At 45.5% G+C, this 55,433-nt stretch overlaps 9 protein-coding genes and 1 non-coding gene across 15 annotated transcripts; 5 read left to right on the plus strand and 5 right to left on the minus strand.

Moving 5' to 3' along the window:
• Window positions 1–10,291: 10,291 nt before the first annotated feature.
• LOC9639192 (jmjC domain-containing protein 4) lies at window positions 10,292–11,946 on the minus strand. 3 transcript variants are annotated; one of them, XM_002977487.2, is made up of 9 exons: window positions 11,706–11,946; window positions 11,507–11,644; window positions 11,301–11,445; window positions 11,128–11,245; window positions 11,002–11,065; window positions 10,871–10,951; window positions 10,759–10,815; window positions 10,591–10,702; window positions 10,292–10,544 (listed from the first exon to the last, which is right to left on the minus strand). In XM_002977487.2, the coding sequence occupies exons 1-9, from the start codon at window positions 11,916–11,918 to the stop codon at window positions 10,339–10,341; spliced, it is 1,134 nt and encodes a 377-aa protein (XP_002977533.2). In that variant the 5' UTR covers window positions 11,919–11,946; the 3' UTR covers window positions 10,292–10,338. The 3 variants fall into 3 exon arrangements, with proteins under 3 accessions (XP_002977533.2, XP_024538203.1, XP_024538204.1); XM_024682435.1 differs by having other exon boundaries at window positions 11,507–11,653; XM_024682436.1 differs by having other exon boundaries at window positions 10,430–10,530; window positions 11,507–11,653.
• On the minus strand, window positions 11,947–15,742 carry LOC9655760 (subtilisin-like protease SBT2.5). Its single transcript, XM_024682434.1, has 10 exons — window positions 15,127–15,742; window positions 14,907–15,066; window positions 14,423–14,820; window positions 14,245–14,340; window positions 14,099–14,171; window positions 13,745–14,030; window positions 13,286–13,611; window positions 12,958–13,225; window positions 12,562–12,906; window positions 11,947–12,497 (listed from the first exon to the last, which is right to left on the minus strand). Exons 1-10 carry the CDS (start codon window positions 15,294–15,296, stop codon window positions 12,076–12,078), a joined length of 2,544 nt encoding a protein of 847 aa, XP_024538202.1. The 5' UTR covers window positions 15,297–15,742; the 3' UTR covers window positions 11,947–12,075.
• A 1,927-nt stretch (window positions 15,743–17,669) lies between these two features.
• Window positions 17,670–19,514, plus strand: LOC112348908 (meiosis-specific nuclear structural protein 1-like). The gene is made up of 11 exons (XM_024682268.1): window positions 17,670–17,912; window positions 17,961–18,092; window positions 18,150–18,251; window positions 18,309–18,358; window positions 18,415–18,487; window positions 18,536–18,648; window positions 18,701–18,836; window positions 18,869–19,021; window positions 19,073–19,183; window positions 19,235–19,429; window positions 19,498–19,514. Exons 1-11 carry the CDS (start codon window positions 17,670–17,672, stop codon window positions 19,504–19,506), a joined length of 1,317 nt encoding a protein of 438 aa, XP_024538036.1. The 3' UTR covers window positions 19,507–19,514.
• Window positions 19,515–19,562: 48 nt separating this feature from the next.
• LOC9655761 (DExH-box ATP-dependent RNA helicase DExH9) lies at window positions 19,563–23,415 on the plus strand. The gene is made up of 14 exons (XM_024682500.1): window positions 19,563–19,829; window positions 19,888–20,088; window positions 20,279–20,497; window positions 20,555–20,878; window positions 20,928–21,032; window positions 21,082–21,192; window positions 21,242–21,492; window positions 21,549–21,672; window positions 21,728–22,022; window positions 22,065–22,225; window positions 22,277–22,423; window positions 22,468–22,700; window positions 22,753–23,017; window positions 23,076–23,415. The coding sequence occupies exons 1-14, from the start codon at window positions 19,572–19,574 to the stop codon at window positions 23,352–23,354; spliced, it is 2,973 nt and encodes a 990-aa protein (XP_024538268.1). The 5' UTR covers window positions 19,563–19,571; the 3' UTR covers window positions 23,355–23,415.
• A 128-nt stretch (window positions 23,416–23,543) lies between these two features.
• On the plus strand, window positions 23,544–23,736 carry LOC112349009. Its single transcript, XR_002993262.1, has one exon. It is a non-coding gene; the product is annotated as a U2 spliceosomal RNA (small nuclear RNA).
• Window positions 23,737–23,818: 82 nt separating this feature from the next.
• Window positions 23,819–25,745, minus strand: LOC112348942. Its single transcript, XM_024682367.1, has 2 exons — window positions 25,020–25,745; window positions 23,819–24,958 (listed from the first exon to the last, which is right to left on the minus strand). The coding sequence occupies exons 1-2, from the start codon at window positions 25,462–25,464 to the stop codon at window positions 24,018–24,020; spliced, it is 1,386 nt and encodes a 461-aa protein (XP_024538135.1). The 5' UTR covers window positions 25,465–25,745; the 3' UTR covers window positions 23,819–24,017.
• A 26-nt stretch (window positions 25,746–25,771) lies between these two features.
• Window positions 25,772–28,425, minus strand: LOC9639193 (pentatricopeptide repeat-containing protein At5g27110). Its single transcript, XM_024682364.1, has one exon. It carries the CDS (start codon window positions 28,400–28,402, stop codon window positions 25,865–25,867), a length of 2,538 nt encoding a protein of 845 aa, XP_024538132.1. The 5' UTR covers window positions 28,403–28,425; the 3' UTR covers window positions 25,772–25,864.
• LOC9655762 (pentatricopeptide repeat-containing protein At4g04790, mitochondrial) lies at window positions 28,425–31,584 on the minus strand. Of its 2 annotated transcripts, none has more exons than XM_002977490.2 (14): window positions 31,488–31,584; window positions 30,703–31,425; window positions 30,570–30,637; window positions 30,400–30,507; window positions 30,214–30,327; window positions 30,066–30,161; window positions 29,912–30,010; window positions 29,736–29,855; window positions 29,571–29,675; window positions 29,355–29,519; window positions 29,136–29,296; window positions 29,022–29,082; window positions 28,731–28,963; window positions 28,425–28,675 (listed from the first exon to the last, which is right to left on the minus strand). In XM_002977490.2, exons 1-14 carry the CDS (start codon window positions 31,552–31,554, stop codon window positions 28,501–28,503), a joined length of 2,295 nt encoding a protein of 764 aa, XP_002977536.2. In that variant the 5' UTR covers window positions 31,555–31,584; the 3' UTR covers window positions 28,425–28,500. The 2 variants fall into 2 exon arrangements, with proteins under 2 accessions (XP_002977536.2, XP_024538133.1); XM_024682365.1 differs by having other exon boundaries at window positions 30,385–30,507.
• Window positions 31,580–33,502, plus strand: LOC9655763 (pentatricopeptide repeat-containing protein At4g39530). The gene has a single exon (XM_002977323.2). The coding sequence runs from the start codon at window positions 31,580–31,582 to the stop codon at window positions 33,500–33,502; it is 1,923 nt and encodes a 640-aa protein (XP_002977369.2).
• Window positions 33,503–33,546: 44 nt separating this feature from the next.
• On the plus strand, window positions 33,547–34,598 carry LOC9639194 (peroxygenase). 3 transcript variants are annotated; one of them, XM_024682369.1, is made up of 6 exons: window positions 33,547–33,680; window positions 33,756–33,881; window positions 33,939–34,024; window positions 34,085–34,179; window positions 34,248–34,373; window positions 34,433–34,598. In XM_024682369.1, the coding sequence occupies exons 1-6, from the start codon at window positions 33,656–33,658 to the stop codon at window positions 34,581–34,583; spliced, it is 609 nt and encodes a 202-aa protein (XP_024538137.1). In that variant the 5' UTR covers window positions 33,547–33,655; the 3' UTR covers window positions 34,584–34,598. The 3 variants fall into 3 exon arrangements, with proteins under 3 accessions (XP_024538137.1, XP_024538138.1, XP_024538136.1); XM_024682370.1 differs by having other exon boundaries at window positions 33,768–33,881; XM_024682368.1 differs by having other exon boundaries at window positions 33,547–33,881.
• The last annotated feature ends 20,835 nt before the right edge of the window (window positions 34,599–55,433 follow it).

The following is a 55,433-nucleotide window of genomic DNA, read 5'->3' on the forward strand; positions in this document are numbered from 1 at the left end:
GACCAAAAGCTCCGACTTGAAAAGTCAAGAGCGGGAGTGGAACTCCCAACGAAGTGCTCGAGGAACGAGCACGAAGCGAGCAAAAGGCGAGGCTCCAAAAAGGGACCCAAAAGGACCAACACATGACACGTGGGAGTGTCCGAGATGGACTCGAGTTGGAGTCCGAAGTGGAGTCCGAGATGGACCCAAGTTGGAGTCCGAAGTGGAGTCCGAGATGGACCCGAGTTGGAGTCCGAAGTGGAGTCCGAGATGGACCCGAGTTGGAGTCCGAAGTGGAGTCCGAGATGGAGTCCGAAGTGGAGTTCGAGGTGGACCCGAGATGGACCCGAGTTGGAGTCCGAAGTGGAGTCCGAGATGGAGTCCGAGATGGAGTCCGAGGTGGACCCGAGATGGACCCGAAATGGAGTCCGAGATGGACCCGAGATGGAGTCCGAGATGGAGTTCGAGATGGACCCGAGATGGACCCGAGATGGAGTTCGAGATGGAGTCCGAGATGGAGTCCGAGATGGAGTCCGAAGTCGAGACCGAGACCGGGACCGAGACCGGGACCGAGACCGAGACCGAGACCGAGACCGAGATCGGGACTGAGACCGAGACCGAGGCCGAGGCCGAGACCGAGCCCGAGCCCGAGTCCGAATCCGAGTCCGAGTCCGAGTCCGAGTCCGAGTCCGGAGCCTGAGAGGGTGAAAGCCCAAAGCGTTCGTCTCCCAGACCCTGGGGGGTTTGGTGAGCTCCAAAAGTATAGTAGGGGGAGGACTGCAGTGGAGCCAGTTTGGCCAGGAAAGGCCAGTTTGGCCCAGGAAGGCCGGACCCAGTGTTGGGTGATGAGCTGCCCACTGGGAAGTCCAAGACTAGAGTGAACACAGACCGACAAGCGGGGTAGCTTGGTGAAGTGTTCAAGAGCCGGCTCTAGTTCCCCCGGGAGATCGACTGGCCGATGCTCCCAGTCCAAGTGTGGGTGGCACTACCTACTTGGATACCAGGCGTGGCTCAACGGAACCTCGCTCTAAGCCCATGGCTAGAGCACCTAAAGGCGAAAGGTGGGGAGAGTACCCAGGTGGCTCGCGTAAGGCCACGGTGTTCCGAAATGGTGTCCCGAAGTCCCAGACTGTGGAAAGGAAGAGGGGTAGCCCTCTGGTGGGGTGACCAAAGACACAGTCACACAGTGAGGAAGTCCTCGAGGATAGTGGGACTTAGTGGTAGGGCCAGTGGGCCTTGATCCAGTGGCAGTGTTGGCGAACACAGCCAAGGACAGAAAGGGACTTGGTGGGGACCGGAACAGAGATATTGGGGAAGGCTATTCCCCATGTCTGTAGGCATCCTAAGGATGTTAAGGAGTGGATCTGGGATGATCCCTCATGGACGGATGACCCAGTCTTTGAGAGACGGGATTGGAATGCAGGTGGTGTTGGACCACCAGTGTGACCAAGGTAATTGGGCATAGCCTTAGCGTAACGGGCTGATACGTTGGTGGTACCTTGGGGTGTCGATCATGGGATCGGACACGTGGAGCACTTGGACCAAGTGCTAAGGTTGAGTGGCATGGATGCCATTCTCGGGGCTAGCAAGCCCCAAGTCCTAAGTTGGACTTATGGAGGTTGTGAATGAGACTCCTCCAAGTGGTCAGAGGTGTGGTTAAGTGACTAAAGTAGAATGGAAAAATTAGTCGCTTACAATTTGGTATCGGAGCTGTTCCTTAGTCCGACTTTTATTGGTGCTCAAGTATATCACCACTAGTGTTGGCATCGGAAGGTCCGAGGAGTGGGCCTATCCTTGAGGAGTAGCAAGTCGGGAAGACATGGCTCTCCATTACAGTTCATGTGTGAACTTGTAGACGAGGTGGTGGATAGAAAAGGGCCAATAATGGAACGACTTTGGGATCTTGGGAACAGTATATGGTTTTCCTCAAAGAGTTGAGGATGTGATCCAGATGAGCGTTTGACTTAGCAAACTGGCTAATGTAGTTGTGGTAAACAACTACAGTTGGGATCACGGGAAAGATAAAGACTCCAAAGCAATAAAGGAGTCACAAGATTTTCCTCATATAGTTAAGGTTGGTGCTCATGAATGTGAGACCAGAAGTAATGACCGTGGGAGGTCAAATACGGAAGAGGACTCAAGTCCTTGAAAAGGTAGCCGGGGCTACCTCTAATAAATGCTGGAACAATCCAAGGAGTTGGGGGTGTATTAAGTGGATGAGTTGGTGTTCTCATCACATGGACAAGTAGTCCTAAGGGGCAAAGGTTGCCCCCAGAGAACAAAATCAAGTGTCGGAGTAACACTTGTGAAAATAGTCCTTTTGAGTAGGACAGGAATGCAAGAAGTGTATTCCAGTGAGCTAGTGCCTCACAAGTAGGACCTTATGGGTCTGTGGATTAACCAAGTCCAAAACTGCTGGATGACTCAAGTAGAGTCAACGAATGGTCCTAAAAGGACTAATGGAAGCATTTGGACTGAGGTGTGTTGTACCCCACAAAGGATGGGGGGGGATCATAGGATCCAAGGATGAGAACAGAGGGTATCTCATCGATGGCAAAATGTGCCATGCTAAAGTTATGGGAAAGGTGTTCCCAGAAGAAAACAACCTTGACATAAAGTTGTGTGTGACCTCTATGGTGCAGTGCTAACGGATGGTTGGCATGAGAAAGAGCGGTGTTGGTCTTGGCAAAGACTTAGACACGAAGGGAAATGTCATAGAGGTAGACTCGTGGAGCCGATGGTGTGGAGACACCAAATGTGCCAAGGTGTGATACCTTGAGGCTATGTTGGTGGGTTCATGAGAACCCCTTGCCAAAGGAATCCCAATGGAAATGGGAATAGCATAGCCTAAGCTGCAGAGCATGCAGTTGGAGTGTGGTGACCCAGATAATGATGGAGGTGTGAAAGCACCAAGCAATGAGTTGTAGGACTTGACAACTATGAGGCAACTAAGCAAGAGGTGCAAAATAACTGGTTAAACGGGTAGAAGGTAGCTACCCAAGACTTCTTAATAGCATAGGGAAGTTGGATATACCCTTACGGGGGATAAGTTGCTTGTGTTGCGATATAGTAAGTCAATGTCATAAAAGGAAATACTCATTGTCAAAAAAGCCATCATTGGGACACCCGAACACTCTAGAACACCAGAAGGTGGTGTTTGATGTCGCGAGGGCAATGGATAAAGCCCAAGGGACTAAGTCCTTAGCGAATGATGGATAGAAGGTGCTATCCAAATGTCCAAGGTTGCGGAGACAGGAGAGGACTGTCTACCCGAGTTGGACAAAGCCAAAAATGGAATTTTGGCAAGGCTAGTGATGGGCATGCAAAGGCCCATAAGCAACAATGTAATCCCAGTGTGTGGGATTATAAGGTGAGCATACCCGGATTGAGGAACCACTCCCTAGGCTATTGGGTAGGTTCATCCCTAAGAATACTTGCTAAAGCATGATAGAAAGTGCAAAGTTATCCTCCTGGTCTGGAGGAGAATGACTAAAGGAAAGGTGTGAAGCCAAAAAGCAAGAAGTAAGGGGATAGAACCGAACCGTAGGAATCAAAGGGCATAACCAAGGTTGGTTATGCCAGCTGGGAGTGGAGAATCAAGTGGGGGCTCGAGGGTGTTGCTGCTAGCAACCGTGATGCCAGGGAGAGTCTAAAATATGGAATTGTCCATGTTAGACTATGTGGCATTTGGAAGGCTTGCAAAAAGGGAGGCCTTAGCAAGCTGAGGGACAGAGTTCCTTCAAGGTTCCCAAAGACGATTCTAGGTAGCTTAGTACCTAGAAAGGCCAAGTGTAAATGGTTCATGGAACGCGCGAAATCAGAGTGGCGCAGCAGAAGCGTGGTCTTGAAGCTTGCCATGAGGCAAGGCTATCAAGGTTAGGGAAGTAGTTCCCGAGTGTTCAAAGAGAGGGCTTTGAACGAAAGTCGATGGTCAAGGACTTTCACGCTTATGCAGGAACCATGTTACAGTGGTCGGAGGACTTGCCAAGCGAGATTGGCACGTCGGGGGAACAAATACCCTAGTTGAAGGTGATAACTTCAAAAAGGGTGGGCCATGGGGCCGAGCATGGAGGAGTCCATGCATGATCACAGACATGTCAAGTGAGAGGACTTGGCAGTGTGGAGGAACTAGGTTCCTAAGCTGTGATCTGTAGCGCGCTTTAAAAATAAGTTGGTGCACCGGCGTGGGGAGTCACGCCAGGCATCTTGTGTGATGCCGTCCGTAGATGCATATACGGAGGTTGGGTTCGAGTCCCGACCCTCTAGTGCTTGGGTTCGAGTCCCAAATCACTAGGGCGTGGTGATGGTTTGGAATATGAGGACACTCATATTTCGGTGATCATGGACTCTCAGTGGGGAGACTGGTTTGGGCACACCGGCAAGCGAGGGATGCCTCGGAGTCGTGATGCACGGTTAGATTGCTTAGTGTGAAAGCTCGGCATATCTAACTTGAACGCTTTGGTGCGAGTGGCACCAAGGACGTGGTGAGTGAGATGGGGACACCTAATCTCAGTTGCTATGGACCCTTGGCCGGAAGGGCTGGCTTGGGCGCACCGCCAAGTGTGGGGGATGCCCCCGGGGTCGTAGTTAACAAATTAAAGGTCTGGAAGACCTAGTACCTATTGGCAAACCTGTTAAGGTGCCGAGGTGAGATCACTAGGTGATCTTGTGGCTAAATAAGGACAAGGTCCTTGTTTGGGTTAAGGAATAAGGTTCCTAGTTCAAAGTGTTGATTTGAACTATTGATGATGGTGTGGCTTGGTCAAGGTGACCAAGTGGGAAAAGCACCCTAGGGAAATGAGCTATGTCATTGCGATGGCATACTGTGTCCAAGGAAAGTAGTCTCTAAAGAGACCCATGGGAGGGTCACAAAGTTGGGCCGTGGATAGAGCCCACAGCAGAAGATGCTAAAGAGACTTACTAGGGGCGAACACCCTAGTCTTGGCAAAGCAGAGCCTTTGCTATGGAATCACAAGAATACCTCAAGGAGGGAGGTAAAGATTCGATGTTGCTTGGTGCAACAATCAACGGATAGGAGCAAAAGATGAGTGGCCAAGATAGGGCCGTGGAATCCCTTGGAAGGAATCCAAGTGACAAAGTTAGGTGAGGAACACTAATGTGTTGGACGCTAACAAATTCCGGAAAAGGAAGTGTGTTTCCAAGGATGAATTCCGAATTGCTCTGATTTGGCGAAAGTGGAAGCTCCAAGGGAGGGAGCGGTAAGGTAGCCAAATGATAGGGCCATGGACAGCCCTAGCACAAAGTATGATAAATGGAACTTAGTGCCCAAGGTGGCACGAAATAGAAGAGAGGATGATGGTGCCCTCAAGTAATGAGCTTCCTAGGATGGGGAAGTGGAGTTGCACAATCTGTGCAATGCAAGGTGTTGGAGACACCTAGGAAATTGACTTCCAAAAGTCAAAAGAGTAAAAGTTCCAAGGTGCAAACGTTCAATAGATGGAAATTGAGACTACTCGAGAAGGAGTAGCGGGATTGACTTAGAGAAGGGTCTCTAAGAAGTTTAGCGAGAACTAAACCAATAAAAGGAGAGAACCACTATATGTGGTCCAATCAGTCTCTAAGTTGGAGAGACTACCCTCCTTAGAGGATAGGCAAGGCATGGTGAGCCTTTGGTGTCAAACCATTGAGGCATATGCAAAAGGCATGGTGAGCCTTCAATGTCAAACCATTGACGAATATGGAGAAGGTATGGTGAGCCTTCAATGTCAAACCATTGACAAATATTGGCTAGGTGCCAAGGATGGAAATGGTAACACATGCGAGTGTTACTTTAAAAAAAAAAAAACATGGTTTACCGTTCGATGAGGACATCGAACTTCGTCTATGGGTGGTGGAGTTGTGAGACACAAAATCCCTAGGCCCCAAAGTGGAGCCAGAAGGGCGCCACATGGTAGTGGCCGAAGCGAGAGCCAAACGAGCGTAACACGTTTGGACCAAAAGCTCCGACTTGAAAAGTCAAGAGCGGGAGTGGAACTCCCAACGAAGTGCTCGAGGAACGAGCACGAAGCGAGCAAAAGGCGAGGCTCCAAAAAGGGACCCAAAAGGACCAACACATGACACGTGGGAGTGTCCGAGATGGACTCGAGTTGGAGTCCGAAGTGGAGTCCGAGATGGACCCAAGTTGGAGTCCGAAGTGGAGTCCGAGATGGACCCGAGTTGGAGTCCGAAGTGGAGTCCGAGATGGACCCGAGTTGGAGTCCGAAGTGGAGTCCGAGATGGAGTCCGAAGTGGAGTTCGAGGTGGACCCGAGATGGACCCGAGTTGGAGTCCGAAGTGGAGTCCGAGATGGAGTCCGAGATGGAGTCCGAGGTGGACCCGAGATGGACCCGAAATGGAGTCCGAGATGGACCCGAGATGGAGTCCGAGATGGAGTTCGAGATGGACCCGAGATGGACCCGAGATGGAGTTCGAGATGGAGTCCGAGATGGAGTCCGAGATGGAGTCCGAAGTCGAGACCGAGACCGGGACCGAGACCGGGACCGAGACCGAGACCGAGACCGAGACTGAGATCGGGACTGAGACCGAGACCGAGGCCGAGGCCGAGACCGAGCCCGAGCCCGAGTCCGAATCCGAGTCCGAGTCCGAGTCCGAGTCCGAGTCCGGAGCCTGAGAGGGTGAAAGCCCAAAGCGTTCGTCTCCCAGACCCTGGGGGGTTTGGTGAGCTCCAAAAGTATAGTAGGGGGAGGACTGCAGTGGAGCCAGTTTGGCCAGGAAAGGCCAGTTTGGCCCAGGAAGGCCGGACCCAGTGTTGGGTGATGAGCTGCCCACTGGGAAGTCCAAGACTAGAGTGAACACAGACCGACAAGCGGGGTAGCTTGGTGAAGTGTTCAAGAGCCGGCTCTAGTTCCCCCGGGAGATCGACTGGCCGATGCTCCCAGTCCAAGTGTGGGTGGCACTACCTACTTGGATACCAGGCGTGGCTCAACGGAACCTCGCTCTAAGCCCATGGCTAGAGCACCTAAAGGCGAAAGGTGGGGAGAGTACCCAGGTGGCTCGCGTAAGGCCACGGTGTTCCGAAATGGTGTCCCGAAGTCCCAGACTGTGGAAAGGAAGAGGGGTAGCCCTCTGGTGGGGTGACCAAAGACACAGTCACACAGTGAGGAAGTCCTCGAGGATAGTGGGACTTAGTGGTAGGGCCAGTGGGCCTTGATCCAGTGGCAGTGTTGGCGAACACAGCCAAGGACAGAAAGGGACTTGGTGGGGACCGGAACAGAGATATTGGGGAAGGCTATTCCCCATGTCTGTAGGCATCCTAAGGATGTTAAGGAGTGGATCTGGGATGATCCCTCATGGACGGATGACCCAGTCTTTGAGAGACGGGATTGGAATGCAGGTGGTGTTGGACCACCAGTGTGACCAAGGTAATTGGGCATAGCCTTAGCGTAACGGGCTGATACGTTGGTGGTACCTTGGGGTGTCGATCATGGGATCGGACACGTGGAGCACTTGGACCAAGTGCTAAGGTTGAGTGGCATGGATGCCATTCTCGGGGCTAGCAAGCCCCAAGTCCTAAGTTGGACTTATGGAGGTTGTGAATGAGACTCCTCCAAGTGGTCAGAGGTGTGGTTAAGTGACTAAAGTAGAATGGAAAAATTAGTCGCTTACAACTCCTTCATGAGCCGGTCAACTGCTGCAACACAAAGATCGTCAGAGGGATCAGAAAAGGGAAGAGCCAAACAAGACGGAAACATAGGAGGAAATAGTGGGGGGACAAAAGTAATGGAAGAAGAGGTAGAAGTAGAGGGATGAAGAGGTACAAAAATGAGAGGAATAAATGAAACATAAAGAAGTATGAGACAAGGGGGAGAAGCCTCAAAGTCACACTAGGCATGATTGCGCTACAACCAATCCATACCAAGGTTGAGGTCAAAAGCTTGACTCGGCACCACCCGCAAGGACTGCAACTCAAGCTCGAGATTGCCCACACGCACAACCAGGTCCGCCTCATCCTGTGCATATGCATGTATACGGCCGTTGCCATAAAGAATGAAAACTGGTTCCACCGCACGACGCAAGTGTAAACGGCAACGTGTGGCAACAAGTCAAGCAATAGAAGATAAACTTGAACCTGTATCAACCAACATGGAAAGAATAATAGGAGATCTTTTGTTATAAAAATGAGCTTGGAAAGTAAACACTGGATGAACCGGTGCCGAGTGAACCCCTTGATGATACTCCTGAAAGAAAGATGGAGGGGTCATTGACTTATTCGCGCAAGGTCCCTCCATTACTCGTGCGATTCCTCGTTTCCCGAATGCATCGTGATGTCTATACCTTCCACTACAACAGCACCAACAGGACGTTATTGACGCCAAGGTGTCCACCCAAGAAATGAAAGTCGCCAATCCGGAAACGTCGACAACGCCAATAAGTGTGCCCAACTTCATCACATGCCCAACAGCAAACGTCATGGCCATAACCATGTCCTCACCCTTGTCCTTGGATTCGAGTAGCAACAACATCAACCTCCATTGGAACAGGACCATTGCCTATAGGAAGAGGAACAGAAGGACGGGCAGCGAGAAGTGGAAGAAGTGACGTCTCATAACGTTTTGCCAAGTGAAGTGCATTGTCAAGGGTGGCTAGAGCAAGTGCATGCATAAGTCCAACAAAATCTTGACGAAGTGCTGGCCACAACATTCCTAACTTGATTCACTCCAACATATTTGGCTCCACACAAAGCAAAAGACTTCGGAAATGAATGCTAAATTGCATCATTGATTCAGATGGCCTTTGGTGAAGACAATGCAATTGTTGGAAAGCATCATCACAATTATTGGCATGACCGAATGCACATTTGAAGACGTCTGGGAGAATACTCCAATCCCCACAAGTGGCTGCGCTCAAACCATTGTACCACTGCAACGCCGTCCCTTGGAGACACGTGGGAAACTCACACAAATGTCGAGTATCATCCCAAGAATGATATGTGGCAATCACCGTGAAGTGATCGAACCAATGGTACACATCATCCCTAGGATTCCCGTGAAAAAATTCCAGCTGAACGCGAGGATTGGCACCAAAAGCAAGAGGAGTTGTACCATGTACCGTGAACGCCACCATCAATTAAGTTTGGTTGTTCAATTGCAAGCACATAACATCAAAAAATTATACCAACTACTACTCTAGAGTCAAAGGAAAATTGCTAATCTACCATGAAGATGAACGAAAAGGAAAGAGCAAAAGAAGAGAAATGACAAAAGCTAGAAGGAAATGGAGATCTAGACAATGCAAAAAAGCTAAAGGGAAAGAATAAAAGAAAGGAAATGGAAAAAACTAGATTTAGATAATGCAAAAGTTAGATTTAAACCAAAATCCCAAATTTAAACACTCTTCAGGGACAATCAAAGGTGCTTCTCAACTCCACCAATGTGAGTGCATGAAATATAGAAAGGGAATATAAAAAATGTGCATATTAATTAGCCCAAAAACCCTAGCTTATATACAAAAGCGAGTGGTCCAGATTGAAATCAATTTGACAGTTACCAAAATCCCACTATGCTAATATTAGTATATGGCATCATAGCCGTACACTTGGCCCTCATAACACCTGAATATAAAAAACTATTGATTAAACACTAACACTTTATATTCTTTTGCCTAACTACAAATATAGTTTACTAGCATATAATAATACTATGGAATATCAGTTTTTGAATTTATAGTTTGTATCTAATATATAGGTTTTACTGTTCTTAAAATCTTATTGTTTACTTTTAAGAACATTAATGTTACTTAGAGCCAAACAATTCTAAAAGTATTAAATCTTAGTGTTATATACTTATTCATATTCTAAGTAAAAACATTATTTAATATATATAATATAAATTTTATAGATTCTTAACTTATACTTTGCATCTAATATCTATAAAAGTATTTATTTTTAGCAATTCATATTTTACTTTTTCCTGAGTTAAGTATTACTTTTCTTAAAATCTTAGTGTTTTAATATATTCATATTCCCAAGAACATGGTCTATGTTATATTGTGTATATATATAAAAAATTATATGAAATTATTGATTTTTGTGCTCATCTGGCATTTGTCTAGCATTAATGTTTTACATATATTCAGAAGTCACAATACAGCATTTGCTGGGCAATAGTAGTTATTTAAAAAGAGACTGTTACAGAGTTCTAGTAGGTTATAATAATATTCCTCATAATAATTTCTAGCTATTTGGGAGTGAACTAAAATAAAACATCTACCAAAAAGAGTAATAAATATCTTTATTTTCGAATGGTTTTTAGGTTTAAAGATTGTTTCTACTAATCTTGATTAAATGTAAAAGTGCAATTAACTACTACTTATCTTAAATTAATGAATATGAGGAATAAACTACATCGTTTCTAGGATTGTTTGTATTTTACTCAAAAGTCCTATTACGTAATCACACAAATCTTGGTGCACTCTAGCTGAGACAACATTCAGCAAGACTGATTTCACGCTGAGTAGATCAAATGAAAGGTAAGTATTGTCTTTTCTGTCCAGTATCATCTCCAGGATTCCAGCGAGAAAGACCACGAAATCCTTGTAGTTCATGCCTGCAAAGATTGGCAATCAAACCAAGCAGTAACAAGATAAAGAAACCTGAGTTTGCTGCAAGATTCCGCTGGCAGAGCGTTTCAAAATCGTCGCTGATGTCTCTTACGTCCTCAATTGAAGCAACAGTGTCTCTGTAATCATCTTCAAGGAGACGCCACTGAAATATCACTTAAGAAAAGAAACAAAACGCTCATTCGAATCAAACATACTCACCACCCAATGGAGATTGCAGGCGTTGAACCAGTTGTGATTGATCGAGATCACGTCTTCCTGCACAAAATGCGAATGTTTTCTGATCACTGAAAAATCCAAACATCATCGCTACCAGATTGGTTACTTGGTGATACCATCCACTCGGAACAAAGATGATATCGCCTGGATTTTGGATGCACTCCGTCCAACTCGTCTAGCAAAGTTAGAAAAAAACAGTCGATACAGCAGCAATTGCAAACAAACCTTGGAAAAATCTGGAAACTCGTCCACCGTTCCATAGATATCATACACGGTGTTCTTTTTGTGCCTAGAAAGGTGAAACAAAACAAGGAGATCAAAGCGGTGAAAAAAAGCATCGAAACTTTTCACCTGTCAAACAAAAATGGAGTTTGCTCCGGTGGCAAGAGATGCCAGCGTTTTCTTCCACACACATTTCCAGACCAGCTATAAGACCTGAAAACGTCGGCGTGCAATGGAGTCCATGTACCTTCACAAAGATCACTTGAGAAATCTCCAGAGAAAAAATTAGACTAGCCTTTTACCTGCTGGTCCCATATAGACGAAACGATAGTCGGAAGAAGGCACGGTATCGCCGGAGCTATGCCAGGAGTTTGAGTCTAGAAATTGGTTGAGCCAATCGTCAGAGAAAAAGATCGGAGTTTCATAAGCGCCATAGTCTGGAAACTCCTGCTCCAATCGAAACTTGGTAAGTTCTTCTAGCTAAAAAGAAGAAAGAACCAAAGCTCACCTTGACAAAGTGCCAATCCTTGAGATAGAGCAACGCTCGGCGCTCAGGATCGTCGCTCTTCCAATGCGTCACAAACTCAGACACCGTCATCTCCAAACGCTTCTGGTCCGTGAATTCTCTCTCGCCACAGTCTGCAACCTGGAGGAGCTTAATCGATTCCCAAAGGGAGAAATTCCATTTCTCTTCCAGTGAAAAGTACCTGGATCTTGGAGCCGCCAAAGTTGCGAGCAAGAAACTCGAGGTCGGGTTTGCCATGGTCGTCCACCCAGTCCCTAGACGCCCGCCAGTGCTCCATCAATCCCGTGACAAGCACGGGCTTGTTAGGCAGGAGATAGCGCTCGCGGAATTCCTGGTAGCTCAAGCTCGTCCCATCTTCCACGGGCACACACCCCCCTACATTGATTCTTCCCATTTGGCATTCATAAACCCTAGAACTTTTAGATTCAAGAATATTCTTAAAAACATAATAAACCCTACGCTTAAGAATATGCTCATAGATTTGACTCTCTCTCTCTCTCTCTCTCTAATGGAAACGCTTTTATATACTATACCTCGCTATGGCGCTCGCGCTAGCTAGAGCTATTGGCTTGCCTCCTCAAAACAGTGATGGGCAGCCTCACAGTGTGTCCGAGATCGCCCACCAGCCTCATCTCTCCAAAACTAAACTCCTCGGACGAGTCCCTGGCCCAGACTAGAATGCCCAGCGACACCGATCGCCCGGGATCCACCGCAAACGCGGACGGCTTAACGCTCACCGCCACGCCCGCCGGGTTGGTCACCACCACGCGGTACTTCTCCGTCTTGGCCCCGACGCTGGTGGCGGTCCTTGGAACGCGCCTCTCGCCGCCCAAGCTGGAGATGGTTATCGATGGTAAGTTGAGGTCCGACATTAGCCCCGCCGGCTGCGAGCACCGCTCCCTCGTCGCGTTGAAGATGGCGGTGGCGTTCACGCCGGGAACCGCGCACAAGAACTTGATATAGTCACCGTATCCTGTGCATGAATGGGATGAATGATCGATCGAGTGATCTTTGAGCCAAGAACACGAAGGACTTACCTGCGTCGAAGACGAGGCCCGGATCCAGCGCGGCCTTTGGATTGATGGCTCCGTGGCCGTAGTCGAACGGGGTGGCGCTCTCGAGGTCCGACGACGCAGAGCTCGAAGGCTTGCTCCCGTTGTTCCTCGTGCTTGTGGCGTTTGATCCTCTCGAGCCCCCTGCCGCGTTTACGTGCTGCGCGAGCAGCGGACTCCCGCGGTTGTCCGTGGTGGAAGCGGTGGTCATCATCGCCGAGGCGATCACCGCGGGGCTCCGGCCGGGGAACTCCTTCTTGAGCAGCGCCGCGATGCCTGCTACGTGCGGGCTCGCCATGCTCGTCCCGGAAACAAGAGCGAAGTTCTTCCCTGGCATGGACATGGATCTTTGTCAACTTTTCTCTCTGCATAGATCCATACCTTGGAAGTTTGGCTCGTCCGTTCCACTGGGAGTCCAGGCTCCCCAGATGAGCGATCCGGGGGCGAGGATGTTTGGCTTGAGAACGTCGGCGTCCTGGAACGCGAAGTTCCTCACGTCGGGGCCGCGAGACGAGTAGAGAGCAACCTGTGGAGCCGAGCTGTTGAACACCGCCTCTTGTCCATTCCCGATCTTGGCCGTGGCATTGAAACTCGCAGCCTTTCCATTCGCTGCCCGGGTGGTGGACGAGTTGTAGTAGCGTAGAAGCTCCTGTGCAAAGAACGAGTTTTCTATCAGGAACTTAAAGAATCTAGCTATGGAGCTTCTTACCTCCGAGCTCTCGGAAGTTGTGATGACGATCCCGGGAACCGAGATTGGAACCGGCTCAAACTTGCTCCCGGCCAAGTCCGACTCCACAACCAGGACGAATCCCACGGCGCTGAGGTTGGCGACGGTGGCGGCGACTTGGTGGACGGTGGCACCACCGAAGATAAAGCTGAAGGAGAAGGTGCAAATCAGTACCTTTCCCTTGACAAGCTGGGCGTTGAAAAGGCTCGGGTCCTGGCAATCGTTGGGACTGAAGAAATAGTTTGAGCTGTTTCCAACCGCGTCCTTGGCGAGGATCATGCTGTACGTGCTGCTTCCTGGAGTTGGAGCTGGATTGAAAAATGACACAGCAAAAGGAAAGTGTTTAGTTTCGAAAAATTTGGGAAGTAAGATCATGGAAAGTTTGTTTTGGAATCATGGAAAGTTTAGATCATGGAAAGTTTCGAATCAGTACGAACTTACGAGCGAGACCAACACCGGGGAGAGTTTTAGCGTTGCCGAGGCTGATATAGTTTGGATAGCTCCGGTCGTCGAGTCCTGCGGCCACGGTGGCGATCCAGGGGCTGAAAGAGACGATGGTCCGAGGATACGGCCCTCCATTCCCAGCCGCCTGAGCAACAAAGACGCCTTGTTTCACTGCTGCCAGGATAGCCATGTCGAAAACGTTGAGAAAAGTGGCACTGCTGCTGCTGGGAGGACTGTTGGGACCAACAGAGAGATTTAAAACGTCCACTCCATCCTCTACGGCCTGTGTGAAGTTCCCGAGAGAAGAACAATAAGTTTGTGAAAAGATTTGCGAAAGTTTCGCTTGCTTGCCTTGTCTATGGCTGCCACAACGTCTGCTACAAATCCTCCAAATTGCCTATACAGTGCCTTGTACACTGCTATCCTGCTCAAAGAAGCTTTCAGTACGTAATAAAGAGAAATGTTCACCAGGAAAAAATATCCCTGTCCAAGCTCACCTTGCTCGTGGTGCCATACCACTCGCTTTCCCGTAGCTGTACCCGTTTATCGTCACAGGGACGTTGTAATTTCCAGCTGCGATCGATGCAGTGTGGCTGTAAAAAACGAAAAAAAGGAAAAAAAAATTACATTTTTCTCCAGAAAAAAACGTTTTTGGAAGTAGAAGCTCGAGCTTACGATCCATGGCCATCGCCGTCGAGAGGAGAATCGAAGTCCACAGACGCGTTGAAGTTGCCGGAAGCCGTGGCGGCAGCGGCAAAGTGTCGAGCTCCAACGATCTTGCCATTGCAAAACGAGGCCACCTCGCAAGAGCCTCGAAAGTTTTTCAAGCCGCTCGACGTGTTGGAGGAGGAGTTGGAAGCGAAAGCTTGCCCCGAGAAACTTGGATGCGTGGGATCAATGCCAGTGTCGATGATCCCCACAACGATCCCGTCACCCGCATTGCCGGCGCCACCCTGCTGCGACCACACTCCGGTCGGGAGTCCCAGGAAATCGGGGGTGTGTGTCGTGAGCTTGCTCACTCTCCAATCTTTTTGGACGAGCATCACTCCCGGGGCTGACTTGAGTGTGTCTGCCTTCAAGAGCAAGAAATCGAGTCAAGTTCGAGAGTTTGTTCTTCATTTTCTTGAGAAGTTGAAAAAAAAAGCGAACAACAACTTACCTGGTGATCTTGGAGTTTCACGGCGAAGCCATTGATCAAGTGGTGGTAGCTGTAGAGCTTCTGGTAGCCGGCGCCGCTGCTAGCGAAAGTTTCTTGCAAGAACTTGTCGTGCTGCTGGACGAGACGAGATTTGTAGAGCTCCACTATGTTCTTCGTGGAGCTGGATATCATAACATCGATCACGAAAGAATTACACGAACGTTTCTTCTCTTTCACTCACCTGGATTTGCCGATTCCAATGTCCACCTCCTCCGCTCCAAACGCCTCCGCGTAGCTGGACACTGGATCCCCTTCCATGATCACCATGTACACTTCTCCATTCGAAGGGAAAGCCAGGAGCTCCAGCAGGAGCGACAATGCAAGCAGCATTCCTGTGACGATCAATGCCATGGTTGTGGCGAGGACGAACGAAGGGATCGAATCGACTCGTGGGCGATCCTGGACGGATCAAACCCGGGGTGCCCACATCCCCCGACTCCACACAAGTGACAGTTCTGCCACGACCCACGAGCATTCATGAAGCGCCCAACGGCGCCATTTAGCTCGCGAGAAGCGAAGAAGAGAAAAAAAGGAGCTGAGAGGAGGACCCAAGAACACGACGAGGGGCCGACAAGAAAGACCAATGCGCGAGCAATCCCAGAGACAGCTCTTCTTTTTTTCTCCTTTCTATTCTTTTCAGTCAGTGAGAAGAACCATGAGCATGAATTTATGAACGCTGTGACACTGGAGTTGGATCAAACTTCCCAGCTACCTAGGGCTCTTGCCTTAAAGGAGCCGTTGATCGAAACACCAGATTCCAAAACCGACACAAATTCACCTCTTCAATTCCTAGCTAGAAGCTCTGTTTCTTATATACCGCCATAGAGAAGAAAACAAAGAAAAAAAAATTGATTTCTTTACCTGTGCTGCTGTTCGCATTGGAAGATGATTGTTTTCCATTATAGTTTTCCATCCAATCCAAGATGGACACTGGAGAGAGAGAAGAGGAGCTTTGTTCTACCTACATGATTACAGAGCGATCAAAGGAGGAGGAGAAAAAACACTTGGGCTGTACGCGATCGATGTTGCCATGGCCGACAAGGGACCCGAGCATTGAATGAAGTGCCCAGCCATGATTGATCTCATTCCATCCATCCTTTCGTTTGTGCCCGGGGAATGAAAATCATAAAAGAATCTGGTTCACGCATACTCTGCGGTGTCGCTCTTCCGTACACATTGTAAGTTGGATGTTCTTCCGGAGTTCACGCATTCCGTACGCGCGGGTAACTTGGAGGGAAGTGGGCGAGTGAGATTTTTAAGATGGTTTGTCGCTGTCCTGGCCTGACAGGCTTTGTTGTTGGCGGTGTGGGGCGTCATTTCGCTCATGGGGGACTTGACCAGAATCACATGGAGCGTTTCGTTTCGCTCTGGCACTTGACTCGGAGAATCGAATTCAATTCATTTCGATCGAGGTCGCTCTGATTTGCATCTGCAGCTGGAATCTCCACGAAAGAAAAAGAAAAGGAGAAGAGCTTGTGCTTCCGTACTATAAGTGTCCGATAGAGAGTTTGCGCATGAAGTTCGATGCCTGTTTATTTCCGGATAGCATTCAATCCATCCACGATCACGGCACAGGAGGCTGAATCAAATACCGGCACTGCTGCTGGTTGTTTGGCTACTCCAAGAATTAAAGCTGCCTAAACACCGACCGACTTGTTCTCTCTCTAGCAGGAAAAGGTGGTGGCCAATAAATTGCGGACAACCATCAGCCGTGACGAACAGTTGGAAAGGATGAGATGATCGATCCTTACAATCTATCGATATGCTGTTTTGATAGTCTCGCGGTGCCATGGATGAGGCTGGTGGATGCAAAATGAATGAATGATGAATCAAATCCAATTCGCCCACCAACGGAACGGATCGTCTGTTCATGTCCGGAAAAGGAGAAAGATCCAGCGCTTTGACAACTTCGTTTCCTCGTGACCTATTCCCGAAAGAGAGAAAGAAAAAGATAGCGGTCCCAACAGTCGAGGTCAAGCATCTCTTTCGATATGTTGGATCATCATGCCATGGAATCTCTCCGTCCGTACGAGTGCCGTATGCGAGCGCTGGCCATGGCTGGGCTGGCAGCCTTTGTTCTGTAGATTTTGAGAAGACTTCGCTGGCGAGCACCCTGTGGATTTGAAAATTTGGATGGACGGCGGCGATCTGTTCACGGTTTTACAGCCGTTGATGTTTCCTACCATGCTCTGCCCTAAAATATCCCTGCGGGTGGAGATCGCTGGAGGAGAATGCCCGGCTGAGGCATTTTGGCGACCAGGACGATGGTGAGCATTTCGAGATTGGAAGTTTTTATTTTCTGATGTTGTCTTTCTGGGTGGCGGTTTTGTTCCTCCAGGCTTCGATGTTCAAGCTCTCTACTAGTAAGTAGAAGAAATCCCACTTCTTTCACGTACATTGCCTGACACGATGTTTCCATGGTTTTCTCAGCTTTCCAAAACCGGCTGGACAGGGAAAGGCACGATGAAGCTAGCCGAGGGAAGATCATCAGGTGAAAAATCTTTGGAAGGCTCTTTAGCTATCCTGTTTTAAATCTTTCTTTTGTGCAGTTTTCTCAAAGAAGATCAACGATGTGCGATCGGGCACAAACTGGAAGAACCTCCATATCAGTATCCTGTGGTTTGTTCTTGTAGCTTTGGAGCACTCGCGTAAGATCTTTCATGTTTGTTTCTCTGTGTCTGTCTGTAGATAAATGAAGAGGATAAATTCCTTAAGCAAGAACGAATGCGAGAAGCATTCGACTATGTGAGTTTTGACGTATCGAGTTTTTCTTGTCATCTTTTGTCCAGTGAATTTTTTTATCAGGTGTCCAACGATGATGTGTGGGACAGTGAGCCCCCCGATCCCGTGGAAGAAGCTAAGCGCGAGCGTGAAATGCTTCGCAAAGTCGTCCAGGACTCTCCCGAGTTGCGGGATCTTAAAGCCAAGCTCCATCTTGCTCAAATGAACATGGAAAGGCAGCGACAGGTTGATGAACTATTTTCTCTTGTTTTCATGTCACTGTGGCTATTGCAGCTTGAAGAGAAGAAGCTTGTAGAGATGGAAGAAGCGTCTCGAAATAAGAAATTCCAAGAGTTAATGTTGGAACAGCTTGACCAAGCTGAGAGGCGTGAGCAAGAGCGTTTATGCAAGATCCAGAAAGACAAAGTAAGAAGAGCCGAGGTCTTATTGCGAGTTTGCATTCTTTTCTTTCGATTCTGGCAGATGGAGACTGTGATCACGATGAAGGAGCAACTACAAAAGAAAGAACTTGAGAAGGAGCGGGCTTGGGAGCGGAGGATCGAGGAGCAGAAAGAAATGGACAAGGTTGGCTCATGACAATAGTAGAACTTTTTTCTAACCGTGTGGCTTTTGATATTTCAGTTGATTATGAAGCTAAACGCCGAGCGTGAGGAGGAGGCAGCATCTAAAAAGTAAGGCATTCAAGGTCTCCATAAAACAGGTTTCTTACATTCTTCGTTCCATACAGGAAGAAACAAACAGAAGCTATGAGCTTTGTGCATAAATATCTAGAGACTCGAGAACAAGAAAGAGAAAACAAGGTACAAAGATGTTTATCTTAGAGGATTCTCATTTGATCCGCATTCCAGGCGAAGAAAATGAAGCAGGAGGAAGAAGAAATGCTCCGATACCGAGCATTACAGGACCAACGAGCAGCAGAAAAAGCCGAAAAGGAGAGAGAAAAGAAGGAGCGCGAAGAAAAGTGAGCATGCGGTCTGGTTTTTGAAAAACTTGGTCGAGTTTGACGTTGCCAGGATCCACGCAATTCTGTCCGCTGGAAAAGAAGAAGAGGCTCGCCAAAGGGATGACTTTGAGAAGATGCTCAACGATCTCTACTTTGAAGAGGCCGAAGAGCGCTACAGGAAGAACGCCGAGCAAGAGAGGATCCGGGTACCAAAAGACTGTTCCTCCGTGGCTTTGAGAATGGCAACTTCCCTTGTCTACAGAGAGAGCAAGTCCGAGAAAATCTTAAGGCTTCGAATGAGCACGACCATTTCCTGAAGGAGCAGCGCAAGCTCAAAGAGAAGGCCGAGAGGGAGGCCTTCCACAAGAAGATGATGGATCAAATGGCCGAGGTAATAGTTTCTCCTTTTGTCTCAATGATCTTCGGCTTTCTCTTTTCTCAGGAGCACAAGATCGAGCAAATGAACGCTCAAAAACGAAGGATGAAGATGGAAGAGTTCAAGAGGGAGATCAGTAAGTTGTGGGAGGATAAAAAGTCCATGTTCCACGGACAGGTACGCAACGCTTATGATCTCTCAAAACTCTCAATTCTCGTTTCGTTTTAGGTGGACGAGGCCAAAGGATTCCGGAAGAAAGAAGAAGAGATGCAAGCCAAGAGAAAGGAGGTGATAGAGGAGGAGCGACGCAAGCTCTTGGCGACTCAAGGAAGAAAGTTAGCCCATTTCCTTCCAAAGCACACGCTAGAAAGCGAGGAAGACTATAAAATCGTTGGAATTCCACCACCACCACAGCGGGAAAAGGTATACCTCCATCTCTCCTTTTCTTCTTCTCGTTTGAGCTCTTACACAGTTTTTTTTCTCGCGTGTAGAGGAGATAGAGCGAGCGAGCAATGTATCGTTATAAAAATAATCCATTGTGGAGTTTAGGGTTTTAGGAGGGCAAATGGCGGCTGCGTCCACCAAGCGCGGCGCCGAGGATGATCTCGCGTCGCCATCGCTCAAGCAGGCCAAGATTTCCGAGACGCTAGCGCCGGCGGCGATCGAGCGGGGTTGCATTCACGAAATCGCGTATCCGGATGGATTCCAGGCTTCAGGTGAGAAGCGTGACGCTCCCGCGAAGCCTGCCAAGGAGTATCCCTTCACGCTCGACGCTTTCCAGCGTGAGGCGATTGCGGCATTGGAAGCTGGAGAATCAGTCATGGTATGCTAGCAAGAATTTTGGATTTGGAGCTTTGGTTTGAATTTTTTTTCTCGGCAAGGTCTCGGCACACACGTCGGCAGGCAAGACTGTGGTCGCGGAGTATGCGATTGCCATGGCTCTAAGAGATCAGCAGCGTGTGCTTTACACATCTCCTATCAAGGCGCTGAGCAACCAAAAGTTTCGAGAGCTCGCGGAGGAGTTTTCGGACGTGGGGCTGATGACTGGTGACGTTACAATCTCCCCCAATGCGTCTTGCTTGGTAAATGTTTCCTCAGCTTGGATAGCTCGCTATGATGAGTCTCATTTATGATAGGAAGATCAGAAGTGCTCCAATGGAGCGCTCATGATGCTTTTACGAGAATTCTGATGCGACTTTCTTTCTTGACTAGTTGCCATATTCAATACTTCCGTTGGCTTGAAACTTACATAGTGGTCATTATATTCTGCAGGTCATGACTACCGAGATTTTGCGGAGCATGCAGTATCGAGGATCAGAAGTCATGAGAGAAGTTGCGTGGATAATTTTTGACGAAGTTCACTACATGAGAGACCGGGAACGAGGAGTGGTGTGGGAAGAAAGCATTGTCATGGCTCCTAAGAACGCCCGTTTTGTTTTTCTATCAGCGACGGTGCCAAATGCTAAAGAATTCGCTGACTGGGTTGCAAAGGTACAGTCCTCACGCTTTGAATTTGGCAGAATGTGCTGATGTATTACTGCCTCACAGGTTCATCAACAACCTTGTCACATCGTGTATACTGACTTCAGACCAACGCCTCTACAACACTATATTTTTCCCGCCGGTGGGGATGGTTTGTATCTTGTCGTCGATGAGCAAGGTACGTTTCGAGAGGACAGTTTCTCGAAAGCAGTGAACGCAGTTGCAATTGCCGATCCAAAGAAGGACGGAAAATGGCAAAAGCGAAAAGAAGAAGGAAAGGACGAACCAAGTGACATCTGGAAGATTGTGAAAATGATTATTGCACGGCAATATGATCCAGTGATAGTGTTCAGTTTTAGCAAGAGGGATTGCGAGCATCTTGCAATGCAGGTGATTTTCTTTCTCCTCGCTGATGTGTTTGTCTAACCGTTGCTTGCAGATGTCAAAAATGGACCTTAACTCAGAAGATGAAAAGAAACTTGTTGAAGGCATATTTCGAAATGCCATGGACTCTTTATCTGAAGACGATAAAAAGCTTCCTCAGGTTTGATCGATTCTTGTGTATAAAACGATATACTTAACTATCTTTGCAGGTCTCTCTGGCCCTGCCTTATTTGAAGCGCGGAATCGGAGTGCATCACTCGGGCCTGTTGCCCATTCTTAAAGAAGTTATTGAGATATTATTTCAAGAAGGGCTCGTAAAGGTATATTTGTGCAGCGTTTCGTTTCTTCCTAAGTTGTTGGATGTTGCAGTGCCTGTTTGCTACAGAGACATTCAGTATTGGACTGAATATGCCTGCCAAGACAGTCGTGTTCACGAACGTTCGCAAGTTTGATGGTGACAAGTTTCGCTGGATAACCAGCGGCGAATATATTCAAATGAGTGGACGCGCAGGGCGTAGAGGGCTTGACAATTTTGGCGTATGTATTTTTATGCTAGATGAAAAGCTAGAACCAGCTGTTGCAAAGCAGATAGTGAAGGGCACTGCCGATCCATTGAATAGGTAATGGTGAATTTTCATGTTACGGCTTCTGTACTCATGGTTGTCTCTTCTTTCAGTGCTTTTCATCTCAGCTATAATATGATATTAAATCAGATGCGCTGTGAAGAGAGTAACCCAGAAGACTTACTTCGCCAGTCCTTTCACCAATTTCAGTCTGATCGAAGCTTACCAATCCTTGAGGTATAAATTCCACTCCTTTTGAAATGATCCCGCACTTATAAGAGTCTGAATGCAGCAACGCGTGAAGAATCTGGAAGAAGAAAGAGCTTCTGTTCTTATTGAAGAAGAGGAGAAGCTAGCAGAATACTACTCATCGGTCAATCAGTTGAGGAAAATAAAGAATCAGATACGGGAGATTATACTCGCTCCTCGATCTTGTCTTCCGTTTCTTCAACCTGGGCGTCTAGTGCGGATATTCAGATCTGCTGATGCAGTGGAGCAACAGAATAGCGTACTAATGGAGCAAGATCCTGCTGTATGGGGCGTTATTATCAACTTTGAGAAGGCTCAGTCAAAGGACTCAGATGAAGGTAAGCCGAATGGCGCAGTACGTGTACTGACTTTTTCTACAGATGATCCTTTCGAATCAAAGCCGCGAAAGCACTTGAAATACGTAGTGGACGTGCTGGTGAACTGCGTAACTGAGAAAGAAGGGGACAGACCGAAGGTGGCACGTCCTGTATCTCTGGATGAGGATGGGCAACCTTTAGTTACAGCATTTCCTTTGTCTCAAGTACGTAATCTCTTATCGGTGCTTGGTTCTTGTTCTTACCATCTATATTAGGTGGAGAGCCTTAGTGCCGTTCGGATTCGTATTCCAAGAGATTTGCGTCCAGCTGAAGCAAGAGAGCAGACCTTGAGGACCGTGCTGGAAGTACTGAAAAGGTTTCCCGACGGATTGCAGCTTTTAGATCCCGAGGATGATATGAAGGTGAGACTCTTCGTTTGAAGCATGAGTGAGCTTTTGGTGCACAGGTGGAAAGCAGCGATTACAAGAAGTTGGTGCGACGAGTGGAAGCACTGGAAACTCTGATAGCAAAACACCCAGTTGCAAAATCTCCAACTCTAAATGAACGATTGAGGCTGCTCCAGAAGAAGGAAGATCTAGCCGAGACCATTCGTGTAGCGCGGAAGGAAGTGCGTGCTGCGTCCGCTCTAATATTCAAGGACGAACTAAAAGCGCGTCGAAGAGTTTTACGTCGTTTAAGGTACTTGGTTTTTTCTCAAGTCCACAGTGACTGATTTTTCTTTGTCCCGCAGTTATGCCACCAGGGACGACGTTGTGCAACTCAAGGGGCTCGTGGCCTGCGAGATAAGCAGCGCAGACGAGCTCATTGTCACGGAGCTGATATTCAATGGTGTTTTCAAGGACGTCACAGCAGAGCAGGCTGCCGCGCTACTGTCATGCTTCGTGTGGCAAGAGAAGACGAAAATGGCGAAGCCGCTGTCTCAAGAACTTGCTGGACTGTTTTCGCAGCTCCAGGACACAGCCAGGCAAGTTGGAAAACTCCAAGTGGAATGCAAGGTAGTGTTCTTTCTCTTTTTCTTTGTTTTCTGCCACTAGAGCAAGGTCGTTTTTACAGGTTCCAGTCGATGTGGAGGAATACGTGAATTCGTTTCGGCCGGATATAATGGAGGGAGTCCATGCCTGGTGCACCGGAAAGAGCTTTCTGGAGGTGTTGAAAGTGGCGGAGGTGTTTGAAGGGAGCTTGATCCGGGCGCTTAGAAGGCTGGAGGAGCTTGTCCAGCAACTGGTCACAGCCTCGAAAGCCATTGGAGAGGCAGACATGGAGGCCAAGTTCCAGGACGCAAGCACCAAGATGAAAAGGGACATTGTGTTTGCGGCGTCTCTATACCTATGAATCACATTTTTGTACATTAAATCTTTGTACATAATCTTCTATTAGTGTCAATGTTGAAAAATGTCTACGTGGCAAACAGCTGTGCCCTTATTAGGGCGAGATACGAGTGTGCGCCCTATCCCACATGCGAAGGCGCATAATTGTGCCCGGGCTAGAGTATATAAGAGAGGGTTGGGCAAAGGGAAGTTCATACCTTTCTCGGCCTTTTGGCTAAGATCAAGTGTAGTATCTGTTCTTATCAGTTTAATAGCTGATATGGGGCCACGTGCCCCAACGCTATTAACCTAATTTTTTGTGGGAGGCGGGCCACCGGTAGCTTGCTACCCGGCCCTCCGCGTGTCGCTTTGGCCTTACACTACCGCCTTAGCCTGGCACAACCCAACCCCCAAATATAAACCCAAGAAGAAATTAAGGAATCTTGTTTTTACATGCTCGATTGAAAATCTTTCCAGAATATAAGAACTAGGAACTAGGAACTAGCGAAGAAACTAGCGAAGAACCCTAGAAAATTTCTCTACGTGCAAGGAAAACAATTTTAATTTACGTCTGTTGTCACTAGTGAGGGTAGAAAAAAATCTTAATGTTTCATGGAGAAATTTGCTGAGGCATAGCGTTTTAATTCAGTGATGAAAAATAACATAAATTAAAGCATAATTTGAAAGATCAACGCGGAGCATAAACAGCAAGGGAGTCCTCCAGCCTCAGCCATTCCTCGGCCATCTGTCTCTTATAGTTACCCGACTGCGGCACAAACTCTGCGTGTCCAAACCCAAGAAGATATCCTGCATAGGCCCCCGATCTCTCCAAACTCGAGACAACAATGCTCTTGTTGTCAATCCCTCCATGAAGGATACCCCGATCATGCATCGCTTGCAGTGCCTCTCTTGCGCCAGAAACAAGAGCTTGATATTGCTCGCTCGTCAAAGGTATGTCCAAGTCCCCCGTCCTAAAATCCGACATCATCGTGTAGAGAAACATCCCCCCGCCAAAGAAACCATACGAGTAGAGGTGTGGTATGCAGCGTCCCTGGTACTTGTGCAGTCTCTGGTAGACTTTAATCTCTGTGAGCGTGCTCTTGAGGTATGTTTCGAAATCACTTCGCCAGCAGGTTAGATCCATGATCTTCAAAGCCACGGTTTTGGCCCGGTACTTTGCCCGGACCACACTCGCGCTCTGTGACACAAGCCTGGTTACTTCCACTAGCTCGCGCTCGTCGATGCCACGTAGCATGGATTCAACCTTGTCAAGCCTGCCGAGTCCCATCTCCTTGCACGCTGCCATAAACCTGTGATTGAGCAAGCGAGTGCCATCGAACGAGAACGTCCTTGTGGGCGAGACGCCAGAAGATGGCGATGGCGAAAGCCTGCCTAGGTGCATGGCGTAGCCCAGAGCTAACAGTGATGTGGGATCATCCTTGGAAGCAACGTGAACTTTCAACCCGTCATCTATCCGAAAACAAAACGCTAAATGCTCCGCAAAGGCCACCATTCCGATGGAGACCTGGTTTAGTACCATGTACACCCAGAGCCTTGCATACACAAGCTTGCTACTAGAAGACTCAATCCCATCCAATGTGATGACTCCCAGAAACATCATCTCGCGCCCTGCAAAACCGAAACCGAAGGATTTATTGCAAAGAGAGAACTTCAAGAACAAAGAACTTACTTTCGCTGATAGTGCACATTTCGGCCCTGCCGATCGTCGGCCCACGCGGACCACGCGGGAGCTCGTCGCAAAGGAAGGGTTTCATGGCCAATGCCAGTTCCCAATGTGGATTCCCTGCAATCGGCGGATCGGCTGCCGCCCTCTTTCCAGGGGCAGGCAGAGAATCATCCCAGTGAAGCGATAACCACCTGTCAAAGAGCTGCCCAAAATCTTGCCAGGTTTCGAGCTGCAGATCCTCGGCTGGGCACAACTCGTCTAGGCGAGGGTAAGAAGAGGCGGCGGACGATGTCGAGGACCACTTGGATAGAAGAACTCCATGTAGGTCGTGTAGATGGAGCTTTTGGGGTGGCGAGCGCGGTAGAACATCAGGCCAACCTGGAACTGGGTCTTCTCGGGGAGGAACCGGCCCACGCCGACGAAGTGGGAGTACCCTGCGCTCCTCCATCCTTGCCCTACAATTTAGACACGCAAGTTATCACCTGAAGTTCAGCTTCTCTTGTAGCAACTTTCTCTTTCGTCGATGCTCCCTTGAATCATCCCGTTGCCACCGCCATGTCAGTGAGAGTTTCTTCGCGTCCTTGGTCGGATCGGTCCTGAACATGATCATATGCTCCACGGGATCCACTCACCACTGCCGGACTCTTGCTACTGTTAAATCCTTAGCGGAGCGAACGAGCAATCCTGGAGCGCCGGCTGAAAACCAATTTCCACTGCCTCTTCTGTGAGTGCATAATTTATGTCGAAGAATTTCAAGTTTAATAACTATTATTTCATCATTAAATAAAAAATGCAAATTAATATTATCTAGAAAATAAGCTGGCTTAGCCGCTGTGCAAGTTTGTCGATTAAACCACAAACTTGTGCACCTGGCCGTTCACTTCGATCCTGCTCATGCCACCAGCACCTCCTCTCGCTGCTCCAGAGCATCGCTCCATCACTTCCTTTCTGATCCTCATCGCTTCCTTCCACTCCCCACTCGCGGCATGGATAGTGGCCAGAGCTAGCAAGTGCGAGGGATCGCCGGGAACCATGGCCAGGAGCTTCTTCGCCGCACGCTTCCCACGATCCAGATCCGAGTGAAGCTTGCAAGAGCTGAGCAGCGACGTCCACATAACGTCGTTCGTTGCTGCGCAAGGCAGCCTGGAAAGGAGTTCCTCCGCCTCGGCCAGGCGTCCTGCTCGTCCGAGGAGATCGACCATGCAGCCGTAGTGAATCTCCTCGGCTGGGATCTGGTAGTCTTGCACCATGGAGACGAAGAACTGGCAGCCGTCGGCCACGAGACCGCCGTGGCTACATGCGGAGAGAACTCCCACAAACGTGACTTCGTCCGGCTTGACGCACTCCTCGAGCATCCTTCTGAACAGCCGGAGGCTCTCCTCAAAGGATCCATGCTGCGCGTAAGCTGTGATCAGGCAGTTCCACGAGACCACGTCTCGAGCAGCCAGTGACTCGAAGATCTCCCTCGCTTCTCGCAGGCTTCCGCAGCTTCCAAACATGCGGGCGACGGCATTCCCGAGCACCAAATCTAGCTCGTGAGCTCCACTCTCCACGAACTGCTTGTAGACGAGCCTGCCTTGGGCCAGTCCCGAGACGTTGGAGCACGCATCGAGCACGTTGATGAGCGTGACTTTGTCCGGAGCCACGCTCTCCAGCAGCATCACCTTGAAGATCTGGAGAGCTTCCCTGTCGTAGCCGTGCTCCGCGTAGACCGCGATCATCGTCGTCCACGAGACTGTGTCCCTCTCCTTCATCTTGTCAAACATCTTGCGAGCGTCCGCGACGTTGCCGCATTTCCCATACATGTGGACGATCGCGTTTCCGATGGACACCAAGCTCTCGTAGCCGTGCTTGATGATCTGAGCGTGTGCCAGCTTTCCATAAGCCAGTGCCAGAGGAGTTGCGCACCCGTTGAGAATGCTCAAGAACACAACCTTGTCCGGCTTGAGCCCCTGGTCCTGCATTTGCTGGAAGAGCTCGAAGGCTTCCTTGTAATCCCCATGCCCAGCGTAGGCTGCTATCATCGCCGTCCAGAGAACCAAGTCGGGCTTCTCCACCCTGCTAAACACTTCTCGACCGGCCTCCAAGCACCGGCACTTGCTGTATATGTACACGAGAGCAGTGGCGACCGCAAACTCCAGCTCCACTCCACTCTCGACGATCAACCCGTGGATCGCCCTGGTCTCCTTCAAGTCCCCGGCCACTGCCTCTGGCGAGCTCGTTGAGAAGGCGTTCACCGCAGCGCAGGCGTCGAGCATCGTCACAAAGCTAACCCGGTTGGGAGTGGTCCCGCCTTGCAGCATTCTCTTCGAGAGGACAAGAGCCTCGTCGTAGCAGCCATGCTCCACAAACGCGGCAATGAGAGCAGTCCAGGAGACGACGTTCTTCTCGTCCATGCCCGCGAAAGTTTTCCGAGCGTCCTCCAGGCTGCCACACTTGCTGTACATGTCGATGAGCGCGTTGCCGACCGAGAGCTCGCCGCTGTAGCCACTCTCCACGACCTGAGTGTGGATCTTCCTCCCTTCTTCGAGCCCCCGAGCTCCAGAAACCGCGCTGAGAATCGCTAGGAAAGTCACCTTGTTCGGAGTCAGCCCCTCTCCGTGCATGCGTCGAAAGAGCTCCAGAGCTTCCTCCCTGGAGTGGCCATCCTGAGCGTAGAGCGATATCATCCCATTCCAGGAGATAGCATCGTTCCGTGGAACCCCGTGAAAGATCTCACAAGCGCTCTCGAGAGCTCCACACTTCCCATACATGTTGACGAGAGCGTTGCTGATGACTATGTCACCCTGGAGTCCAGCCTCGGTGATCCGGCTATGGATTCCAACTCCAGCCGCGAGCCTGGATGGATCCTGGCAAGCTCCAAGAGCAGCGATGAGCGCCACCCTGTCTGGAGCCACCCCCTGGAGCTGCATTCTCCGGAAGAAATCCAGCGCGTCACTGTTCTTCCCGAGCCCAGCGCACAAGGATATCATCCTCGTCCAAGAGATGACGTCCGCCGAGCCGCCAGAGATCTCCTGGAACACCGCCTTTGCCTCGTCGAAGCTCCCCGCCTTGGCATACATGCTGACAATCTGGTCGTGGAGAGGGCCGCCGCGAGCAATGCCGCTGCGCAGGATGTGAGCGTGGACGATCCGCCCCTGTGCCAAGTCCCCAGAATCGCAGCACGACTGGAGCAGGCGCGCGTAGGTCCTAGAATCCGGGACAGGGGCGCTGCTGGCGGCGTCGAGAGATTTGAGGAACTCACCGGGAGAGGGGGGGAGGGATTCTTCCTTGCCCGGCGCAGCACGCCGGTCGCGAGCGTCGTCGCCAATGCCGGTAGCTGCCGTGGAGAGGGATGATCCATGGATCGTTGTGCTGCTTCTCCTCCACCTCGTCGCGCATCGCATACAAACATATAAACCCTAGGAATAAGAGCAAGTAAAAAACTTCCATCACTTGGTTTTTTTACACTGCCATGAAATCACCCGTTAGCTTAGTTTTTTTTTCACTCCGGAAGCTCTAGCAGCTCAAAAACCTTCCTTTGGAAGCTCGGCTCTGCCGAGTTGAGAATCTGTCCCGCTAGGAGAAATATATCTTCGTCTTTCAAGCATCGCTTCATACGTTTCAAGACGCTCGCGGCTTTCTCGACTTTCTCGGCCACCACGTAAACTCGGAGTAATCTGGAGCAAAGCGAAGGGGCAAAGAATGTCAAAACCGAAGAGCCAACTTGCTTACCTGACGAGTGAGAAGCCATTCAGAGGTAAACCATCGGCCTCCATTTGCTCCACTATTTCGTCGGCGTAGTTCGCATCCTTCACTGCGACGCAGCCGTCCATTAGAGCTTCTAGAAAAATTCGTGACTGGGGGATGTTGAGCTTGAGCATGACTTTGCGCAACGCAAAGCCATCTTTCCAGCTCCAGGCGGACTCGCACGTCTTGTCTTCGCCATTGGCGATGTCGAGAATTATCTGCGATGGAATTATTCGTGTGAAAATTGAATAGCTCAACTGGAATTCATGGCGTTACCGAATCAAAGATGATGCTTGACTCAAACTCTTGTTCTTTTTGCAAAAACGTCTCCAAATGCCTGTCCTATACGAGTCAGATCGGAATAGCAGGAAATATATCATGATAGCATACCCCAGTTCGTTGTGTATCACGCATGCCTTTGTGGCCACCATCAGTAGCCTGATTTTGTTTTCCTTCCTAAAACGATCGTTCTTTTTGGAGCCAGGGTCCATGGAGTGTTTGTCAACAAGTTCAAACATCCTGTCCAGCTTGCCTGCATATCCTAACGCTCTCTGCAAAGGCACCCACGCCGCTTAGCTAGCATCTTAGCATCCAAGAAAATACACTCACGACTAGACTGCCAACAGAGAACAAGTCTGGAGTCTTGCCATCACGTAAAATATCGTCGTAGCACGTAAGCGCCTCGTCCACGCGCTTTTCTTCAGCCAGTCCGTCAAGAAGAGTGCTCTTTGCATTTATCCCAATCCGGAAACTGACTTCAGGGTCTTTAAGCATCTGCATAAACACGTGAAGGATACATACACCCTTGGAAAGGAAACTAATTACCTCAAGTGCTTTATCCAGTTCTCCGTCTCTTATCAATGAACTGAAAAGAGATGCATACACAGAATCCGTAGGCTTCACTCCCAGAGTTTTTAGCCTTTCGAACACCTGCGCCCATGAAAGCACTCAGTCACCAGAAACACAACAAGTGCCATTATAGTGTTTCACCTCTAACGCTTTTCCTGAGTCCGGGCTGCAAGTAATCAGTTCTAGCATTGTTCCGGAATCTGGCTTCACACTATCGTTTTCCATGTCATTCAGAACGGTAAGTGCTCGATGGTATTGTCTCTGCAAAAATTAACATGAAAAAGTTAAAATTTTGCTTTACGACTCTTCGTATTCACCGAAGCCCCCAAGGCCTGGATGACGGCGTTATATGTTTCTGATGTGCGTGGCAAGCGCAACTCCTTCATTTCACGTAGCGCACTAAACATCTTCTCAACCTACAGAAATAAACAAGCCAATACGAATTACATAACCAGAAAGATAACCACTTACGTTGTTAGCTTTTGCAGACGCTCGAAGGAAATAATTGTAAGCCTCGTATGATGGCTGAACATTCATTCTTTTCATTGCCGCAAACAGCTCAAAGACCTGAAGGAACAAAGAATAATAAGAAAAGAAAAAGCAGAACAAAAAAGCTAACCCCTTCAGGATGCGAATCGTGTAGAAAAGCTATCATGAGGGGCTGAAAAACATCAGACCCCAGCTGCACACCCTTCTCGTGCATTTCCTGAATTAGATCCAGTGCTTGATCGATCTACAAATCCTGCAATGTAAGTCTTATCCATAGTAAAGTCGAAAAGAACAACCCCACATGAAACTCACGTACTTGACTCGACCGGCAAGCGAGGTTGATAAGCATGCTGTAGGTGGTACTAGATGGCGTCACCTTGAAAGTGCGAGCCATTCGTCCGCATTGCTGAATTGCGACGTCCAACTACAGATGAGAAATAAAAAATAAAAAATAAAAACCTCGAGCTTACATCAGTTGCGATCTACCTTACTGGTTATAACGATGCCCTGCACAAACGAAGCCAGATACTCAGTCATTAGCTCCTCACCAACGCCTGTGAGAACAAGAATCATTCCATAATCAGTCTCTAGCTTCCAGAAAATTTCACAAACAACGTACCTAGTTTTTGCACGTCAGTGAAGTAACGCTCGGCATCAGCATACCTCCCCAGCCTCCCAAAGCTCTTGAAAAGGCTGGTGTAGCACGAGAGTCCATCGCCTTTGATCCACTCCAGAATCTCCTCAAACTCGGAAGTTTTATCGTTCTCGAGGAACCAAGTAACGAGCGGCTCGTAAGTGCTTCCATTCGGAGTGATCCCCTTTTCTCTCATCTCGTGGAGATACTTGAGACTCTCCAGCATGCATTTCTCAGCCTCTTCCTCGCGTGATTCTTGCGACTCGGCAGCATCGAGAGAGCTGAGAGCTTTCCTGGCACGGCTGACAAAATGTCGGATCATGGTCGTGTAAGCATCCACGGGTTCCACGCCAACTTTGAGCATCTGCTGGAACATCGGCTGGCCGATCATCGCTCCTCCCTTTTTGATCCACTGGGACATGAGATACAAGTACTGCGTCGGCTTCATGTCCACCACTTGCTTCCATCGCCGCTTCCTCAGCCTCTGGAGCGTGAGAGTTGCCGGATTGTTGGTCTTGAGGTGGAGCTTCTGCAAATCGGTGGTCGCAAACTTTGGATTTCCTGGCTGCGTTTGGAGGAGCTTGGAAATTCCCTGGATCAGAGGGTGACTGCTGTCCGATGCTTGCGAGAGGAAGCAACTGCTGCTGCTGCTGCTATTGCTGTTCTGCCAGGACTCCAAAATTTGATCCTCGGCGCCTTTGATGCATGCTAAGCAAAGCGCGAGTCGTCAAACAAGAATGCCGGTGGATCGATGGCGAGAGAGAGCATACCTGGGATGGAGGACGAAGAGAAGAGGCGCCTGGCAGTGGAATGCGAGGCGAGCGCCCTCCACCTCATAAACCCTAAGTCTTAAGAACCCTAAATGCTGTTGCTCACGACGAGAAGACGATTGATCTTCGCATTCGTTCGCTACTGCTGGTGCTCGGCATCGGCAGAAGTTCTCGGAAATCCTTCACGCAATGAAGAATCCCACCGGGTTCTCCGCCAAATCGGTGAATCCGGGAGCTTGGACGAGGCATGGGCGGCGATCGAGAGCCTGGAGAACCCTCCGGCGGCGCTGCTCTTCGACTCGATCACGGCATTTGCCCAGATCGGGGATTCTAGGTCGGCATTCCACCTCTTCCGCAGGATACTACTCCAGGGCGTGCCGCCGAGCTCCCACATCCTCGTCCCTCTCCTCAAGCTCTGCTCCACAGCGGTGTTCTTGGCGGTCGGGAGGACGATCCACGCCATGGTCGCCGAGCGCGGGCTCGATCGCGAGATCTTCGTGGGAAACACGATCATCACCATGTACAGGAAGTGTGGTACCATGGCCGACGCGATCGACTACTTCCGGGCGATGCCCCAGCGCAACACAATTTCCTGGAACGCGATTGTCACGGCATTTGCCGAGAATGGGGATCGAGAGGAGGCGATGGATTCCTTCCACCGGATGCAGCACGAGGGCTTCTTGCCAAACCGGGTGACCTTCCTGGCGATGCTGGGATCGCTGAGTGGCAAGAATGCGCTGATCCAAGCCACGAGACTCCACGATCTTCTCCTCGCCAGTGGAATCGCGGTGGAGCCGAGCGTCGCCAACGCGATCCTCAACGCTTGCAGCAAGAACGGTGGCCTGATTGCCGCGAGGAGAGCTTTCGATCGAACGCTCCACCGGGACATCATCACCTGGACGACGATGATCGACGCCTACTCCGAGAGTGGGATCTCCAGCGCCGCGTTCCAGCTCTTCCGGCTCATGCTCCACGACGGCCACCTCGTTCCGAACAAGATCACCTTCGTGGCGCTGCTCAAAGGCTGCTCGATCCTGCCCGAGGCTCGCTTCCTCGACGCGATCATCCGCGAGAGTGGCTACGAATCCAACTCCATCATCGCCAACAATCTCATCAAGGCCTTCTCGCGGTGTGGCAGCCCGGATCACGCTCGCGCGGCGTTCGAGCGAGTGATCTCCAAGGACACCATCCTCTGGACTGGACTGATCACCGCCTACGCGGAGCACGGCCTCCACGACGAAGCTCTCCGGCTCTACGCGCTCATGGAAAGCGAGGGGCTCGCCCCGGACAGGATCACTTACACGACCATCCTCGACGTTTGCGCGAGGTCCACCGCCATCGCCGAGGGGAAGCTCGTCCACGCCGCCATCGCCAAGAGCGGCATCGAGCTCGACACCGCGCTGGAGAACTCCATCCTCAACATGTATGGCAAGTGTGGAAAGATGGCGGAGACACGGGAGTTCTTCGCCAGCATCCGCCACCCGGACTTGCTCTCCTGGTCGATCTACATCTCGTCTCACGCTCACCACGGTCACGGGCGACGAGCTCTGGAGCTCTTCCGCGAGATGGTCCACGCCGGAGTAGAGGCCGACTACTCGGCCTTCGTCAACATCCTCTCGGCTTGCCGGCACGCCGGTTTGGTGAGCGAAGGCTGCGAGATCTTCCACCGGATGGTGGCCGACTGTGGATTCGCCGCTCGCTCCGAGCAGTACTGCTGCCTGGTGGATCTCCTGGGACGATCCGGACGACTCGACTTGGCGGAGGAAGTTCTTCGCGGCATGCCTTTCCGTCCGGGGCAAGTAATGTGGAAGGCATTTTTGAGTGCGTGCAAGCAACAGGGAGACTTGGCGCGAGCAAAGCTTGCTGCGGACAAAGTTTTGGAGATTGATCCGGGCAGCACCTCGGCGTTTGTGGTGCTGTCCAATACACTCAAGGAGGAGCCCGGCGGTGTCACGCAAGAGCAAGAGATGGCTTGCACGGTGGTGGAAGAAAGCTTGGAGCTCGAGCAAAGTTAAGTGGTGGCCAAGAAAAAAAAGAAGTACAAGGGAATGCGATGCGTTATAACTTGCGCGCTACGTGGCGGAAGGGCCCTGGCCGGGAATCGCTTCTTTAGCGGGGCAGCACAAATTTAGCTCGAGCGCTGGTGGTTTTAGACGCTGGAGGGAGCGATGGCGGAGGCAAAGATCGGGCAGAGTACGTTCTTCTTTCCCTCTCGAGCGAGCATCACCATGCTAGCTCGCTTGATCGTCCTCGTGCTGCTGGTCTTAGCTCTTGGCGCAGGCTCCTCGTCTCATGGAGAAGGCAGTCACGCCGAGATGACTCCACTGCAGAAGCACGTCGCGTTTTTCGATCGAAATGGCGATGGTATCGTTTATCCGTGGGAGACGTACACAGGTTTGTGGCTCCATTTTTCTTCTTCGCTCTCTTGAGATCGAGGTGAGCTTATGACAGGATTTCGAGCTCTGGGATTTAACGTCCCCACCTCGTTTTTCGCCATGGTTGCTATCAACGGTGCTTTGAGCTATCCAACTCTTGAGGTCCGTGAAAACTTGGGTTTCTTTCTACTCTTGTTTGATATTGACTTGTGCTTGTTCTAGAGCTGGATTCCCTCTCCAAGATTTCCCATCTATGTGAAGAACATCCACCGAGCAAAGCATGGAAGTGACACGGGAGTTTATGACCATGAAGGCAGGTTAGTGTTTTGGAGATTCTTTCTTCCTTATCATCGCTTTTCTAATTTTTATTTTCTTTTCACATCAGGTTCGTCCCTGCTCACTTTGAACAGCTCTTTGCAAAATTTGCAGGAACGCACCAGGATAAATTGTCTCTCAAGGAGATCATGGCTATGACTCGGAGCAATCGTGATGCTCTTGATTTTTTTGGATGGTATGCAAGGTTAACATTTCCAAAACATGGTTCATGAGAATGCCTGTTTTGATTCTTAGGTCTGCAGCAAAGCTAGAATGGGGTGCTGCCTTCCAATTGGTGAAGGATGAAAACGGATATGCTTCTAAACAGTCTATCAAGGGAATTTATGATGGCAGTTTGTTTTATGATGTTGAAATACATTTGAAAACCAAAAGAAATAAAATTTGAAATGAAACTTTTTATTATAAATGCTAAATACAATAAAAGGTTATTAGATTTCTTTTTCAAAAAGCTAAATGTAATATTTATTATATTTTTATTTATAAGATAAGAAATAAGCGAGAAAACTGATATAATAGAAAATGTTATAATTGAAAATTATGCATTCAGAAAACAATACTATCCACTTTTAGTACTAATAAGATGTGCTATAGCTAGTAAATTTTTCTTTAAAAAACTTTTTATTACATTTATTTCTAGTTCTAAATGCTTATACTATTATTAGATTTCCATTTAAAAGAATTGTGTTATAAAATATAGAAATCAAATATGATGGTAGGTTTTGTAGAGTTGGAGAGATCTACTTAGATGAGCATATCAATTTAAAATACATATTTTCTTGAATTGTTTAATCATATATATGTGACTTACAAAACAATATTTAGACATAACCTTTTTGTCAAGGTATATAGATATGCCATTACCAAGTTTGTTAGTTGGGTTTTTCATATTTATCCTCTAAAAAACCATAGAGTCTAGTTTTGACATGCTTGAAACCAGGAAAGACTATAAGGTGTGGTGATGAAGGAGGGATCAATAGAACTAGATTTTGGTTTTGTGCAATTTAGATCAATGAAATTAAAGTCTGATTCTATGCAGACTAGAAGTCTGATTCAGACTAGAAGTCTGGAATAGATTTGGGTCAAAATCTATTCCACTCACTCCACAAGCATATACTCCTAGTCTTTAATGGTTGTGAATTTTGTGCCTTATTTATGGTCTCTAACTTCATCTCTCCCATGTGATTGTGCATACCAATGTGAGGGACTTGAGTCAATCATGAAATCAGTAGAGGTACATTGCCCTCGCTTGATATCCATTCATATAGTGTCTATAGTTTCCTAGAGATATAAAAAACCTTGAAGATGTACAATTTTGAATCCCACAGTGTAGTGAACTGAGAAGGAGTGCATAATCTTTAGTAATAGTGACATTGCTTGCTGTGTGAAAGTCCTTTCCTTGCTACTATATGACTGATCCCTTCAATTGGGATGTAAACAATTAAAAAGAATGACTCGAAAGATGGTCTATAAAGGGCTTATGAATAAGAATGCACCCCTTTTTTTAATTGATTAAGGGTCTTGGAATACTTAAGGTTAAGTGTATTTAAATTGAATAGTATTATGCTAAATAACCTCCTGAGAAGTTTTAATTCAAGAGCTTACATTGAGTTTGACTCTATTGATTAGCTAGGGGAATCATACCATATGTTAAAATTGATATCTGGACATGCCAATTTATCATCTAAAATCACAACCAAAGGTGAACAACTCTTCATAAATCTAGTTGAAGTTGGAATCATGACTAAAGGTGAGCCAATCCTCTTAACACAAACTATGCCCCTCAAAACATCCTATACATTTAAGTGGTAGTCTTTCTAATACCTTAATTATAGTGAATCCAGACTCCCTCCTCTCAAATTTAGGTTGAAGTTACGTTTTTGCACTCTAACAAGTTAGTTTGATGTAGCCTCTAACACAAGTTATGCCCCTCAAAACATCCCAAACATTTAAGTGGTGGTACTTCGAGTACTTTAATCATAGTGAATCTAGGCTTGCTCCTCTTGGATCTAGGTTGAAGTTATGTTTTTGCACTCTAACAAACTAGTCTGATGCAGCCTCTAACACAAGCTATGCCCCTCAAAACATCCTATACATCTAAATGGCAGTGCTTAGAGAACCTTAATCATTGTGAATTCACAACCAAGGCAAGAAAGGAATCAACTAACACAACTATACTATACAAACTAGGACTTTGGTGTGTTGTTGAAAAGTGTTCCATTGCTAATTGAAATTAGATATCCAATTAAAAGGTATGGAAGTGCTACCATAAGATGAAGGACCTAATCATGGTAAAGAATAGTGTCCTTTGTATATAATCTTGAGCAGCCGTAATAGCATATATCCCCTCCTTAAGTGAAGTTTAGCTCTCTAGACCCCAAGTGAATAAAGAAGGAAAAAACCATGCCAATGAAGTTTGGTATAACTGGCATCCTTGGAAGAAGTCTTAACAACCATGGACCCAAAAACCCCAAACTTGTTCTGAACTTCAAACATTTGGATCTCACTTGTGAATTATTTATGAATGTTTGTTAATGTGTATTCCTTAGGTAGCTTCCCACTGTTATGATCAGCAAAAAGATACCTATCTTAGTTGCCACTACAATCTTTAAGTCATCCATACCCTAGTTGCCATGAAAAGAAATCAAAGAAACTTCAAATGGGGAACTTATAATGATTAAAAATAATACTCTCTTGATGCTATTCTTATTCTAGATCAAGCTTAGAAGTTGACTCTTAATGCACTCCTCTTCTCACTAAACTTAGGGTTTTCATTTAGACTGAGTTTAGATTGGATATACCGGACCAACATCTCTAGCACTTAATATATCCAGAATTTGAGATGTTTGGGGTTGATTTATCCAAATCCAAACACTAATATATATCATGGGGTGAAAGCTTAAATATAGTATATTTAACTTTAAAGTCAAACTCTAAACCCACTATGTTACAAAATGAAGGTTTGGTACACATTTAAAATCCCTTAAGAGCACTAATTCTCTATATTTAACTTCTATACATAAAATTGTGTCAAATGAAGTTTAGCACAATTTCAGCATACCAGTGGTTTATTGCAAGGAGGTGGGTACTCCACCGACTAAAGCAATATGGAACTTGGGTTAAACCCGAATAAGATGCAAAAAAAAGGAGTGACATAATGTAATAAAAACCAAAATAATGTTTTAAGTAGTTAGTATGTTTCCAACCACTATTTCTACTATACATTTAGAGCTCACCCCCCAAATGTGAAAGCTCGGTTTGGGCTTTCACTCAAATGTTTAGAATTAATCTCTAGGACAAGTTTGGAGTAGCATTAGATTATAAATTGGAATGTAGGACTAATATTATAGTGCTTAAGACACTCTCTACATTCTGTAAATATGCCTCATTAGCATATCTAGACACTTACGATAAATAGCACATAGGACTAAAATGGAACTAACACATTAGGCATGATAGTAAGAGTGTCTAGTGGACATGATAAGTTATCATATAGGAATATTAAAGGATTAGGCTCAATATCATGGGGTGATATCAATATCTGAACACTATTAAATACAAATTAGCAACATAAATTTCTCATTATTGTGTCAAATATGCATAACAACTTAATATTTCCTTTTTTAGTGCCCTTCCAATCTAAGTGCACATATGCTAGCCAGTTTTTTATCAACTAACTTGAGGAAAGATTAACAAAGGGAACTAATATTACCAATCTCTTGTTGTTATAGCAGTAAAAAAAGAATGTCTAAAAAGATTAATCAACAAGTATCATTTGATACCCAAAGTCACATTTATTATACACTCCCCCCTTTGGGAAGATTAACTTCCTCGTTGGTGCATACCCTAATCTAATAAACTCTTAAGAAAATAACTCTAAAAGTTAATGGAATGCACATTTTATAGAAAATACATTAACTTAAATGAGTGGGGAATGACCTCTCCTTTATATCAAAAGACACTAACACCCTTCAACTGTCACTGACAAAGAAATGATTAATAGAATTAACCACCCTTGCTACTCCAAATATCACTTAACTTATAAAGAAATGATACAACTCTACCCATAAGGATATACAAAGCCCAACTCCCTTGAGCATAAATCAACCTTTAAAATTGGTATATGAAGTTGTTTAAACAACTATGCCTCTTTTCATTTTAAAAAATTGGTCAACGAGATAAAAACATGTGTAAACTCCTGAATTTAGACTTCTTGGCACCCAATTTAGTACTATTCAAACCCAAGGACACTTTTAACCCCAAATATCCCAAGACCCTTAACTAATTGAAAAAGAAGATGCACTCTTATTCATGGGCCCTTTCCTTCTATATTTGAACCTATATAGATCGTCTCTTGAGTTGTTCCCTTTGGTTATTTATAATATAGACTTGTGATCAGTTGATAATAGTTATCCTCATGGTTATGGATTAAACCCATGTACTCAGCCTACCAAAACTGACCCAAAAAAAAGGAATAAAAGAAATATTAGATTACAAAAATTGAATATTTTATTGAGTTGCAAGACTTATTATAAAGAATTACAAAAACTACATTTTATTATGTGCTTCATACTTTACAATAACCATATGGGCATATATAAGAATTCGAAGAGGCTCCTAAGTTGATTCATAAAAATGGGTAACTTTTCCATTTAACTAAATACTCTTTCGTAAGACCACTATATGCCTTGTAATATAATAGGATTGCCTCAACCTCATTCTCAAGTTGACAATATTTGGAGCAGGATTAGAGCAGTCAAAATCCTCATGATATAGGGCTAGTAAACTAATATAAAATACATCATAAAGACTTAACATCTTTTTTGGAAGATCCAACTAATAAGATATATAAATAATGTGCTTTAGCACCTAATAGGGCTCAACATATTTTGGTAATAATATTCAAATTTTATAAGGAGTGCTACATTGGTCCTTTACTTGATAGTTTATATCCTGATAGTACTGATCGGTATCACATTGATATCTATCCTAAGCTTTTCCTTATGAAAATAGCTAGATGCTAGGAATAGTCTGATCCTTAGAATATTCCCTCTCTTTGTATAAAGTTGCACTTCAGCTTGAGAGAAGTAGGGACTGGCATTTGCATGAGCACATAAGTATAAGAGTAAGAGAGGCAGAGGCTAGAGCCCTAACAATTGGCGACTCCACTGGGGATGAGTGGACTCCTAGCCCATTCATCCCCAAGATCTTGGTTCTTGACTTAGTTTCTCTTGTTCTTGTGGATTCTTGTTTTAAATTGATTTTTCTCAATCTTTTCTTATTAGGGACTTTTCTCATTCTTTCCTATTAGGGATTTTCTCAGTCCCTAATAATTGAGTAGGAGCATGGCGTATCTTGGGAGGTGTGGATGGATTTGCCATAGCTTCTACTTGAGCCCCCTTTACATTGAGTTTAGTTTTCTAGTATTTTGGGTTGTGTTTTTACAACCCAAAATAATAGTTGAGTAGGAGCATGGTGTATCTTGGGAGGTGTGGATGGATTTGCCATAGCTTCTACTTGAGCCCCCTTTACATTGAGTTTAGTTTTCTAGTATTCTGGGTTGTGTTTTTACAACCCAAAATCTTGAGTGCGATAGCAACCCTTTTTAGAATCTGAGACTGTGGGCACATAGATCAAGACCAAGACCAAGACTTTCCAATGGTATGCAGCACAGCTGGAAACTCACATAGAGGCGCAACATGCAAGCTCTCCACACTCGCTACCCTATTTTGCCTTGAAGAAGAAGAAAATATAGATGCGCATGATATAGCAATCTTTCTTTCATTCTGACTTCTTAGGCAGTTAGATATGAGCTGGGCGCACACTAAGATCATGGCAATTGGAAGAATTGTGAGGCAAATGAATAGCAACAAGAAAAAAAACCTTCATCATACTCTTTTTCTAGTAAACCTGATGAGAATTCGGCCTCATTTGGTGGAGAGAATTTTCTTGTTTTTCTTTATGTCTTCTTTGTCATGGTTTTCTTTTAATGTCCTTTTATTGTGTTTCTAGCATCCAAAAATCTTGATATTTCTTGCATTGGATATCATTTTATCTCTAGTTTCTATTGAGGTGTGGCAAGCTTGATTTGGTTTTGATTTGAGCTAGAACAAAGCATTTTAATATTGCCTTTTGTGGTGAGTGAGAGTTATTCATGGTTTTGAGAGTAAAGTGTGAGGCTTTTTCCATTTTTCATTGTCTAGACATGGAGACCATTGTTGTAGCTTTCTTTTAAGTCCAAAATTAACCCATTTGATCATAAATTTCATGCATATAAGTCTTTTCTATTTGTCTTGTGTGTCAAGGTTAAGTTGAGTGGCATTTCCATATAGTTGGAGAGATTTTCTTCTAGTTTTCCTTGCTTGAGAGTCAAGAGTATTTCCCTAGCCATTGATAGAGCCAATCTAAAGGTAAATTTGATGTCTACATCAAGAGTTCTTTGTCAAATTCCTAACAATAGTTCTTCCCACTCATTCCACAATCGGACATTTGTAAAGAGTTCAGCTAGTTTGGGCCCAATTCTCTCACTGAAGTGCTGTTCTTAAACCTCATATTGGGCCTTGCCCTTGTGGAAAGTTTATTGAGCTTTACTACAAGCCAGATTACTACATTGTAATCTTGACAAGCAAGTTCTCCTCATCTAACATAGATACTAACATAGGGAATTTGCATCAAGAGGCTTTCCTAGCTTGACTTGTTCCAAATAGGGCTCGGACCTTCTACTTGGAGTTCTATACCATCAACAGTAGCAAAAAATCAAAAGAAATGGCAAAATCTTTATCGTCACCACCTCCATTGCCATTTGCACACACCATCCATGTTTTATAATGAGGAATGGAGTTTCCCTTCTTTGAGCCAGGGGTGGAGACCTCAACAAATGACTACATAATTGCATTCTCATCATATTGCTTTAGCAACTATATCCTAAATGACTTTGGTAAGCTTGAAGTGTTCTCCTAATCCATGCATGGCCAAACACAACACTAGGTGTTAGCATTGGAGCCAGAAGAGAAGCAAGACTTCAAATCATTACTCACATCCTTTTGGAGCATGTTCTCTCATAAGATCACAATAACTTGTGTAGGATCTTTTAGGTTCTAGCAAGGCGTGAATGAATCACTTTTTAATTACACCACTCAATTCAAAGCTTTTTGGAAGATTTTCTTGGATTAAAAGGCCACACAGGAGGAGGCAATTGTTGTCTAAATGAGTTGCAGTGAAAAGTGGAAAAGTGGCAAAGAGACGACACAAAAAATGTCAAGATGTATATGTTTATGTTGTTAAGCTTGAGATAGAGATGTTTTAAGAGCTAGGGGTTTCTTTCACTAAGGAGCTCGTCCAAGGCCCTCTAGCAGAGTGTCCTTGTGCTACTGCTTGCACCATCACGCCATAGCAAATTGTCCAACCAAAACTTGAGTAGATGCTTGCAGTAGTGGAAGTTACACTTGTTGAGTTCAAAGAGTACAAGACTCTTCTCCAACAGCAGCAAGAACAACAACTCAAGCTTACAGAGGAGATCTATACTCTGAGACTTTTGGCAGAGACACGTCCTCCTCGTCATCCACACTGGTGTGATGAATGCCACTTGAACACTCACGATATAGCATGCTGTTGGCGTCTCCACCTGGAGCTGTATCTTCTTTGACAGCAGCTCATCCAAAGGCAGCCTTTTGCAGATCACTCTACCCTAGCACCATCATCATTGGGAAGTTACCATGAGATTCTCTTGTAAAGAGCTATTGAAGTAGCACCATCAATATCTAGTGATCGGGGAAAAGCTCTGGCTCATATAAATGTGATCAAGACTTTTGAGGAAGCAGCCCAAGCATAATAGCAGCAGGTTGCAGCAATAACACGGACTCAGAAGAAGGCCACAGCTGCCAAAGGCTTAGACAGCAAGGTAGAACAAAATGCCACCAACTCAACTCCAACAACACTCACAGCATGCAAGCTGCTATTTACTCTAGTTTTTCTGCTTGATACTGGGCACTAGAATGTCTTCCTGGACCAGCTATTTGCACCAGGAGATGCAACAAAAAACTCTAGTACTTGCTCAACACACAAATCTCCCTCTCACTTAGTAATCTTTTGCGAGCAATTCCAGAAGTCAAGTAGTGATTGGAGGCAATGGCCAGAGCTTTCAGCCCAGCTCTTTCTCCCACTCTACTAACACATCTAGTCCAGGCCATGAGCACAAATGCATCCTCAAATCCTAGAGCATTCATTATCCCAACAAAAGTGGCAGGAATGGAATTCTACTATCAATGCTTTGGCCAATTCAAGATCAAGCACCAACATTATCCCCTTGGAGCTTGTCCAACATACTTGCCTTGACATCTTCCCACACTCCTCAGTCTTGCTCAAAACGTTTGTAAATCATACAATTCATCCAGTTGGAATCTTCTACAACATTTCTATTTCTACACATGATGTCACAACAAATGTGAATCTCATTATTGTCGACTACTCCACTCTTGGAGCCCCCTCTTTCAATGAGTCTCTGATCCTTGGCTGGCTATAGCATGCAGCAACAAATTGTCACACGGCATGGAGAGCAGGATACATGACAATTGGTGAAGAAGACAACATGTGCATGATTCCCACTAACAACAGCCAGTCCCCATAGGGAACTTTATGTGAGCCTTCCATCAATAGGGCTGCACAAGTAGTTGAGGAGCATCTAGATCCTATGGTGCACAAGGAAAGTGTGCTATGGGAAGTTTACTGCCACATGGTCACTCTAGCTTCACTTGACTGGAATCTACTACCATGGGACCTTCCTTCAGCTCAGTGGACACTCCAGAACCTCCTTACAAATCATGGACACTACACACAAGAGTCTCCAATAATGTTGGAGCAGATGTCTAAGAATGGTAACAATATGTTTCCAATGGACAAGATCAATAGTTCGGCCTCTTCACTAGCATTCTAGGCTGCCTAGGATGATATGACTCTCCCTACAGTCACTTTGGAACATATGGAGAAGGAGCTGCACACTAGTTTATGTGGAGACAAGCTTCATGACAATAACAATGACACATTTGACACTAGAGTTTCTCTTGGAGTAGATTCTAATGATATAACAAAGAAGGAGCATAATCCTCACATGGGATTAACTCCAGCGACACTATTCCTTTTGGTGGGAGAGTAGATCCAGTTGCATCCCATGAATACCCGATCATGTCACTTGTAGCACTAATGGAGACCACGGCCTTGCGGAGCAGTGCAAGCTCCCTTTCTGGGACATATATCCACCAAACTGTCTCTGATTGTGTACTAACTTGTCCTTTACAGGAACTATTCACAAATCCATGTACTTTACCATGGATCTCTGCAAGCTTGATGGGCAATGATATTGCAGTTACTCTAGGTAACATTTTGACTCCTAATATTTTTCCTCATCAGAAAGGCTTCTCTCCAATCAATCTAAGACACTCACAAAAGCTTTTCAACATGGCACATGCAAGCTATACAACAAAACCTAACGTTTCTGACAAAGTTGGCAACTCTTTTTCTGGAATTTGACCATTCAGGAGTTTTTTCATGGCCTTCCCAACACTAGAGGCCACTCTCTTCAGCTTCCAGCTGCCAGAAAACACCTTAGAGTCATCATTTCACATTAACAACACTGTTTCAACAAAGCACAACACTCGGGCTTTTTTCCATCTTTGGCTCTGGTTTCCAGCACCAACTCTCAAAGCATGATTGAGCCTTTGGACTTGCCTTCTAGGCCATAGAGGTCCTACCTTCACACACAGGAGCTTGCAATTTCATTCACGGATATTGACACTTTGTAAGGCTGCTAGATTTCTCCCAACAATTAAAGCGAGTTTCTTTCCTTTGACAACATCACTTCTCTGCCTCCAGGAGTAGCACATAGGAAGCCAAGGCACTCCAAATCTTGCAACTGCATCATTCATGTATTTAGGTTCTCTTAACACTATGAACTTTGCATCAACATGCCTAAGTTGAGTATGAGTTCTAGTGGTGTTCAGGGCACTCTACAGGAGACTCTCTCCACCCTCCAAAGGTGTGCTCTATCATAGCCACACTTAGTGGGAGCTGACAACACTGTGTTCTTTGCTAGTGGTGATTTCTTTTTTACTTTTTCTTTGTTTTCCTTTTTTTTGTTTTTTTGCTTTCTTTGACTTTTCCCTTTTCAGGGCAAGGCTCTCTCATGCAACAAGTTCTAGCTTGGGCTTTGGTCATGAGGTGGCATCAATCTCAATTATGTGAGAGGTTGTTGCATTTTCTCAGCTCTATCTCCATTGGTTTCCAGGTTCTTTCATTCCCTTCAATCTACACCCACTCTAATCCATTTTCATTCAATCAAAGTTATAACATCATTTCTCAATTGCATCCTATACCATAGCCTATATTGCAATTTAGATACTTGAACAAAAATCATTCCATTTTCCTCCATTTGCCATCATTTTTTTATTAGACATCTTTACATCACTTCATGAAGGCCATCCTAAGCTATTAGCAGCAATAGCAATTACAAGATTTGGATGAGCAAATCAAAAGTTTCAATTGAGACTTCCTTCCATTGCATTGTACCAGAATCCATGGGGCTATAAAGGGTTTCAAATGTAGTAGGGATAGTGGTTGGAATGCATAGCTGACCATCTGAAACATTAGTTTGGCTTCCACTAAGTTGTGTCATTCTTTTTTCTACATTTGGTTTAGGTTTAAACCCAAACTCCACACTACTCTAGTTGGTGGGGTACCTTCCTCCTCATATTAGGCCACTGGTATGATAAAATCATGCTAAACACTATTTTGCATGAAGATACTAGATATGGGGAATTGGTGCTTGCAGGATTTAAAGTGTACTGAATCCTCATTTTATAGTGCAATGGGATTTTTGGAGTTTAGCTTTAAATTTAAGTGCAATACATTTGGTATTAGAGGAATTATTTTAGCGATTCCTATCCAATTGCCAGAATTTCTAACTCAAATTGCATATGCAAAAAAATTTCTATTAGATCCAAAGTGACCTATGGATTACACAATTTGGTAAGAACATTGCATACATGTTTAATTATTGATAAAGACATGTATGTAACTAGCGAGATGGTGAAATGAACCATATTGATGACACTAAAACATCTAGATAAACAAATCAAGAGGAGGAAACTCTTGTTGGAGATACTATAAAAAAGGTTGAGGCTAAGTCAAAAGAGGTAGAGCTTAATGCTATAACACTGCAGTGTATAACTCAAGAAATTGAGATAAAGAATTTGTGAAAGGAAGTTCGCAATTTAAAGAAAAAAAACAAAAAGAGGAAGAAAGAAGCTGAGGCAACTAAACTAATAAAACTTAAGCAACTAAACTCTTCTTCAAGTTCTAAAGATGATGAAGTTTTGCAACTACCCTCAGTTTCACAAGTTTTAAAGTTCAGGCCCTCAAAACCACCCAATTTTAAAGGCATGTAGGACCATCAGGTTTTGGAAGACTAGATCTACAATATGGAAAACTATTTCATAGTAGCAAATATAGTGTAAGCCACAAATTTTCCTTTCCAATTTGCCAGCTTACCTCGCCTATCCGACCAACACTGCCTTGGCTTGTGCTAAGTTCCCTTGCCAAGGTTCTCGCCTATTGTACCAGCTCCTACTTGGTCCTACTTGGTTTCAGCTACTCACTGCACGAGCAACGGAGTGTTAGCTATCCATCTACGGATATCCCAAATCTCTCTCAATCCCCCTCCCCGGGTTAGACTGGACTTAAGGTTCGGCTACACTCCCCGCAGGCACAAGCAGCCAAGCACACTAAGCCTCCAGGCTCCTAACACCCCTTGGTACAACAAGACTTGATCATGGGACCCTTTAAATCCCAAGCCTTGGGTGCAACACTTGCTTCGGGACGTCGGGGCGAAACACCGTGGCCTAACGACCCGGTATGGGTACCTCTACCCCCCCACTTCCATCCCGAAGGGAGGGTCCAAGCCCCTAGGAAGGGCGAGGACCAATGAGCCGCATGGTACTCAAGTGGGGCACCACTCCACCTGAGCCGGGAGCACCACAATCAGTTTCCTTTTCGGGAGTGGGAGCTGCTCTTGAGCACTTCCTTGGATGGCCCCTCCGGCACCAACCAAGTCCATACTCACTCCCACCCAAGGCCCCTCGGTCCCAGTCTCAACCTCAAGTCGGTTTGGAAGCCCCACTGGAGAGTCCCTTCAAAACTGGTTCCTAGACCTCACTATCCTTACTATACTTTTGGAACCTTGCAGCCCCCCCCCCCCCCCCCCCTCTGGGAGACGCATGCTTTGGGCTTTCACCCCTTGACCCGTATTAGTATTTGGACTTAGTCTCTGGCTCAATCTCGGACTCGATTTCGGATCCGACTTCGGATTTGGTCTCGGACTTGATCTCGAACTCGATCTCAGACCCGATCTTGGACCCGACCTCGGACTCGACCTCAGACTCGATCTCGGACCCAATTTCGGATCTCGGACTTCGTCTCGAGCTCGGTCTCGAACTCGGTCTCGAACTCGGTCCCCGAGTCGGCCTTGGACTCAATTCCGGACTCTATCTCGAACTCGGTCTCCGAGTCGATTTTGGACTCGATCTTCGACTTGGTCCCATCCGATGAACTCTTTGTCATTTTAGTCATGCTTTCGGGGTTCCTTTAGCCTACGACACCTCGGCGAGTTGGTTCCTTACATATAGATGATTGTATAAAAGTTGTGTGTGTAAAGTCCTTTCTCACTGATTATACTAAAACTTGGTGGTGTTAGGTGTGTGCTGAAAAAGAGCAAATTAAAAGTTGGACTAAAATGCAATCTTGTATCCGTAAAGAATATTTGTCGAATAATCTTGGTCTAAGACTTCATGTGGAGCTGTGGTAGTTAAAGCAATGGGGGGACCTTATGCATCACGTTAATGCATTTACTTAGAAGCATATTATAATTGCAAATATGAGTGATAAAGATGCTTAAAGTTATATCCTAGAACATTTGAGTTCACTTTCTCACCATGAAATTTTGAAGTTTAAGCCAAAGACATACTTGGAATGTAAGGAGGCAACATAGCAAGTTTCCTTTAATCACTTGCTTATGGAACAATACTAACAAGCATATATTAGTACCTCAAACAAGAATAAAAACTTTAGGTATAAATAAAATGATTGGAAATAGAGGGTGGAAGAAAGGTTTCACCTTAGAAGTTCACAAGCAATTATTAACAAAAGTAGTGGTTGATGATCAATAGCTTCTTCTAATCCTAAGCCCTTTATTCCTCCTCTTGATAAGTACAAGTAATAGTAACTTGTGAAACCTGCCTCTAGTAGAATAGATAGTGTGGGTCATTACTTCTATTGTGGAGAGGTAAGATATAAGTCCTTAGAATGTCTCAATAAACATAAGACAAAGTCTCGTATTAATGTGATGAGGAAAGATGGTGATGGCAAATCTAAAGGGGTTGACAAGTTAGTCAATGCAAATTATGAGGAAGAGGAGGTGAGCTACTTTCCTCAAACATTTCTTGCAATTAATGCAAACACATATTTGGTAGGCTTTGTCTGCAAACACTGAATCCGAGTGATGATTGATATAGGAGTTATGCACAACGTGATATCTAAAGATTTAGTAAAACTGTTAAGATTGAAAGCTAAACAGATGTCACCCATATACTTCCAATTTGCAGAAAGTGGGCAAGTAGCTAGAAAATTTGTTAATAACATTCTAATAAAAATATCTAAGTGGTTGGACTTTGTAGTGTTGAAGATACTAGATTTTTAGATGGTGTTTGGTATAGATTTTTTAAAAAATATACCAAAAGGATTTATAATGTTGGCTAAAATTGCATCACATTAAGGTTAGAAGGACATTCTAATATGTCCTTCCAGTTGCAAAAAATGCTCCTCAAAGGATTGGGATGCTAAATTCTTGATTGCAAGAGCTACTCAAAAAGCAACTAAAAGGGGATGTCAAACTTTTTGGGTTCAAATGATGGAATCTAATGGTGATGGTGATTCAATTCAAATTAGTGATAGAGTTGATCTTGTACCAAAAGAAATATTAGAGTTGTTGACATGGAATTAAGATATCTTTCCAAAGGATTTGCTACTAGGGCTACCTCCTAACCATGAGGTTGATCATTGGATTGATATTGTTTTAGGTTCTAAACCACTTACAAAGGCTCTATATCATTTGAACATCAAGGAGATAGTTGAACTTAAGAAAAAACTTATAGAGCTTCTTGACAAATGTCATATTTGACTAAGCAAGTCACTTTATGGAGCACTAGACCTTTTTATTATGAAAAAGGATGGTATCATAAGGATGTGTATTGATTATCGGACTCTTAACAAGATTATGTTAAAAAACAGTTATCTTGTTTAACCAACTCTTAAAGGCTTAGTATTTTATGCAACTTGATTTGCAATTTGGGTATCATCAAATACAGATGGTAGATCAAGATGTGGAGAAGACAACCTTTAAGACTCGGTATGGATCCTATGAGTTCCTCGTTATGTTGTTTGGGTTATATAATACCCCAGCTACTTTCAATATAATGATGAATAGAATATTCGAAAATTATTTGGACACATTTGTTGTCCTTTATATCAATAATGTTCTAGTTTTCAGTGAAAAATTGGAGGAGCATTTGAAACACTTGGAGCTGGTGTTTCAAAAATTGCGTGAACACAAACTATATGCTAAAGAAAGTAAATGTGCTTTTGGACAATTTCATATTTTAGATAGTACAATTTATACGGATAGTAACACATAGAGCTACTTTGCTACATAGCTAAAACTTATACCAAAGTATGCTTGTTGGCAAAAGAAACTTGTTAGATTTGATATTAAAATCATTTATTAAACCTGGTAAAGACAATATTATTCCGGATGCGTTGAGTTGTTAGGCTCAGTTCCAAGCAATATTAGCAATTAGTTTGGACTGGTTGGAGGATGTTCAAGCTTCATATAGGAGTGATTTATTAGTGAAGGCAATCTTTCACTATGGGGAGTTATCAAAGCAAAACCCTAATAATGAAGCATCTAAAATTGTTAGTTGTGCTAATGCAAAATTTCACTTCTTAATTTGGGATGGGCTTATTTTCTATATGCAAGAAAAATTTTATTTTTCCTCCAAGGATCTACTATAGTTGTTTCTGCAGGAATATCATGATGGTTATGGCACTTTGATGGTGGTTGTAGATCAATTGTTGAAGATTGCAAATCTCATTCCAACTATAGAAATAGCAAATGCAAAGTAAGCAGCAAAACTCTTTTTCCATAAAGTAGTACAGATTTGAGGTCTTCCCAAAGAGATGATCTTGAATAGAGATTTGATATTTATGGGGAAGTTTTAAGGCACACTTTTCTAGTTATTCGGTACCAAATTGAAATTTAGTATAATTTATCATCCTCAAATTGATGGGTAAACCAAATGTGTGAATGCTTAAGTTGAGGATTATCTATAGTACTATGTTGCAGTAGACCAATGTGACTGGGTTGAGTATTTGGATACAACACCTGGATTACTCTAAGATGATTGAGAGGCAATTGATACAAATCTCTTGTGGAAGCTACATTGGCTGTTAGAAAGCGTCAACAATCGTGAAAAATACAATAGCTACGAGCGCACGCGCGAACAAAAAAAAGGTGAGAAAAATGGCAATATAATACCTATAACAACACATTTCACAACACTATTAGCTATTCTCCATAAAAGATGCTACAAAGGAATGCTTGTGGGGTTCCTTAATAGATTATTATACCAAAACCAATGTCTAAAGTGTTAGTCTTAACCATTGAGACTTATATAGAGCAACTATACTAAGGTTCATCTAGAGCTATTGAGGTGATGAGCAAAGCTTAGGATAAGTATCAATGTGATAAGGATTAATTATATTCTATCAAGTGGTTGATTAGGTGTGGCTATCTTCCCGAAACTTGAATCTTAAGGGATTTTTGTCTCGAAAGCTGTTACCAAGATATATCAAGCCCTATCGGTATTGAAATGAGTTGGTGATGTATCCTATAAGTTGAATCTTTTGGATGAGTTAGTCCTATATACATGATGTGTTTCATGTCAGTTTACTAACACCATATCATGTTGCTACGGAATGCTTTATGAATATTCATCCTCCACCAATAGTCGTTGATGGTGAACTTGAGTATAAAGTTGAAGCTATTCTAGATAGTTGTTGGAACAAATGTTCTAAACGTCATGAATACCTTGTCAAGTGGCATGGCTACCCAACGTGTGAATCTACTTGGGAGCCTCTTAATAAAATCTTCCATATACCCATGGGCTTGTTATAAAGTATAAGATTCATAATAAAAGCCAAATACCTTAGCTATCATGCCCCATACCAAATCATCCACTATATAATCAAAGGTGGTTAAGGAAAATATTTGCACAAGTCCTATAAGATTTTGATGAAGTGTTAACCACAATATACCTAATTTGATTTACTCTAACATATTTAGCTTTGCATGAAGTAAAAGACTCCATAAGCCAAATTGAATAACTAACTTAGATAGCTTCTGATAAAGATGATGCACTTGCTAGAAAGCATCATCATAGTCATCAACATATCTAAATACATGCTTGAAAATGTTTGGGAGAAAACTCCAATCCATACTAGTGGTTGCACTTAAACTATTATACTACTGCAATTCATCCCTTAAAGATATATGGGGAACTTATATAGATACCAAGTATTATCCCAAAAATGATAAGTGGCAATCATTATAAAATGATCAAACTAATGGTACATATCACTTCTAGGATTCCCTTGAAAGAAATCTGGTTAAATACAAAGATTAGTAGTTAGAGTAGGAGGAGCTACACCACATGCTGTCATAACTGAGTTTAATTAGCAAGTTGCCATTACATAGCATAGCCACTTTAAAGTCAAAGAAGGAGTATATTGTTTTACTATGAAAATAAAATAAAAAAACATGAAAAGCAAAAGAGAAAAATAGAGATCTAGACAATGTAAAAGCTAGATCTAAAAAAATAGTATAATCACTCTTCAAAGACAATCAAAGTTGCTTCTCACCTCCACCAGTATAAGTGTATAGAATATAGAAATTGAATACATAAATATTCATATTTGATTAGCTTAAAAACCCTAGTGTAAGCAACCAAAGGGAAAGACTCGAAAGACGATACATAGGGTTCAAATATAGAGGGAAAGGGCCCATGAATAAGAGTGCACCCCCTTTTCCAATTGGTTAAGAGTCTTGGGATATTTAGGGTTAAACATCCTTGGGTTTGAATAGTACTGGGCTGGTTGACCTCCTAGGAAGTCCAAACTCAGAAGCTTACATTTGGTATCAAAGGGGTCTCGGGTCCGACTTTGTTAGTTGGCTAGGGGAATCACACCACATGTTAATTGACATCTGGCTAGTTCAATTTGCTCCCGCTAAGCTCGATCCGAGGGGTAGGGTGTCAAAAGAGCGAGTCTCTCGAGAGGGCTGTGACTCTCAACTTCCGTTCACGAGGGTGTGAACTTGCAGGGAAGCGTGATGGATTGCAAACAACCAAAGGGAATGACTCAAGAGATGATCCATGGGGTTTAAATATAAAGGGAAAGGGCCAATGAATAAGAGTGCACCCTCTTTTCCAATTGGTTAAGGGTTTTAGGATATTTAGGGTTAAGCGTCCTTGGGTTTGAATAGTACTAGGTTGGGTGACCTAAGTCCAAACTCAGGAACTTACACCTAGCTTATATATAAGACCGATTTAAGCAACCAAAGATAACAACTTGAGAGATAAAGATAACAACTTGAGAGATAATCTATAGGTTTCAAATATAAGGGGAAAGGGCCCATAAATAAGAGTGCACTCTCTTTTCTAATCGGTTGAGGGTTTTGGGATATTTAGGGTTAAGTATCTTTATACTGGGCTAGGTGATCTTTCGAGAAGTCTGAACTCAAGAGTTTACATTTGGTATTAAAACGAGGTCTTGGGTCTGACTTTGTTGATTGGGTTAAGAGAATCACACCATATGTTAATTGACATGGTAGGTCTAGTTTACTTCAACTAGACCCAACCTATAGGGTAAAGTGTCAAGAGAGCAGGGCTCTTGAGAGAGTTGTGGCTTTTAATTTCCATTCACAATGTGTGTGAACTTGTAAGGAAGCATAAAAGATTGTAAGCAACTAAAAAGAACAACTTAAAAGATGATCTATAAAGTTCAAATATAAAAGGAAAGGGCCCATAAATAAGAGTGCATTGCCTTTTTTAATTGGTTAAAATTTTTGGGATATTTAGGGTTAAGTATCCTTGGGTTTGAATAGTACTAGGCTAAATGACTTTCCAGGAGGTCTAAACTTAAGAGCTTATAAGTGAGTAGTCCAGATTGAAACCAATCTAATGGCTATCAAAATCTCATTATGCTAATATTAGTATATGATATCATAGGCACATATCTGGACTTAAAACTATATATTCAAAAAATAAACAATAAATTTGGTATATTAATGGAATAACAAATACAAGAATTATACTTTTAGTTTATATTTAGTACTGTGAGGGCCAAGTGTACGGCTACGATGCCGTATACTAATATTAACGTAGTGGATTTTGGTAGCCGTCGGATTGGTTTCAATCCGGACCACTCGCTCCTGTATATAAACTAGGGTTTTTGGGCTAATTGATATGCACATTTCTGTATTCCTTTTCCATATTCCATGCACTCACATTGGTGGAGTTGAGGGGCACCTTTGATTGTCCCTGGGGAGTGCTTGGATTTGGGATTTCGGTTTAGATCTAGCTTTTGCATTGTCTAGATCTAGCTTTTTCCATTTCCTTTCTTTTGTTCTTTCCTTTCAGATTTTGGTTTAGATCTAGCTTTTTGCATTGTCTAGATCTACCATTTCTTTCTAGCTTTTTGTCATTTCTCTTCTTTTGCTCTTTCTTTTTCATTCATTTTCATGGCCGATCCGCAATCTCCTCCTTTGACTCTAGAGTAGCAGTTGGTTCAATTGCTTGATGCTATGCACTTGCAATTGAACAACCAAACTCAGTTGATGGCGGCGTTCACGGCACATGGTACAACTCCTCCTGCTTTTGGTGCCAATCCTCGCGTTCGGCCGGAGTTCTTTCGTGGGAATCCTGGGGATGATGTGTACCATTGGTTCGATCACTTCACGGTGATTGCCACATATCATTCTTGGGATGATGCTCGACGTTTGCGTGAGTTCCCCACATGTCTCCAAGGGACGGCATTGCAGTGGTACAATGGATTGAGCGCAGCTACTCGTGGCGATTGGAGTGTTCTTCCGGACGTCTTCAAACGCGCCTTCGGACACGCCGACGATTGTGATGATGCCTTCCAACAATTGCATCGTCTTCGCCAAGGGCCATCTGAGTCGGTGATGCAATTTGGCGTTCGTTTCCGAAGTCTTTTGCTTCGTGCGGAGCCAAATATGTCGGAGCGGATCAAGCTAGGAATGCTGTGGCCAGCACTTCGTCAAGATCTTGTCGGACTTGTGCATGCACTTGCTCCTGCCACTCTTGACGATGCTCTTCGCTTGGCACAACGTTATGAGACGTCGCCTCTTCCACTTCTTGCTACACGTCCTTCAGCTCCACTTCCTATGAGTGATGGTCCTGTTCCCATGGAGGTTGATGTTGCTGCTACTCGAGTCCAAGGACAAGGGCGAGGACATGGTCGTGGCCGTGACGTTCGTTGCTGGGCGTGTGATGAAGTTGGTCATACTTATCGACGTTGTCGGCGCTTTCCGGATTGGCGACTTCCATTTCCTGGGTGGAGACCTTGGCGTCAGCAACGTCCCATTGGTGTTGCTGCGGTGGAAGGTTTGGATACCGAGGTGCATTCGGGAAACGAGGAGTCGCACGAGTAATGGAGGGACCTTGCGCGAATAAGTTAGTGACCCCTCCATCTTTCTTTCGGGAGTATCATCAAGGGGTTCACTTGGCACCGGTTCATCCAGTGTTTACTTTCCAAGCTCGTTTTTATAACAAGAGGTCTCCTATTCTTCTCTCCGTGTTGGTTGATACAGGTTCGAGTTTATCTTCTATTGCTCGACCTGTTGCCACACGTTGTCCTCTACACTTGCGTCGTGCGGCGGATCCAGTTTTCATTCTTTATGGCAACGGCCGTACACATGCATGTGCACGAGATGAGGCAGACCTGGTTGTACGTGTGGGCGATCTCGAGCTTGAGTTGCAGTCGTTGCGGGTGGTGCCGAGTCAAGCTTTTGACCTCATTCTTGGTATGGATTGGTTGCAGCACAATCATGCCAAGTGTGACTTTGAGGCTTCTCCCCCTTGTCTCATACTTCCTTATATTTCATCCATTCCTCTCACTTCCGTACCTCTTCGTCCCTCTACTTCTACCTCTGCTTCCATTACTTTTGTTCCCCCATTATTTCCTCTTGTGTTTCCATCTTGTTCTGCTCTTCCCTTTTCCGATCCCTCCGATGATCTTTGTGTTGCAACTGTTGACCAGCTCATGAAGAAGTATTCTGATCTCTTTGAATTTGACCTATCGTCTGGGGCCAAGATTGCCACACGTCATCCCATTCCAACCGGGGATGCTTGTCCAATCAAGGTTCCTGCTCGTCGTCGGTCACCCAAGGAGATCAAGATTTTACGTGCAAACGTCAATGAGATGTTGGAGAAGGGTGTTATTCAGAAGTCGCGGAGTCCTTGGGCATGTGAACCTCATCTTGTGACGAAGCCTAATGGGAGTATTCGTTTCTACATTGACTATCGTCCGTTAAATGAAGTGACGATCCCGGACGTGTACCCTCTTCCTCACACTGCTGATCTCTTGAATCGTCTGGGGCGAAGTCGTTGGTTCACCAAGCTAGATCTTGCTTCTGGGTATTGGCAAGTACCGATGGCTGAAGAAGATATTCCTAAGACTGCTTTTCGTACACCATTTGGTTTGTACGAGTTTTTGGTGATGCCGTTTGGTTTGAACAATGCTCTAGCAACTTTTCAACGGATGATGGACGAGGTTCTTTGCGATATGCCAGAGGTGACAGCTGACTTCATTGATGATGTCTTGATCCACTCGGAGGGGACGTGGGAGGAGCATGTTCGTGATGTTTGTAAAGTGTTGGATCGGCTACGCGACGTTGGTTTAAAGCTGAAGCGGTCGAAGTGCGTGTTTGGGTCCAAGGACACAACTTATCTTGGGTACTGTATTTCTCGTGAGGGTTTGCAAGTTGATCCTGACAAACTTGTGGCTGTTCTAAAGTTCCCTACTCCGAAGTGTGTGAATGATGTGCAGCGCTTTTTGG

Source organism: Selaginella moellendorffii, unplaced genomic scaffold (genome assembly GCF_000143415.4).
Source record: "Selaginella moellendorffii unplaced genomic scaffold, v1.0 SELMOscaffold_34, whole genome shotgun sequence".
NCBI lineage: Eukaryota > Viridiplantae > Streptophyta > Lycopodiopsida > Selaginellales > Selaginellaceae > Selaginella > Selaginella moellendorffii.

Coding starts and splice junctions, on each gene's coding strand:
- LOC9639192 (XM_024682435.1), bottom strand. CDS start 11,918: ATGGGAAGAATCAATGTAGGGGGGTGTGTGCCCGTGGAAGATGGGACG. Junction 11,446..11,506: donor AGGATTGGCACTTTGTCAAG/GTGAGCTTTGGT, acceptor CGATTGGAGCAG/GAGTTTCCAGACTATGGCGC. Junction 10,545..10,590: donor GAATCTTGCAGCAAACTCAG/GTTTCTTTATCT, acceptor CAATCTTTGCAG/GCATGAACTACAAGGATTTC.
- LOC9655760 (XM_024682434.1), bottom strand. CDS start 15,296: ATGGCATTGATCGTCACAGGAATGCTGCTTGCATTGTCGCTCCTGCTG. Junction 13,226..13,285: donor CAACTTCCGAGAGCTCGGAG/GTAAGAAGCTCC, acceptor TTCTTTGCACAG/GAGCTTCTACGCTACTACAA. Junction 12,498..12,561: donor GGGCCTCGTCTTCGACGCAG/GTAAGTCCTTCG, acceptor ATTCATGCACAG/GATACGGTGACTATATCAAG.
- LOC112348908 (XM_024682268.1), top strand. CDS start 17,670: ATGCGAGAAGCATTCGACTATGTGAGTTTTGACGTATCGAGTTTTTCT. Junction 18,093..18,149: donor GCAAGATCCAGAAAGACAAA/GTAAGAAGAGCC, acceptor CGATTCTGGCAG/ATGGAGACTGTGATCACGAT. Junction 19,184..19,234: donor AGTCCATGTTCCACGGACAG/GTACGCAACGCT, acceptor GTTTCGTTTTAG/GTGGACGAGGCCAAAGGATT.
- LOC9655761 (XM_024682500.1), top strand. CDS start 19,572: ATGGCGGCTGCGTCCACCAAGCGCGGCGCCGAGGATGATCTCGCGTCG. Junction 22,226..22,276: donor CAGCATTTCCTTTGTCTCAA/GTACGTAATCTC, acceptor CATCTATATTAG/GTGGAGAGCCTTAGTGCCGT. Junction 23,018..23,075: donor AACTCCAAGTGGAATGCAAG/GTAGTGTTCTTT, acceptor TCGTTTTTACAG/GTTCCAGTCGATGTGGAGGA.
- LOC112348942 (XM_024682367.1), bottom strand. CDS start 25,464: ATGGAGGAGCGCAGGGTACTCCCACTTCGTCGGCGTGGGCCGGTTCCT. Junction 24,959..25,019: donor AATGTGCACTATCAGCGAAA/GTAAGTTCTTTG, acceptor TCGGTTTTGCAG/GGCGCGAGATGATGTTTCTG.
- LOC9639193 (XM_024682364.1), bottom strand. CDS start 28,402: ATGCGATGCGCGACGAGGTGGAGGAGAAGCAGCACAACGATCCATGGA.
- LOC9655762 (XM_024682365.1), bottom strand. CDS start 31,554: ATGAGGTGGAGGGCGCTCGCCTCGCATTCCACTGCCAGGCGCCTCTTC. Junction 30,162..30,213: donor ACGATTCGCATCCTGAAGGG/GTTAGCTTTTTT, acceptor TTGTTCCTTCAG/GTCTTTGAGCTGTTTGCGGC. Junction 28,676..28,730: donor AATGGCTTCTCACTCGTCAG/GTAAGCAAGTTG, acceptor GCTTTGCTCCAG/ATTACTCCGAGTTTACGTGG.
- LOC9655763 (XM_002977323.2), top strand. CDS start 31,580: ATGCTGTTGCTCACGACGAGAAGACGATTGATCTTCGCATTCGTTCGC.
- LOC9639194 (XM_024682368.1), top strand. CDS start 33,656: ATGGCGGAGGCAAAGATCGGGCAGAGTACGTTCTTCTTTCCCTCTCGA. Junction 34,180..34,247: donor GTTTATGACCATGAAGGCAG/GTTAGTGTTTTG, acceptor TTTTCACATCAG/GTTCGTCCCTGCTCACTTTG. Junction 34,374..34,432: donor GCTCTTGATTTTTTTGGATG/GTATGCAAGGTT, acceptor TTTGATTCTTAG/GTCTGCAGCAAAGCTAGAAT.